General features: G+C 38.2%; 2 protein-coding genes across 5 annotated transcripts in view; both read left to right on the forward strand.

The window, feature by feature from the left end:
* Positions 1-8,423, forward strand: part of rpn1 (ribophorin I) — a 10,792-nt gene extending 2,369 nt beyond the window's left edge. Inside the window, exons 3-10 of the mRNA XM_051122486.1 lie at positions 2,116-2,422; positions 3,951-4,160; positions 4,266-4,458; positions 4,546-4,645; positions 4,733-4,871; positions 7,031-7,150; positions 7,229-7,474; positions 7,553-8,423. Coding sequence (XP_050978443.1) covers positions 2,116-2,422; positions 3,951-4,160; positions 4,266-4,458; positions 4,546-4,645; positions 4,733-4,871; positions 7,031-7,150; positions 7,229-7,474; positions 7,553-7,735 — 1,498 coding nt within the window. The 3' untranslated portion in view covers positions 7,736-8,423. The remainder of the gene's footprint in view (positions 1-2,115; positions 2,423-3,950; positions 4,161-4,265; positions 4,459-4,545; positions 4,646-4,732; positions 4,872-7,030; positions 7,151-7,228; positions 7,475-7,552) is intronic.
* Positions 8,424-27,888: 19,465 nt separating this feature from the next.
* On the forward strand, positions 27,889-43,273 carry gata2a (GATA binding protein 2a). Of its 4 annotated transcripts, none has more exons than XM_051122491.1 (6): positions 27,889-28,282; positions 33,202-33,648; positions 35,005-35,576; positions 37,894-38,052; positions 40,788-40,913; positions 42,203-43,273. In XM_051122491.1, the coding sequence occupies exons 2-6, from the start codon at positions 33,423-33,425 to the stop codon at positions 42,500-42,502; spliced, it is 1,383 nt and encodes a 460-aa protein (XP_050978448.1). In that variant the 5' UTR covers positions 27,889-28,282; positions 33,202-33,422; the 3' UTR covers positions 42,503-43,273. The 4 variants fall into 4 exon arrangements, with proteins under 4 accessions (XP_050978448.1, XP_050978446.1, XP_050978449.1 ...); XM_051122489.1 differs by lacking the exon at positions 27,889-28,282 and adding an exon at positions 32,777-33,000; XM_051122492.1 differs by lacking the exon at positions 27,889-28,282 and adding an exon at positions 32,778-33,000 and having other exon boundaries at positions 35,005-35,577; positions 37,907-38,052.
* Positions 43,274-72,089: the final 28,816 nt, after the last annotated feature.

Below are 72,089 nucleotides of genomic sequence, written 5' to 3' on the forward strand. Positions count from 1 at the left end.
TAAACTTGTTATTCATGAAAGAATCTAAAAAAAAAAAAAAAAAAAAAAAAAAAAAAATCACAGGTTCCTAAAAATATTTGGCAGCACAACTGTTGATATTATCCAACATTGATCATTCTAATAATAAATCCGCATATTAGAATGATTTCTGAAGGATCATGTGACACTTAAGACTGGAGTAACAGCTGATAAAAATTCAGCTTTTCATCACAGGAATAAATTATATTTTAAAGTATGTTAAAATAAAAAAAAAAAAAACATTATTTTATATTGTAAAAACATTTAGCAATATTACTGTTTTTTTTCTATATTTTTAATCAAATAAATGCAGCCTTGATGAGCATAAGAGACTTCTTTAAAGACTATTACAAGTCTTACTGACCCCAAACTTTTGAACGGTAGTGTATATATTTATGTGTGTATATATATGTATATATATGTGTGTGTGTGTATGTATTGGATGGGTCAAATTTATAAATTTTTCTTTTATGCCAGTAATCATTAGGATGTTCCATGAAGATATTTTGTACATTTCCCACTGTAAATATATCAACTTATTTATTAGTAATATGCATTGCTATGAACTTCTTTTGGACAACTTTAAAGGCAATTTTCTCTGTTTTGACTTTTTTTTTTTTTTTTTTTTTTTTTTTTTTTTGTAACATCAGATTCCAGATTTTCAAGTAATTGTATCTCGGCCAAATATTGTCCTAACAAACCATACATCATACACACCATACATGTTTGTTTGTTTGTTTGTTTTTGTTTGTTTGTTTGTTTAAGTGTATAGGGTAGCTACAGACCCAAGGTGTGTGCAAAAATATGTAAATATCTAATGACTCAATTCATGCAATTCAACTTTATTCCTCGAGGTGGCACAATAATGGTGTGATGTTATGTAATAATGACTGTTGAAACATTCATACATTTAATGTTAAGTAAAACACTGAATGAAATGTATTCATTTAGAAAGTTCACTTCCAGAATAAACATTTCCTGATAATTGTATCACCTCTATGTCATCCAAGATGTTCATGTATTTCTTTCTTCAGTCGGAAGGAATGGGAAAACATTTAAGGATTTTTCTCCATATAGTGACTTCAATGGGAGCCAGTGGGTTAAAGGTCCAAATTGCAGTTTCAGTGCAGTTTCAAAGGGCACTACACGATCCCAGCCAAGGAATAATGTTCTTATCTAGCAAAACGATTTTTTAAAACAATAAAAATTTCTATACTTTTTAACCACAGATGCTCGTTTTGCACCAGCCTGACCTCATGCTTTACACAGTCATGTTGGAAAGGTCACGTGTGATGTAGGCAGAAGTACTGACTCGGTGTTTACAAAATGAATGTGCAAAGAAAGTCAAATAGAACCAAAGAACAGACAAAGAAATAACAGCGTGTGACCTTGCTATAATAATTACATAATGCGAAAAGACACGCATCACAAAGCTAGTGCAAGATGAGCATTTGTGGTTAAAAAGTATATAAATTGTGCTTTTATTTTATTTTATTTTTTTTAAGAAAAAGACCGATTGTTTCGCTAGATAAGACTCTTATTCCTCGGCCTGGATCATGTAGAGCCCTTTGAAGCTGCGTTGAAACTGCAGTTTGGACCTTCAAACCATGGGCAACCATCGCAGTCCACGATATGGAGAAAAATGGAGTAATGTTGTCCTTTAAAAAAAAAATAATAATAATAATTTCTTTGTGACTGAAGAAAGAAAGACATGAAAATCGTGGATGACGTAGAGGTGAATTATCAAGAAATTTTTATTCTGGAAACTAACCTTTCCTTTAAGAAAGAAGCTCTTATTTGGGGATTTAAACTCTTGACATCTGGCAACCTCAAGCATTAAAGCTTGTTACAAATCAAGTTAACAAATGTCAAATGAACAAAAAGTTTTCAGGAAAAATAACGCGTGAACCAGTATCACAGATGAGTGTGCTTGATCAAGAGAAGCATGAAACAATTCATTCTGATTTGTGCAGCCCTAATTTGGATCAAATTAAATGTTTTGCTATTTAGAATACAAACGATTAATCAAATCTAGTCAGAAATCTGCCAAATAAGCACATATATCATTTACAGCTCAAACTTGTTTGTCTCCTGCAGTGGTAAATTCTTCGAGGCACAGTTACCGTCTTCTCTCGCTCCGGGCGCTAAACTGCGGGTGAAGGTTGAGACGGTGTTCAGTCACGTGCTGAAGCCTTTCCCCACCCACATCACCCAGGCCGAGCGTCAGCTGGTGGTCTTCCAGGGGAACCACTACCTGTACTCCCCGTACCCCACACGCTCCCAGACCACACGCGTTCGCCTGGCCTCCAAAACCGTGGAGAGCTACACCAAGCTGGGCAACCCCGCCAAGAGCGAAGAGGCCATAGAGTACGGACCCTTCAAAGATGTTCCTCCCTTCAGCCAGGTGACTGACCACAATCATCACTGTTTTGAATATAGGGATGCAACTATAATATCATGGTATCGCAATAGCAAAACTGTCTCGATATTATCGTAGTCACATGAGGATATGAAACGATATAGGTCTTCTGAGCAAAAAGAGTAGATTTTTTTTTTTTTTTTTTTTAAAAAAAAAAAACATAAAGGTCTTTAAAGTTGTGTTTTGGGCCATTATGCTTTGGCACAGTATCTGTCAAACGAACTAATCCGGAAGGCACAATCATTATGGCTTAATCCCCTCATCAAGCTTGTTTTCTGTTAGATTTCCTGTTTTTTAGATTTGTAGTGAGATGTGTTTTTGTAAGCATGTTTTCACTGAAGCTGGAGTTTTCCTTCAAAATAAAAGTTCTACTGCAGTTTCCATCAAAATAAAAGCTTAAAAGTGGAGTGGGAATTGCTGATGACTAGTGGACTACTAGTTACTGCAGTCCAAATTCAAAACATCTCAAGTGTGTAAATTAGGAAAAAAGTAGTAGTGTAAAGCAGAAATAATATACATAAATTAATGAAAATTTCATATGTATTACAGTGCCATTGTTTTACCATGTATGGCAATTACTGTCATAGGAATAACAATAATACAAAATTGTTTTTAGTATGATATTCTAATTTATTTGGCTTCTAAAACACCAGTGTGAATGTAATTTAGACTGAGATAGTGTATCACAAATAAAAAGAGGATTGAGTCCTCTTTGAAGTTCAGGTACAAATCAATTCACTGACTTTTCTTCTGACTTAAGTTTACTTAGAAACATGGCTTAGAGCTCTTAACTTTGAACTCTCAAAGTGCATTAGAAGAAGAAGAATTTAACTTTAAAATGTAAAGAAAAAAATCCCCAAGTCGTCTTTTGTCTTTTTTTTTTGTTTTAAATATCGCAACAAATATTATCGATATCATCGCATCGTGAGATTTTGATATTGTTACATCTCTACTAGAAACTCTAGTTTACTTTGTGAGCAATATTGTCTTTGTGTCTATAGTCTAATATTGTCTTTATGATGATTATGAAATGCACCTACAGCATTCTGCGTACACTAAAGTTTGGGGTCAGTCAGGTTTTTCTCTTCTGCTCACCAAGGCTACATTTATTTAATTAAAAATGCAGTAAACATGTTACATTGTGAAATATTACAATTGAAAACAACTTGACTTTTTTGATATGAATTACATTCTAAAATATTTCTGTGCTCAAAGCTGAATTCTCAGCATCATTACTCCAGTCTTCAGTGTCACTTCGGAAATCATTCTAATATGCTGATTTGCCGCTTGAAAAACATTTATCAGTGTTGAAAACAGTTGTGCTGCTTAATGTTTAAGAGGAAACAGTGATGCTTTTTTTTCTTTAATGAACTGAATGTTTGAAAGAACGGCATTCATTTGAAATAGAAATGTTTGTAACATTATAAATGTCTTTACTGTCACGTTTGACCAATTTAATGTGTCGCTGCTAAATAAGTGTTAAAATAACTTTTGAAAGCGGCTGTTTTCGTAGGATGTCATGAAGATCCACTATGAGAACAACACCCCCTTCCTCACCATCAGCAGCATCACTCGCACCATCGAGGTCTCTCACTGGGGCAACATCGCCGTGGAGGAAACCATCGACCTGAGACACACCGGCGCTTACCTGAAGGGTCCTTTCTCCCGCTATGACTACCAGAGACAGTCTGATAGCGGCATTTCCTCAGTCAAATCTTTCAAGGTCTCTCAAAATTAAATTTTATATTATACGAAGCTTAAATTAAGCTTTAAACTAGCTTGCGTGGAGAAAACCTTTGCTTATGTTCTTGCTTGTTTGTTTCTGCAGACCATCCTCCCAGCCTCCGCTCAGGATGTGTATTACCGCGATGAGATCGGGAACATCTCCACCTCTCACCTCCAAGTTCTAGATGATTCCGTTGAGGTTGAAATCCGTCCCCGTTTCCCGCTGTTTGGTGGCTGGAAAACACATTACATCATTGGTTATAATCTTCCCAGCTACGAATACCTCTACAACCTGGGTTGGTTTCTGGTATCATGTTGAGGAATTCACACATTTTCAGTTAATTCAGACTGATTATAATGTCACGCATCCTTTGATCCTTTAGGAGATCAGTATGCCCTCAAGATGCGTCTGGTCGATCACGTCTATGATGACCAGGTCATTGACGAGCTGACTGTGAAACTGATCCTGCCTGAGGGAGCCAAGTGAGCATCTGTTATGCGAGAGCATATCTAACGATCAAAATCATCTTTGGGTTTGTTGACTGACCACTGCTTTGTTGTTTTGCACAGGAATATCCACATGGACACTCCCTACCCCATCGCCCGCAGTCAGGACGAGCTGCATTACACTTACCTGGACACCTTTGGCAGACCTGTGCTGGTGGCCACCAAGAGCAATCTGGTGGAGCAGCACATTCAGGATGTTGTGGTAAGCTCAGACTTGATTAGGGACACAAAACATCTGCACAGCTGTGTTATTCCCAAGTTTATCTAAGATTACTGAATTAGTCCAGTCCTTTCCTGTCCTTATACTTTTCACAGCAGTGCAGTGAAAATATCGTCTGAACATTTTAGCGTTTATGTTTTAGAGTCTAGTCTAGGATGTAAAGTGCCTCTTAAATAAAAGTTTTTAAAAAATAAAAAGCACAAATTATAAAATGGCATTAAATGTAACAATTTTCTCTTGTTAACTGCATTTTTAAATATAAATTAAATGGTTTTAAATGTAATGTTTTTGTTAATTTGAATATTTCTTTTCCATTTTAATTAATTTCTAAATTCTATTTACATTTCGTACATCCAAAATAGTTTGTTTTCATTGCATTTATTTTTCTTTCATAAACCTGTTTTTTTTTTTTTTTTTTTTTTTTTTCTTAAATCATTACACTACATTATTGTTTGGACTTTTTTGGTTCCAGTGTACAAATGGGAATGAGCATATACTCAGGGTTCGTACAAGATGCTTAAAGTACTCGAATTTGACTTTTTGAACTGTAAGGCCTGAAAAACCCTTGAAAATAGCAATATTCCTGAGGAGGTACTTGAAAAGTGCTTGAATTATTGAAAGACAGTGTATCTATGAAATAAGTGTTTAATTTTGCCATGAAGCGCATACCTTTTCACACAAAATTCAGACAATTAAAAAAAAAAAAAAAGAAAAAAATCATACCTATTTCAGTTAATGCCAGAGAACAATCGAGCTAAGCAAGCAGTAGTACTGACAGTATTGTGTAAACGTGGCTGAAGATATGAAAAGAGGAACAGATGGACCAAATCAGTTGAGTCATTTACGCTGGAACCGCTCCGAATGATTCATGATCGTGACTTTGATCATTAATTTCAAGCGTTTCACTAGCAAAAATCGGATCAAATTAAAAGAGCCATTTATATTTGAATTTTAACATCGCTTGTGATGATTTTAAAAAGTACGTAGTGATGGTTAAAACTGAGCTTTTTAAAACTCTGAATCAGTGAAACCATTGCTTCGCAAAATGATTCACTGTTGAAGCGCTTTAGTTCGATTGTGTATCGTGAATTATTTGATTTAGACTGGGACTTCGGAGTGTGTATCGCAAATCATTTTTATAAGTCATTTTGTGAACTGAATGATTCAAATCAAATGATTCACAATACGCAAAGTTCCAATCTAAGTCAAGTGATTTGTGTTTCCAAATCCTGATCTGAAATGATGGTACATGAGTCATTATTCAGATTGGGATTTCAGATTGTGGATCACGAATCATTTGATTTGGTTCAGAACTTCTGAGCGGGTACATGAGTCTTTTGCTTTAGATCAAAACTTTGGAGCGCATATCATGAAACATTTGATTTAGATTGGAACTGGTTTGTGAATCATTTTGCGAATTGAATGATTCGAATCAAATGATTTGCAATACGCAGTGATCCAATCCAAAGTGAAAAGATTTCTGATCTGAAGTGATGGTTCGTGAATCATTATTCAGATCGGGATTTCGGAGTGCATATTTCTGAGTCTTTTTTTTTGTTTGTTTTTTTTTTAAACTGTAGAAAACATCAAACCATTAAGGCAGTACAGTTATAAAAATGTGTAAATGAAAATCCCTTAAGAAAATGAACCATGGTTTTACTGTAGTAAACATGTAGTATACTTTGTAATACTTCAGTAGAAATACTTTTCACGCGCTTCACTTTATTTTTGCTATTATTATTATTATTTTTTTTCAATTAGTATATTTTTATTTATATATTTCTCTTTTTTATTTATTTTTTTAATTTGAAATGGAAGACATAGTTCCGTTAAGATCCAAGTCCTTGAATAGATTGAAAAGACCTTGAAAGTCCTGGAATTTCTTTATACAGTGTCTGTATGAACCCTGATATACTTATATTTTTGTATAAAAACTGAGCAGCTGCAACTGATTTCACTGCATATGTGTAAACATGGTCCTTTATATCACTTTTTCTGGAAGAAAATAACTGTGCATCTGCTCTGCAAGATTTTTCCAGTGGAATTGAAGTGCATGTGAAGTTGGTGCAAAGCGCCAAAAATGCCTCGTGTTAGAAAAATGTGGTGTTCAAAAAGTGACCCAATTGTGTTTTTCTCAATAGGTTCACTACACCTTCAATAAGATCCTGATGCTGCAGGAGCCTTTGTTAGTGGTGGGAGCGTTCTACATCCTCTTTTTCACCGTCATCATCTACGTGCGCCTCGACTTCTCCATCACCAAGGTGCGCTTGGAGCACACAGGATTGTTGAAATGACTCTGAAGGTGTCGCATTGTTAACTGATCTCATTTCCTCCGCTAGGATCCAGCGGCAGAGGTGCGCATGAAGGTGGCCTCCATCACCGAGCAGGTGTTGACTCTGGTGAACAAGCGTCTGGGTCTGTACCGCCACATGGATGAAGTCGTGAACCGCTACAAGCAGTCTCGCGATACGGGATCGCTGAACAACGGCCGTAAGACCCTGGAGGCCGAGCACCGCACCCTCACCAATGACATCAACGCTTTACAAACCCGCCTCAAAGCGGAGGGCTCCGATCTGGCCGAAAAGGTAGTCGATCGCATCAAAAGCCTGTCGTTTGCCACATTTCCAAACACGTTCTAATCGTTTCCGTTTCTCCGTCTGCAGGTCGGCGAGATACAGAAGTTGGACGGCCATCTGAAGGATCTGGTGTGCCGGTCCTGTCAGGAGGCCGAGCGGCTGGTGGCCGGAAAGGTGAAGAAGGACGCCTACATCGAATCGGATAAAACCCTGACGGGCAAGAGGCAAGAGCTGGTCAGCCGCATCGACAGCCTTCTGGACGCCTTGTAAATCAAACGTCAGACGTCCAGTCTTCAGCCGGGCCATGAAACAGGCACACCCTCGGAAACGCTCACCCGCATTCAGACCGGACTGACGGATCAATAGTGTACTCTCGCACGCGATATGCATCATTCTGTGAACGTCATGTTTGTGCTTTTGTATGAAGTGAAACAGTGATTTTCGCAGGATGTGCATGTTGTTTTGTGTTGCTGAATGTGTGTGATTGGAAGAGGGATTTTGTGTGTACTCGGATGCAGATTTTTTTTGTTTGTTTGTTTCAAGTTTCTGAATGTCACATGCAGTCTTCATTCATACAGTCCAGTTGACTGATTCCTTTTAATATTCATTTACAGTTTTGGAGTTGGGTTTGAATTTAAATTAGCCCTATAAACCTCACCTGGAAAACATCTTTGCACTTAGAAAATGAAAGAATATGATCTGCCCTGTCCTAAAACATACGTATGGAACATCAGATGCTGAAATGGTTGCCACTGATATGCTCTTGTTTGCAAATTTTCTAATGGAGTTTTATTTCTCACATTTTTGTATGATTTTCATTTTTTTGTAAATGAAACATTTCATTTCTGTAGTGAAATGACGTGAATGAGATTGATTTTTGTATGCCAAGGGTAAATGTGACAAATTTTGCTGGTTAAACATTTTCAGTCCGTGAATAAATAAGGTGTGTGAAACTGGATATTTGGTGTCTTTTTTTTTATCAGATATAAGAATTTGACACTTAAATATATTGCAACAATGTATTAAGAAAGTGTTTTGGCACTTTTACAATGTATCTTTTCATACTTTGTCAGAGGATGCATACGAACACTATATATACATATAGATCAGTGTGGTTTTGAAAGTTTTTTTTTTTTGTTTGTTTTTTAGTTTTTTAGTTTGTTGTTTTAAAAAAAGCTGCATTTATTTGACCAATAATACAGAAAAAATCAGTAATATTGTGAAGTTATATTGCAAATTAAAAGAATGTTTTTCTTGTTATAAAATATAATTTATTCCTGTGAGGCAAACCTGCAATTTTAAGGAATAAAAAGAACAACATTTATTTAAAATAGAAATGTTTTGTTTTGTTACTGTTCAAAACTTTTTTTTAATAAATATTTTTATTTTTTATTTTTATCTTTTTGTATAAAAGTTTTTTTTTTTTTTTTTTTTTTTTGTTTATTCATCAAAGAATCTTGAAAAAGTTATCACAAAAGTTATTTAAAACTGCCATAATTTTTTTTCTGTATTTTTGATCAGCCTTGGTGGCATAAGAGACTTATTTAAAAAAAAATAAATAAATAAATAATTTTATTTTATTATTTTATTTATTTACTTATTTGTATGTTTATAGTTCATATGGTGTAGTCTGCTGGTGAAATGCAGGCTAGTCACCTGTAGAGCCTCCTTTTAATAAGTTTGCATGTTATGACCACAGGAGGGCACTATTACGTTGTATACACTGAGAACATACTCCAGCAATCTCAACCCTCATCTAAACCATGGTCTGTATTAGTTAACTTAACTTAACAGTTAACTTTTAAACCCCTCTGCTGGACTAAGTGAGGTTTGATTTGATCACTGCATATAAAAGCAGAATTTACCATTATTGCACTATTTTATAGCTCTGTAACTTTAAAAACAATAATAATGATATAAACAGAGACTCATCGTGTCTCTTTCATTACTAACATGTGATCTGTGTTATACGGCCTGCCTTACTAGAGGTGCTTCTCTGCAGGATTTGCACATCATGTACAGGATCCCAATCTCAGCCAAACCCAAGAAGCTGTCAGAGGCCAACCTGAGGTCATCACCTTCCTCATGAGGTCATCAGTGGTCAGCACAGGGCCATTTCCTGTACCGAAATAACAAGCGCCATTCTCGTCTCCATGATAACGCCGACATATTGTATATTCTGTACAATAATCATTCTGAAAATACACACTGGAGGGAAACCGAGACAATGTCTGTTAGCACTGATGCTTAGAGCGGCCGGACCCTCACAATGGCACGCACTCTGTGTTTGCGGTCAGTCTTTCGCACCGGAGGGTGGGAAACCCTGCGAAACGCTCATTCTCACACATTGGCAGGCTGACAAAATAGCTTTTGTGAAAGTCAAGGGCATGTGTGAATGCCGAACAGAACATACAAACAGAAACGTTTCTAGAGTGGCGACATGCTTGTGTTTTTTTAACTGTACATTACGTACTCCTGCTGTAGCTCGTATGTTTACAGTTACAGAACTCGATAACATCTGTCAGTACATTCGTTTGGGTCGTACCGAAGTGAGAGTATTCTCTTACACATTGACAATAATGACATAATTGTGCATGTACTGATTTTGCAATTATTTTTACTTTTTCATAACTACAATTCAAAAGTTTGTTGTCAGTATTATTATCTTTATATATATTTTTAAAGAAATTAATACTTTTTTTTCAAACTGATAATAATAATAAAAAAAGAGCATATCAGAATGATTTCTAAAGGATCATGTGACACTGAAGACTGCTGGAAATTCAGCTTTGATCACAGCAATATGATTGTACACATTGTAACAGTATGTTTAATATATTAATTATGCCCTGTGATACATTGTATGATCTCATGCACTGCAATTGTAACCAGATCTAAAAAATTAAAACACTTTTTCTATTCATTGTTACACCTTTACAATGTAAAAAAAAAAAAAAAAAAAAAAAAAATGTAGATGTTACAAGAAATCTGATAAAATTATAGTGCACATTAAACTTTCTTACATTTATTTATGAAAAGATATAATGCATTACAATGTACATTATGAATTCCCTTGAATACATTATATATAAAGGCTAATGGTGACAAGTGTTACCATTTAGGTTTTAAAATATATTAAAACAGAAAACAGTTTTTTTTTTAATAATATTTCTGTATTAAGAATATTACTGTTGTTACAGTATTTGCGATCAGATAAATGCAGCATTTGTGGGCAAAAGAGGCTTCTTTCAAAAAATGTACTCATGTAATTATTTTATTATTTTTATATAATTAATTATTTTGTTTATTATGTAATTAATGATTTGTGTATTTAGTGATCAAATAAATGCAGCCTTAGGCATAAGAAGCGTCTTTTTAAAAGTGTAGTGTAATTATTTTATTATTTGTATATAATTCATAATTTTATGTAGTAATTCATGGTTTTATTTATTTATTTGTTTTTTTATTTTTATTTATCAATTTATTTTTATTTTTTATTTTTATTAATTTATTTATTGTGATCAAATTTTCTTTCCAAAACATTCAAAAGCTCTCCAACACCAAACTTTTGAAAGGTAGTGTAATTATTTGTGACCCTGGACTATAAGGGATTTTTTTTTTTATTGAGATTTATACATCGTCTAAAAGCTGAATAAGCTTTCCATTGATGTATGGTAAACAAAATTCAAAATATTGAGAAAATGGCCTTTAAAGTTGTCCAAATGAAGTTCTTGGCAATGCATATTACTAATCAACAATTAAGTTGTTATATATTTACGGTAGGAAAAATAACAAACAAACAAACAAAAAAAAAAAAAAAAATATATATATATATATATTTCTCGTTCATATATATAATGTAATATATAATTTTGACCCATACAATGTATTGTTGGCTTTTGCTACAAATAATCTACTTATGACTGGTTTTGTGGTCCAGGGTCACTTTATTATTATTACATTTTATTTATTATGCAGTTCATCATTTACTTATTTTGTGTGACTTTTTGATCAATCATCATGCCAAAAAAAAAAAAGAAATTCAGACCAAAAACAGAATTTGCCAGCTCTTTTTAGACTTGGGCCAATAAATACACCCTAGCAACCGCATAGCAACATCCTGCGAGCCACCTGCAATTTTCAGTGCAGAAGTAAGCTGTTTTCTGGCAATGTGTTAGAGTTACAGTTCATAAGCCGCCATTGGGAAATAATAAAAAACAGTAAAACTGTTTGCACTACAAACCAGCGTGTTCATAAATAAGATAATACATTAAAATAATATGGTAAGACACACCAGTTTGCAATATCAAGCAGCAAAACCAGCTGTTTTGTACAGCTAAAAATAACTGGATGCAGATGAGACCAGAACCCAGACACATTAAATTTACAAATGGTAAATTTACATGTAAAATAAGGTGGATGGTGTAGATGTAAAACATTAGTTTGATGTTGAATTCGGGTCATGGACGCTGATTGGTCAGTACAGCGTTCCATCCACATTATATTGATGTTAGAGCACAGCCTCTCATAACTTCTTGCTTAAAGCAACAACTTTTCATCTCACATCTTGATTTTGAGCCAGATGTCAGCTATTTGACATCACGAGTCCGTGCGTGCGCACACGTTGAGGTTTGTCTTGATTTCCAGCGCGCGCTGATTGGTGAACGAAAAAGGGTCGTTACGGGTGAAGCCCCTCCATCACAGCTTCATCTAGAACATACAGTACAGCTCCTGCCAAAACTGCGGTTTAGCTGTTGACCAGACCGGAGCTTAAATTCTGTTTGAAACCGGAATCCAGCAGCAGTACTGTATCCTGATGTGGTGCACATTGAAAGCTGAGAGGTGTGTGTGGGGGAGGTGGAGGGTGAGCGCGCACGCGCTCCAAGCTGAAGAGTTCAATGACAGTTTCTCAAGGAGCTCCAGAAGACTCCAGCGCCAAACAAAGAGTCCCAACTTGGCCGGTGTTCATTAGCGATAGAGCGGCCACAATAGAGGCGAGTGTGAGGTGGTCCCGGGCCCCGGGACCGTACTGACCCGCCGTTGATTGATTGCGCCGGCCCGGACTCACCTGCAGCCCCTGCACGCACGCACACGCGCGCACCTCCTGACAGCCTGCAGAGAGACCCGTCAGTGTCAGAGAACAATATCCTGCACTGTGCAGCTCGCAACTGAGCACACTCATAAATCACCACGGTGACAGAGACACCGCCCTCACTGTCCGCACTCCATGACACGCACACATGCAACCAAACACACACACACACTGTCAGAAAACCTCAAGCTGTGCAACTACATGAAAGGGCTGTTTTTGAAAGGTTACATTGTGGCACCTGACTTGGGCCAGCAAAGAGAAATATTCAACATATTAACTGTGTCCTTTCACATAGAACAACTGTGTCATTTATTTAATTATGAAACGCATTTAGCATCCTGGTTCTGGGTGCTGACTGGTTAATACAGCACCTCATTAAGTAAGAGAAAACTGTTTACTTCATCTATAATACTATTATAATCTTTCATCAAAATGTAATTATTTGGCTCTGAAACCACTTTCTTTTTCAGTTGAAGTCATCGCTTACTTCTGGCATCAGATTTTTAGACTGGACATCAACTAGTTTATTGCACAAAACGTAACATAAAATCTTTAAAAGCTAACATTGAAAGTTAAGATAATAATTCACTATACAAAGCAGATTATGGGTACAGGTACAAAACGTGTTTAGCATCAGTGCAATTTTATCTGTTATTAATGTAGTCTGTTTTATTCTTGCATAGTTTTGCTTGCACAGCTTCTGTTTTGTGAAAGACGATACTGTAGAGTTTGGAAGGATGGCGTTTTAACAGGAAAGTTATGGGATTTTTGGTAACACTAGTTTTAAGATGTCCTAATAATAGTAAAATTTAATAACAATTATAATAGTAAATTAAAGCTGCAAGCAGCGTTGAAAGGGCCCTTGCACCCGGGCTCACCCCCACCCGGTGGCTTTAGGAAAACAGCGAACGGTGAGCAATATGCATTTAAAATAGTAAATATAGGAGGAGTATGTCAAAGTCATTTGTATGTGCCAAACTTCCTGCTGCCAGTTGGTGGCGCTATGACTATAACTGAATATTGGCATGTAGGTGTCTTCAAGCCAGCACTTTTATAAAACACATATGACGTTTGGTGCAGATTAAACACGGTATGTTTGAGTTAGTGTAAAACATGACATATCCTGTTGCCAACAGGTGGCGCTATGATTATAACTGAATATTGGTCCTTAGATGTGTTCAGGCCCGGATTCTTACCAAACGTGAAGTTTGGTGCAGATTGGACATTGCGTGCTTAAGTTAGTGTAAAACAAGTCATTTCCTGTTGCCAGCAGGTGGCGCTATGATTATAAGGCTGTACCTGAAATCGCTCCCTATATCCTTATTCACTATTCCCTACATTACTCCACTAAGTATAGTCCACTTGAAAGAGTGAATGAAAACAAGTGAGTGAATTCAGACACTGAGTGCACCGGAAGGATTGCCACTTTTGCATAGCTTGTGTTTAATAATCATTTCGAGTAGTAAGATTAAAGGATTGGTCTTGACCTCACAATTGTAGGGCTGAGCTACACCACCTTCTATTCCCGTGGCGAAACATTGAACTTTGTCAGGGTACCATGGACACGCCCTTAAACGAAAACTCAAGATCTTCGCAATTTAACATCACAAAGGCCTTTAGAGTAGACTGACCACATATAATCTTGATGTCATGAAATCTCCAGAAGGAGTTAATTTATATACAACGCAAAAATGGCACAAAACTTGCAGAGAAAATTCAAAATAGCAGACACTTTTTTGTAGGTATTGGTGTGTTACATGTGTCTACCGAATTTCGTGGATGTATGTGAAGCATAGCTCGAGGGGCACTTCGTTGAAATTGTATTAGTGGCACTTTCGAGCCATTTTGCCACACCCACTTCTGAAACCCAAATCAGATGTAAATTTTCACCACTTTTGGTGTGTGGGCAAAGTTTCATGAGTTTTCAAGCATGTTTAGGCCCTTTAAAAATGCGATTCATTTTGGACAAGAAGAAGAAGAAGAACCTAAGCAATTCCAACAGGGTCCTCGCACTGGTGCTCTGGCCCTAAATATGCATAAATACAAGCAACTAACCCTAAACCAACCCAAACCCTGAACCTGTAATAAGTACATGCTGTTAATTAATACCACATAGTGCTTATTTATGCAAATGCACTGTAACCTGGACACCTCAAAATAAAGTGTTACCAGATTTTTCAACTGTTTAATTTTTCAATTATACACAATCATATGATTAGCTACATTTTATTATTTGCATTCAGCATTGTTTTTCCTAACTATCTGTGACAGTATCAGACCCACTAGTTTAAGAGCCACTGATGTAGACACTTTTCCCAATCCAAATAGTTCCCAAAAAGTCCAGCCTAGATTAAACTACACCCCATTACAGATGTAAAATGGGTTGCACGTTGTTTCAGTGTGTCATGTCTACTTTATATTAAACTTAAATTAACAATTAATTGTTTTCCATTATTTAGCTGCTTGATTTCATTAAACCTTGCAATAATTCAGCTAAAAACAGGAAGTCTAACAGGAAACAGGCACCCCTCCACAGGTGAATATATGAGCCCAAACATCCCCACTTGAAGTGGACATGAGGGCCGCGGCCCGATCCCGCCTCAGAACAACTTTTATCTCAGATGCACTTTTATCTTTCTTACATCACATCTTTTTCCTTTAATAAAGAAAGACGAAGCCCAGCTGCAGCTTCTTCTACATCCATCTCCTTCTATCTTCTACACATCTTCCAAAATACACTTTTCCATTGTGGTTTTAAATGAAATTTTCAAAACATATAATTTTTGTGATACATTTTTATTAGATTAACTAATAAAACAGCCGTCAGCCATAATAACATACGGTTTAGCTAATGAGCATTAATTAGAGTGTTTTATTCTGGTTAGATTAAAATTTGAATTGTCATACATATTGTATAGATACTCTTCAAAAGTTATGGGTTCGCTTCTTTCTTTTTTGAAATTAGTTTATTATGCTCAATATTGCTTTATTTATTTTTAAAAAAAAAACAGTAAAAGAGTGATATTGTAAAATATTATTACAATGTAAAATAACTGTTTACTATTTTAATATGTTATGTGTCAGATGTCAGACCAAGGCTGCATCTCATTAGTTTTACTTGATATTAGTTTTGCGTTCAACACTATAGATCATGACATACTCAAAGACTGACTACGAAACTATACAGGTATCCAAGGACAGGCTTTAAGATGATTTAGATCCTACTTGTCCAACTGTTATCTCTCTGTTTATTTAAAAAGGGATCTCAATTAACACCAGTAAAGTATGGAGTGCCACAAGGATCTGTCTTAGGTCCTCTGTTATTTTCAACATACATGTTGCCATGTTGAAACTTCTAAATTATCTAAGCTAACAGAGTGTGTTAAAGGATTGGATGACCAATAATTTTCTCTTATTAAATTCAGATAAGACAGAGATATTACTTAATGGAACAAAAAAAGAGTACACAGAATTTTTTTGAATACAATTTGCATGTAGACGGATGTACTGTTACTTAGTCTACAGTCAAAATCTGGGTGTTATATTAGACAGCAACTTGTCTTTTGAAAATCATATTTCCCATTTTACAAAAACAGCATTCTTCCATCTTAGAAACAGTGCCAAGCTACAAAACATGCTAAGCGTTTCTGATGCAGAAAAGCTAGTTCACGCATTCATGACCTCTAGACTGGAGTATTGTAATGCACTACTAGGTGTTTGTTCTGCATCTTTAATTAACAAGTTATAGGTAGTTCAAAATGCAGCTGCTAGAGTCCTTACCAGGAAAATATGATCACCCCAATTTTAGTCTCTGCACTGGCTACCTGTTAAGTTCCGTATCAGTTACAAAATATTACTTCTTACCCATAAGGCCCTTAATGGTTTAGCTCCTGCATACCTAACTAGTCTTCTATCACTTTACAATCCATCACGCTTCCTGTGGTTGCAAAACTCTGGACTCTTGGTAGTACCTAGAATAGCAAAGTCCACTAAAGGAGGTAGAGCTTCTTCACTCCGGAATAGCCTTCCTGATAATGTTCGGAGTTCAGACTGTCTCTGTTTAAATCTAAAGACACATCTCTTTAGCCAAGCATTCACATAATGCATCTCATAACCTTGTACCTCACTTATATGTGATCAAATGCACACTTTCACTCTTTTGCTTGGGTTGAACAAATCATTTTTGCTTGGTGGGAACTGCAGCTACGCTATTTTTTTCTATTTGTGTCTCTGTTTCTGCCATGGGACGGGCATCTGGAGGTAACTAGGAATTACACAAGCTTCGGTCTGAATCCAGACCCTAAAAAATTAACGAATGTGAGATGAACGAACACCTGAGAAGAGATGATACCAACCCCTCAGAGAACTTCAAATGCTGCCAAAATGTCATTAACAAACTGCATAAATTTTACTGTACTTTTCTGCCATTGCCACCATATAATGTAGACACTTTACATTATACAATTTTCTGTGAAGTTGCTTTGCAATGATTTGCATCGTGAAAAGTGCGATACAAATAAATGTGAATTGAATTTAATTAAAATGTAATTTATTCCTGTGATCAAAGCTGAATTTTCAGCATCATTACTCCAGTCTTCAGTGTCACATGATCCTTCAGAAATCATTCTAATATGCTGATTTGCTGCTCAAGAAACACATCTGTGCTGCAAAACGTTTATGTAGAAACCATGATAAATTTTATTTTTTTAGGATTCCATGATGAATAGAAAGTTCAAAAGAATAGCATTTGAAATCTTTTGTAACATTGTAACTGTCTTTGATGTCACTTTTGACCAGTGTCCTTGCTAACTATTTATTAAATGCTGGTCTTTTATATAATGTCAGCAATAGATAAAAGCAACAAGACACTGGAGGCTTTGCAGTACAGTGATTTAGAGGTTACAAACACCCCTGTCCCATGGTAAATCAGTGTAATGCAGAGTTTCAAGTGGCTTAGCCTAACTTAGTCCACTCATGAGCACAGCGCCTGCCAGTTTAGAAAAGTGCTCAACAATAGAGCATGTGAGAGAAGCAGGCACTGCCCCGTCCGGCGGTCATTCCACACTGACAGAGCTTTGGTAAGAAAAAAAGAGGAGAGAGCAGGATGAAAGGTGAGTGGTGCCCTGCGCAGGTGGCAGGTGTGATCACGGCGGTAAAAGACGAGGGACGGCAGGAACAGAGGGACACAAAGGAGCGGTCTGTTTCCCGCTCACAGCTGCAGGGGGTGGAGATGAGTCCGGCTGACAGATACGACAGACACGACAGGGGAGGGGAGGGAAGAGGCACGGAGGGAGACGGAAAGATGGAAGGAGAGCTCTGACGGTGATACTTCAAACGCAGGATTGGGTCCTGGGTGCCGAGAGACACATTCTTTCTGAAAGAAGGTGGGGGCAGGTGGAAGAAAGAGGGAGATAGAAAAGAGTAATGCTGCCTGCGCGCAAGTGTGTGCGCCTGTCTGGAGATGTTCAACACAGAACAATCTATACAGTGGCTTCAAAAAACGAGTTGGCCATTCATACATCAATGGCGGGGCATTTGATAAAAAAGCGTCACCTGCAAACAAATGATTTGCACAGAACTAACTTCACTTTTCAGAGTAACCACAGCTAGTGCTGGGCAACGATTAATTACGATTAATCACATCTAAAATAAAAGTTTGTGTCCAAAATATGAGTTTGTGTACTGTGTATATATAAATACACACACATGCATGTATATATTTAAGAAATATATGTTATGTATATATATTAAATATATTTACATATAATATAAATTATATGAATATAAATATATATATGTAAATATTTTTTAAATATACTGTATGTGCGTGTCTTTATATGTGACCCTGGACCACAAAACCATTCATAAGGGTAAATGTGTTGAAATTAAGATTTATATATCTGAAAGCCGATTAAATAAGCTTTTCGTTGATATATTTTTTGTTAGAATAGGACAATATCTGGCCGAGATACAATTTGAAAATCTGAGTTTGAGGGGTGCAAAAATGTTGAAAAAATTGCCTTTAAAGTTGTCCAAATTAAGCAATGAATATTACTAAAAAACTTCAAAAATTAAGTTTATACAGTATATTTACGGTAGGAAATTTACAAAATATGTTCATGGAACATGGTCTTTACTTAATATTCTAATGATTTTTGGCATAAAAGCAAAATCAATAATTTTGACCCATGCAATGTATTTTTAGCTATTGCCACAAATACACCCATGCTACTTAAGACATTTTGTGGTCCAGGGTCACATATATACCTAATAAATATACACAGTACACGCGCATATATCATTTACACAAAAACATTTCTTTTGTGTGCGATTAATTGCGATTAATTATCGTCCAGCACTATTTATCATTAACTATGAGCAGGGTCCACTAATATTTGACAAATCAGAAATATCGGTGTCGGTCTATGTACTATTATACATTTTAAACATCTGGGTCAATGACAAATTTTGATTTTCAATGTAATGACGCAAAAGTTGTAACACCAAATAAAAAGTAATAACATACTACTCTTACATATTCAATACATGTTATTGTACACATATTTATGATTCTCTCTCTCTCTGTCTGTCTTTTGGCAAATATCATTTTCAACTATGAATTCATAAATATAAATTCTATTATTCAGAGGAGTTGCACAAAATTTTGCACAAAACCTGCAATTAGCTTGTCTCGTCATAAAAAGTTCCAGTGATCTCATATTTTAAGAGCGTATTTCGTTAGCCGTTTAGCGTTTTATTGTTTTTTCTTTTTCAGCATGTTGGTTGTACCAAATAATTTTGCTGGACATACCCCTTGAGTTCGATATAGACAAAAGTATTCATAAAAATATACAAATATATGTATTATTATTTTATAGTCTGTCACAAAATATCATTTTATTCATTTCAATATCAATTTTTTAATCTAGAATTTTATTTTATTTTTAATGCATTTCTGAATTAATTAATAGACCCACTACACTGTACATCTACTGTGAATATAGAGTGCGGCAGTAATTAAGTATTTTTGTAGGCCAAACCCAAAGTTAGCATCACCCTGTTAGCAAAACCCAGTATGATTTTTCCATTGGCGTTTGGATCATTGCACAAAAAAATGAGTTCTGTAACCAGTGAAAGTTCATGATTCTTACACATTTTGTTCATCATAATAATCTTTACAAATGAACAACTTTTATGAATTTTGAAGCCTAAATGCAATCGCCAGAAGACTATAAACAAACCCAGCTACACTGCGGTCGCATGATTTCAGCATCACCGACCATTAAGCTCCTGACAGCTCTTCCAGCCTTTATTTCTAAAACATTTTAGTGAGTAGATGGTAGTGTATGGAAACTAGTAGTGAGTAGATGGTTTTCCTGTTCGTTGTGATGACAACGAATCACAAGGTACACTGATTTATTTTATGTTGTAGAATAAAAAAAGAAAATAACTTGAGCGAATGTTAACCACTGACCTTATTTGAGGCATTTAACCAAAAACCTTCTTTAAAAAACCCAAACGTGTGACATGAAATTGTAAAGTCTACATGTATTTAGTTACATAACAGATCTGTGTTAATCATAGCGAAATCCTTCTGCTCTCCTCCTCATTTGTGTTACAGTCCAGAGCTCCAGCTAAGACCCCCTGATCTCTGCCACATGGCATCCCATCAAAGCATCTCCACCCCGGGCTCTGAGAAGGAGTCAGGCCCCCGATTCATCTCAGGAGGAAGCGTGCCTGTGTCAGATCCCCGTCTAATGTTTTTTCATGAGTGTGTGTGTTATTCTTTGCCTCAGCATGACTCCAAATGTAGTTTCAACCCAGCTCCCTGTCAAAATACTTATGCAATAGCCCAACCACTTCAGGACACACAGATATGTCGATACATATTTGATTCGTTTTGAAGGTCTTCACAGCCATGACCATCTGTGTGCGTACACTAACACACACATACAGTCACACAAACTTGGACTGATTGGAAGGGCAAGGTCACTTCCCATTGGCCGCAAGTCTAACCCTCTGTTTTCCAGGGCAGCCTTTTTCCTCTACTCGACTGCTGATAGGAAACTTAGATAGTCCGCTGAGCTCAGCAGAGACAAAAAGACTTTTCCTTCTCACCTCCCCAGACACTTCAAAACATCTTTCCATGTCCTCTCTTCATACTCTCTCTCTTTATCCCACTTTTTTTCTATCCTGCCCAGCGGCATTAACTATTTGCCCTCTACCTGTCAGAGCGGAGCGTGAAGGTGAGACCAGGTGTGCTGCCCACCGGCACGTGATGAAGCCTGACGTTTGGGGCTGTTTGACAGATAGGAAGTGACCTCCTGTCCCTGGTGCTTCCCGTATCACTCTTTATTTACCCCTCCGCCAAGCTGTGTGTTGGACCGCCGGTCATGCTGTCCTCTAACATCTGAAGTTCATTTCCACCTGCATTAGACTGAGACCACACAAAGCTCTTTACTGTGAAGAAATTTTTAGAAATGTTTTTCTAAACCACAAAATAAAGAATTTTACCTGCTTTTCGATCAGTCTAGGAGAAAACGTTTGTGCAGAAGGTAGTATCAGCATCATGTTAGTATCAAGTTGCTGAGGAGAAATAAAAATATGAGAAGAATGAGAAGGTTGTTCACATACAGAGTAAAGGTGTGGTCACATTTCGCCTAAATTTTGCAGACAACATTTTCAGGCCCATTTTCCATTGTCAGTGAAGTCTGAAGCACTGCTCACACAGAAGTCACTTTCAAACCAACTTTCTGTTTGTGTGACCAACTCAAAAATAAAATTCCCCCCAAAAATCCCCTTGCGCAAAACTCCCAATCGCATGGATTCCTATTGAAATGAATGGAAATCACCCAATTTTGAGGAGAAACACTAAATGTGACCATAAAAACAATTTGATGAGAAAAGTCACATTAGGACTGAACTGAAATAAATCCAAAATTGCAATATGGCTGTGATTTCTTTAAATAAATATGTGACCCTGGCCCACAAAACCAGTCATAAGGGTCATTTATTTGAAACTGAGATTTATACATCATAAATAAATAAGCTTTCTATTGACTAATGGTTTGTTAGGACAATATTTGGCCAAGATGCAACTATCTGGAATCTGAGGGTGCAAAAAATTCTAAATATTGAAAAAAGCGCCTTTAAAGTTGTCCAAATGAAGTTCTTAGCAATGCATATTACTAATCAAAAATTTAAAAATTAAGTTTTGATATATTTATGGTGGGAAATGCATAAAATATATTAACGGAACTTGATCGCTACTTAATATCCCAATGATTTTTGTCATAAAAGAAAAATAATTTTGACCCATAGGATGTATAGTTGGCTATTGCTACAAATATACCCGTGCTACTTATGACTGGTCCTGTGGTCCAGGGACACATATATGTAGCACATGTTTCAGAGTGAAGCAAGCAGCTCATGATCCAGTGTTTTCAGTTTCCTGGAGAGACTTGGTTCTGTTCCAAATAAATGCATCTCTGTTTTTATTACTAGATAATTTAGTAATAATATTTAGTAATAATAATGATCATAAAAATGTATTATTATTTTATAGTCATATATGCAACCACAAACCTTACAGCTAAACTGAAAAGACCTACGAACAAGCACAGCGAACCTGGAGCTTTGAAAGATATGTGAGGTTAGGCTCCCATTTGCTCTCCATCTAATCTCATCTATCTCAAATGAGAAACAATTGCCATACTAAACAGTTATTGACTGTAATTTTTCTTTTCATGGGAGTTTACATGCATTTTCTAAAGGTACACACTGACAAAATCAGTACTGTGTTTATAGTTCTATCGTGATAAGAATAAATAAGGAGCCTGAGCTGAACGTAGATCACTGGAAAGAGAACAATGCTAGGAGATTGCAGGGAGTGATTTTGGAAGGATGATGTTTTAGGGCAGAGTGCAGACAGGAACGCTGGGGTGAGAGTGAGTCGGACATGCATTATGGAGAGTGGACGGTCGGGGAAAGGAAGAGAACCCACGAGCTGGAGGCAGTTAAGAGGAATATCAGGAAACTCCCCCCCTCCGCAGTCAGGACCACCCCTCCCAGCGCTCTCTTCCTGCCAAAACTCAGCACACTTCCTCTGCAGCTATTGGGATTCCCACCTGGGACATTCCATCCATGAAATGTGCCTCGTGCTCTCCCTCCGTCTCTCTCTTTCGTTTTTTGTTTGATTTACAAAATGTAGGCTACACATAATTCTGGCTTTCCATGCTAAGTTAACGTTTCCGTGGTTGAATTAATTCCAAGTTTTCAAAACATTACTCCCTCTACAGTGTGCAAATTATTTTATGAACGTCTGGTTGCGTTTATTAGCTGTCAGTAATTTACGCGCTTAAACTTGGTTTCGCGCAATTGTCTTTTGGCGCCATTTTAACATTCGGCTAACAATCTTAAATGTTTTACACTCTCTCTCTCTCTCTCTCTCACACACACACACACACACACACAGATAGGCTGTTTTTGTGATAGGTGTATGTAATAATGTGATATAAAACAACAGTACTTGTGTTTTGTTGTTGCGCCATACTATCCCAGCTAGCACATGTACGTCTGCAAGATGTCTGTTAAAGATCTCTTGGTCTGGAAAGCATCTGCTGTGTACAAATGTCAGTTTTTACATACATTCTAACATCTTAGACATCTATATTTTATGTCTGATAGGAAACGTGCTATAGAGGTATTGCAGATGAGCAAACACTGTAAAAATACGTCTTCCAGATGTAAATGCAGACCTCAAACAGACGTCTCTGTGATGTAGCTGTGCTATCAGGGATAGGATCCTAATAGACAGCGCTCGAATTCTCCGCCGTTCTGTTGCCATTTTTCTCGCGAGCGTATTGTAATCTAACTTTTGTAGTAACGAAACGTTACATAACGTTACATATTTGTATGTAAAAAATAATAGTTAAATAATAATACTTACATATAATATGCTCAACTTTCTGTTAACCATACCATCCTAATTACAACCCCCTATAATTCGCATCCTGTCCCTCTGCTCTCAGAAGTGTTGTGGGAGCTCAATACATCTCTGACCACTAGAGGTCACTATATCACTAAGCAAAAATGGTTCGATGCCTATAATCAGTCATTCCGTTCATTGCGAGCTACTTGTATTTTTCCAACACAGACCGGGTGATGTAGACAGTTTTTTACTCAGTTCCCACACAACTCAGAAAAAAGCCATTATCCTGATGAAATTAGCTAAATGAAATGACACTGTAGCAAATGTTATGCGAATGAATATGCAGGGACTCGCAGGAAGGGTGAAAATACCAGGTTTCATGACTTTGTGTTTGACCTTTTCGGAAAACGAGCTAATCCTGGGGTATAATAGACTCCGGTGCAGATATGGAAAACGGCTGCTCCGTTATCTGAGTTGCCGTGGAGACCATCAGAGCGCGTGCGCCCGGTGAAGATGCCGCTTTATTAAAAGGGGAGTTTGTATATATTGGAAAAAGGCGCTTTTTGTCATAAGTGTCACTCACATGCACAGCGTTCCCCTCTCGATTGTAAATGGAAACCTGTCTCTTTTCTCTAAAATAACAAAATTCACTTCGAGCACGGTTCAGCATAGAAATCCATTCTTGCGCGCAAAATGGGCCTTAGAACGGCGACAGAGATATGAGCTGCACAAACTCCAGCATCTTCTCTAAACTAAAAATAATCACTTCAGCCTTCATATTAACGAACTGCTCCGTTGTTCGTTTAATAAAACGATATAGAGTCTCTAAGTAGAGATACTTTCTGAAATGGCTATTAAATTCAATAACAGTAATAACAGGCCTAATAACAATAATGCAAACAGAAAGACTCTGGAAAAACACTTTGTTATTAAAACAACTTTTTATATGTGTAAAGAACACTGCAAAACATGTTTCCCTGATTATATTGACATTGGTTCCTATTTCTATTTTTCTACAAAAATGTTTCATGTACTTTCAGAGTTTCAACTTTATTTTATTCACCAGAAAGTCAATTTAATTCACTTCGGCATCACTTTGAATGTACTTTAAAAATTAAGGCAGAAATTGTTGTTAGTATGTTGCGGTTTTAAGTGTCTTCTGTCAGCGCGGGGAAATTGAAAATAAATTTGAAATGATGATTTTAAATCCGCCTCATGCATTATGACGTCTACACTTTCAGGACACGTTTTAATGGAATTAACTTGTGGGCGTTCATTAGTGATGAAACGAGATCACCGCTGTTTTAAAGCCTAATGGACAGGCTGATATTCAGTTACAGAACACTAAATGGCAGCTCTAGATCTGCTGATGAGAGTTACCTATTTCACTAAAATGATTTCCGACTGAAGGCCTGGAAATATTTTAAAAGGCAAATATTCCTATTTACTCTCACAAACAAAAGTTACACTTTGTGGCATGCTCTTTGATTGTAATTATATGTAAATGATTGTTAATTTAAATCTAACTAGAAGTGACCGCCTCTTATTGGTTTTCGTAGCCTAATTAGTAATTGACACAGAAGGCGCTACAGCCAGCGCCAGTGGTTTCCAGCTGTCTGCCTTTCAATTAATTTATAGGACTATCGATTTTATTTCCCATAAGAAAGACGTGCAGAAAAGGTGGGTAACGATACTGCTGATATCCGGCGGATAAAGAAGGCAAAACAAGTGTTTGGATGAAACGAGCTAATTTCACAACTAATTCAACACGTAACAGATCTAATGACAAGACAGCATAATCACGCAGATACCTATCAACAGTAGCGCTACAATATGAATGATAATGGCTGCATTGATATGTTAAGCGTGTGTACCTCGGCCCGTCCAATAAACTCGCTCAAAAGCCCAGCTAATATTGGCCCGAACGCGTTAAATGTGTAAATATTTCTCCTTCGGGTAGCCTATCTGTCTCTATCACCCCTGCGATCTTCCCCCTCAAATGATGCATTAGATGCATTGAATGTATTTGTTGTGGCGGTTTGAAAAGGCGGCGATAATCTGGGGGAGAGAGATAAGAAACACCAATTTATTCAGCGCCACTTTGGACCCTGTTTCCAGCCTCGCTCGGTCCTGACACCTCCAGCGGTAAGCTGATAACGATTAGGCCATTTATTATCTTCACAAAGAACAAAGATTGCCTCACGCCGATGAAATATTACCCCCGGTAATAATCGGAAGGAGAGGGCCCTGGCATCTGATGCATGCATGTATAAATAATAACTTTAGAGCCTTCAAAAAAAGTAATAAAAATGACGAGAATAATATAAAAATGGAGGAAAAATATTAAAAATAGAAACAACCATAACAAGTAATTTGATGATAATATTTAAAAAAAAAAAAAAAAAGCAACAAACATATTTTACAAGTCCGAGTGTGAAATAAGTGCATTATCTTACATCTTACATAAGAATCGCCTGTTTAGCACCCACAAAAAAAAAAAAAAGAACTTGTAAACTGTTTTTCAGGGGAAAATGACTCGGATTCTAGCGCACGCTTTGACGCAGCGAGAACTCCGACTCAGAGACAGCTATGCGCGGCTCGGCTTCGCCTTTGATGGACAACGTGAAATGGAAATGTCACCGTGTCTGCCACAGTGTGCTGCTGGAACGGAGCAGGCGAGCTTAGCAGTCGCCTTTATTAGTCTAAAGTAGGGTTTTTTTTAATGCGCCGGAGATGCAAGCTCGAGACTGATAAGCGCTTATCTCGCACGCATCATGAGTGAGCATCTTCTTCTGGTCAGATTGCAAAGCTCCTGTAAGCCCAGCACCTACTGCTCTTAACGCTTTAACATGACAATAGATGCATTAATAAGATCTTTAATAAATCCGCACACGCTAAATCCATATTTATTTATGTTTAAAAATATGTTTAGTTTTACAATAATAATAACGTTAGTGTTAAAAGTTATTTTAGTTAATCTTTACAGAACAATGCTCTTAATGTTTATGATATTATTTTTCTTCGTTTTAATGTAAAATGAACGGGGGATTTAGACATTTGTTTTTTCTTTCATTTTCTTTCTTTTCTTTTTAGAAAGAAGCGATATCACACCAGTCATTTACTCCTTTAACTTTAACATGAATCACATGGGACAATCAAGGCTTGTTTGTCGCGGCACATAAGTTACGTGAGGCGGACAAAAACGAACATTTTGTAGCGGTGCAAATGAAACTTTATTATTATAGGTCAGAGCATCTGGAGAAATTTTCTCCAAATTTACGTGCCAACGTCATTGGCTGTCCAGCAAATGCAAGAATCAGGCTGTATATCAGGAGTATTCTCTTGTCATACTTGTAATAAGATATGATTAAGTTGGCTATGAAAAGACACGGCGAGTCGTGTCATGACATTATCCTTACAAAGTGATAGCACAGATAACTGAAGCACTCAAATAGCAACCGATAAACACAATACAAAACGATTCTTCTCGTCCACGTTGCACTTGTCGGAAACGCAGTCAATGAGTAGCCAAATACTTGTATTCTTAAAATCCGTTATTCCATCCTTACTGATAAGTGCGAGACAAAAGAAAAAGCAAGGATTTCGTAGAATTTTGATTTTATCATAGGCTAATCTCAGAGGCCCGCTATTTCACCATCGTGGTAGCAGCCAAAAGGAGTAGTTTCTGATTTGACTGACTTGAATCTTGAATCCTTGAATGAATGCAAAACAATAGCTGGCATCGGACATTGTTATTTTGATCATTCTACATAATGCAATTAATTCTGTCAGAGTTCACTTCTCTCGCGCGCTCATTGTGCGCTTGCACTCTTGGGGGAACCCGGGCGCGAGAGGCTGGAGCTGCACCTGCCCTGCCTGAGCCGCTGCACGCGAGCCCACGGTCTCGTGCCAGAGATTTACCGAGGCTTTGCATGTTTTAAAAGTTGATGTTATGTGTGAGAGAGTTGAAACTGGCTGCGTTGGGGGAAGGCAAGGTCGACCGCAACGTCGCAACATATTATAGACAAGATCAAGGAGGAACAGAATTAATTAAGATGGGAAGCCCAAAGGCGTCTGATATTAAAAGTAAAGATCTACATATTCAAAACACTCAAGCAAACACATCTGCTAAAACGCAAAGAATTAAATGTGGACGACAAAACTTCATGTGCAAATCTTACATATATATATATCGCCTACATCCAGAAATGAAGTCTGCCAAACCTAATAAGAATGGCAATCTTAGGTGCAAATCCTCTCCGCATTGTTTGCCTGTGTGAAGGTCAAAATTTAAGAGCTATGCGCAAAGCCTTCAGCGACTGGGTCTTGTTTCATAATTATACGAGTGGGAACACCACACACAACAGCTTCAGCACAGCTTTTAACCATCAAAGCACGACCCGGAAGACCAGACTGGCTGACGCACGGCTACGTTGCAGCAGCAGCAGCAGCAGCAGCCCTACTTTGTGCCTCAAGTTTCGCTGTTTCCAGCGAGAGAGAGAAAGAGAGAGAGAGCGAGAAGAGTAAGACAAGATAGAGTACGAGGTGTCAGACACTACACCACACCGTAAGTCACTGAAGAAAGATCCTCAGCGAAAGCATTCTGGAACGACGCTTGACTGTCTGGAAAGGTTGGCATCGCCAGTTAGAGAAGACTGTGCCCGGAGCCTCAGCGCTTCGCAAAGCACAACGAATCACCAGCACTCTCCCCTCAAAGACGCTGCCACACGGAATTGGCCCCAGGACACATTTCTCTGCGAAATGTCAAGAGGAGAGAGCCTAATCATAAACACTGGTAAGATGCGTTTTGCGTAGACTTGTCATTCGACACAGGGAGCGTGAAGTCGAGTAATGTGAAGAGATTATTCACGCGTTTTAGTGAGATATTTATAAAGAGAACTGCAAGTCCAAAATGGGCTAATTATGATGTTTCACGGGCTGCGTTTTATTGCATTTAATCAAAGGAATGATTTTGATTGCAGTTTCAAATGCTTTAGCCTGTAATAAAACACAAAGACAATATATTTAAATATACATTTTGTATGGATGAATAATAATACTAATAGTACTGTATTAAATACATTAAATGCATATTGTCGTTATTAGGCCATATTATGTTAATAAATCCGTTATTTGCAATTGCACGACTGCAGGCGTTTTGGGTTATAATAGAGAAACACTAAAACGGCAAAGACTGTTTTTCGTGTTGATCTTCATCTTCATATTTTTACACGTGCTAATAATATTAATATAATACTATAACATTTAAAAACTTATTATTTACTAATTTTTTAAATTACTTTTAAGCAACATATTTAACACTGGCCATGTTTATTATTGTAATTAGGCTATGTTAATATAAATCCGAATTTTACATACCAAACAGCCCAAAATGCAATCCCACAAATATGCACCGCATATATCCTATAATGCAATACATGTTTACTAATGAAACGAATAAAATTTTACGACTTACAAAATATAATGCACATGCTAAATATCATATAGAATATTTAAGATTTAGTCCACGTTGTAATTTGTGACTGTGAGGATAAAATTTTGATATTCAATGGCATATACGAAAATCGCATGAAGTAATTTTCCGCCAACATTTCAAATGAGCATAACATGAAATGTTTTTTTTTGTTTGTTTTTTTTGTCCTGTTGAATGATTGTAAATGTGAAAGCTAATGTGATGTGGCTGAGTTGAGGAATTAGCTTTCTCTGGAATGCCCCAAGGACGCTTGCATTAGCCCACCTGTGCTGTTTATTTAAATCATTGACTCCAAGAGCTGTCAACCACAAAAGGAGGGCGGGCGCGCTGTCATCACCCTTCAGATTTATGACTGCCACAGGATCATTTTCCGACTAAACTAACGCTATCATAAGAACTTTGCCCATTAAGTAGCACAAGACAAAGAGGAATAAACGCAGCTAGAGGTGCCGTTTGATTCGTCGACTATACCGCATGCACAAATACGAGAGTTTGCTTCAAAATAATGTGAATTGTTGGATGAAATGAAAAGAGGGTGAGACGCTTTGCTTTCAATCCCTGTTATCCATGCTTCAGCAGAGGACAGGAGGCTTGTGACTTTGCCTGTGCTTGTGTCTGCCCCCGAGTGCCCTGTCACAATCTAATTACCCGTGAGTAAAGGACAATACCGCTTCAGCTGGTCTGTGTCATTCCCCCTATATCCCAGTGCCTGCTTATCTTCACAAACCCTTCTGCGCCGCTCTCTGCCCCCTCCTGCCCTCTTTTAACCCCACGGAGAATGATAAATGCGCGGTGAGGGAACGAACGGGCAAAGCCATTTCACGGCACCTGTTAATTAAGGGAATGATTGCCTCCATTTTCGCGGAGCTTGTTTCCAGCGCTCTCCATTATTTTTGACGCAATTAATTTAAAACGAATTAATTTGACATCACAAGCGTGATGTCATTGTCGTCGTCACAGTCACACGCGGTGGACGACACAACATGCGTTACGTAAGAAATAAAGTCTGAATCTGCACCCGTGCGTTTATAGAAGAATGAGTTAGAGTCCTCAGTCGGGGGAATCTCTTTAGTAACACCCCCAGCCTTAAATGCTAAGTCCCTAAAAGGACAGTCTCTTTTGTTCTAACATCGAGAGCAACTGGATTACCACAGGTATTTAGTTCAGGTATTCTCTAAAGAATATTTAGCCCTAGGTGAGCTGAACCAAGAGCCGTTATTAGAGATGGGGATGATTGGGATGGCATGATTAGAACCAAAATATATACATTTTCATTTACAATTACAGGTACATTTACACAGAAATTACAATAGAAGAAAACTGTTATTAGAATTAAATGATTCAAAATAATTAACAATTAATAACTACTAATAAAATAAAAATATCTTACAATATTATTTCAAATAATTCATATTTAATTTTTTTATAGGATCAGACGTGGAAGGCCTATATTTAAAGTATGTGCCACACGTCGCCTCTGTAAAGACTTGTGTGTATGTTACGTTTGATTATTCCGTAGAACAGCACTCAATCTGTGATAAAACAGTTATGACAATGTGAGCGACGCCTGTGACATTTTAGACGACTATATTTATTTAGCCTATGTCTGCATAATCTGGTATTGCACCTTTTTGATGTAAAAATGTGTATTAAATGGATCATTACACTGCAAAACCAAGCGTCATATTATCCTGTACATTCTAATTTGTTGGCTTCTGGCTGCCAGGGCTTTTTGTGCTGTGCTGTGCAGGGCCCCTGGCCAGAATCCAGTGTGTTAAAAAGGGATTTAAAGCATCTGATATTGTCACAATAAGGCCACAGAGCTTGTTTGAGCATCTTTATACAGCCAGCGTTGACAGTTTTGTGGTTTAAGTGCTCATTGTTGCAACGGTGCCTAAATTGATTATTTAATATTCAGTCGGACCAAAAACCTCACTCACAGTGTTTTTTTTTTTTTTTTTTTTTTTTTTTTTTTTTTTTTTTTTTAATGCAACTGTTATATACTTATGAAAACACACAATGCATTACATTCTAATAAATTACATTCTAGTTGTAGATAGCTTTGGAAAAGTCTTTGTAGCCCATCTATATTTTTTCTCCTCTTTTACCGAGATACTGTGACGTCAAGTCACGGCGTCAGAGTGGCGGCCGGTAGGGGATCTGAGCTCGCACTCCAATTATTGCATGTCAATCATTATTGCTTCAGAGGAGAGCACGCAGACTAAAACTCCTGCTTTAAATAATAATAACACATAGACACACCACCATTATTTCAACGTATAGTTTAAGATGTGCAAAATGAGTTGAAACGCAATTTGTAAAACCGGTTCTTGTTGTAGACCTGAAGTGTTACTCCATTAAGAAAACAAAATGAACACAATAGTCTTTCTGGAAGGATAGTGATGAACGAGCTGGGGCATCCTGGTAGACAAGTCTATCCTGTGTTCTCTTTGATTGATCCAACCAGACAAGCTAAATGAATAATTAATATACACAAAGCGTTGCTACAAGCAGTTAGAGGCCACGAGCGCTACCAAAGGTGACAAGCAGTGATCCAAAGGAGCGCGATGCTATGTCCACTATATTACATGTTTGCATTTTAGAAACAGTCAAGAGGATTTGTTCAGTGAATGTTTATTTGAAAATTGTTATTACCTTTACATTTAAAACGTGTGTAATAGAAAAAGATAACCTTTTTTGACTTTTGAATAAGATAGACAAACAAATGTACTATTGATGGGTGGAAGCTAAAACAATTTATTAAACCCCGCATGCAAATGAGGTCTTCAGCTAACTAACCTGCATCCACACGGTTTATCTAAACGCTTATCAAGCTAATTGGCGACGTTCTGTCTTTCTGCCTGCGGTGGGCGACCCTGCTGCTTGTTTTGCCACGAGATAATTGTAAGCAAGAATCAACGAAGCTGCCCTAATGGCCACCAATTGGCTCTATTTGGACCTGCCCATGCGACCTGTCGGCACCACCGAGAGACGGGCCCGCTATTAATATGCAAAGTGACGTTTGATCGCTTGAAACAGCATACAAAGACAGTGTTTTCACAAGAAGAATGTCGTGACAACTAATTTAAGACAATTAGACGCGCAAGAACAATAGCCCCCAATTTAGAGACCATAAAATACTCCTCCCCAATTAATGCCTGAGGTGCTAGGAATTGTGTTTGTTTGCATTATATCGCATGTGACACTTCACTGATACAGGTTTTGTTGTTTTAAGCAAATGTTAATGGTCAGGCAACGGGCCCTAATCACATTATTAAATTCCTTAACAAAACTTTATGATAAGAGCAATAAATTATTTTATTTAGACTCCCAGTAAAGAATATTCAAGTAGCCTAATTGCTGGTTGGCACTTAGCTGTATAAATACAAGTAGGTCTATGTCGGTTGATATTGTGATTCAATTAAAAATACAATTGCGTTTAAATGTTAATTTTTTGTCTTATTAAACGTTCTGGAGTAGTATAGAAGACTTTTCTTTTACGCTCATAATTTCAGGACATTCTGCGCTCTTTTGGTTTTGCGTAAAAAGACAACAGTCTCGCCATCATCAACGTGAAGCTCTAAGAAAGGTATAAAGAAGCTCATTAAATTGCTCCGCTGAATGACGAGTCTCTCAGCTCTCTGAATGTGGAGCACTAGGCCGAGAGTCGCCGTGGCAGTTCGGAAAGCATGATGTCCGAGCCAATGGAAGTCAGCGCGATCTGCTATTGGTTAACAGAGCGATCACTGCCAGCCCGTGACCCCGCCCATGTTCGTAAGATATGGAATCTACTGGCGCCAGTTCCGACAGTACACAGGCACAATTCATTAATGAGACTTCTCTCCGCTTCAGACAGCCGCAGAGTTTTAAGGGAGAGTTTAACAATTGAGCTGTGGACAATTTAAACCAGTGGCGAATTACGAATGTCAGCAGACATCTTGAGGATTAACATTCTTTGTACAGGAATAACACGGGAAAAATAAACAGAGGATTGGAGTGCTGAAATGCTGCTTTGCGCCGTGAGTACTTTCGGATAGCTCTTTGAAAGTGCGCACGTTTGAGCTGGTAATGCAGCGACTTATTTTTTATTTTTACAGGTTACAACCTATATTTCGACGAAGTTCATATTCTTTAAACGAAATTAGATCTTTAGATCTTAAGGCTTGCAATGGATTTAACGTTACAAAACTGATATGTATCTACTTGTTGTTTTCTTACAGGTGTTCCTGAGCACTGTTGAAAGCAAAGAAGCATTCCTTCAAAAATAAGGGCATGTGCAAAAAGGGAACAGGGCATCCCAACTGAGGCAGTAAGCTAACGACACCTATTTTTAATAATCTAAAGGACCACAGTGGTGCTTCTGGGTCTCTTAGTGTCCAAAAGGTTTTCGGTAGGCATCTAGAACTTTTCGAAACGTTTTCGAAGCGCGGACAATTTAGACATGGAGGTTGCGGCCGATCAGTCTCGGTGGATGGCACATCATCATGCGGTACTCAACAGCCAGCACCCAGAGTCCCATCATCACGGGCTTACACACAATTACATGGAGCCCATGGCCCCTCTTCTGCCCCCGGACGAGGTGGATGTGTTCTTGAATCACTTGGACTCGCAGGGGAACCCTTACTACCCCAATTCTCGGGCAAGAGTATCATACGGACAAGCGCACGGTAAGATGCTTCTTTACGTCAAATTTCTCTCGCATGAAAGGCCTAATATTTTGATGACAGAATGTTTTTTAATGCATGATGTCATTGTGTAATTTCCAAGACATATTTCACTCTGTTTATATTAATCATGAACCGAAATGTGTTAAGTTAGATAATACTGATTGTTTATTTATTTAATACTAAGTGATGGATGTGAACTTAGTTGTGAAGCTGTTTGGAATAGTAGGCCCATTGTTACAGCTACTGCTAAATTATTTTTATTTATATTTTATTGTGTAACATCGAGGTAAAATCCTATCCATATTTACGGCGAAAGAGATATTTTGTTTACGTGGTTCTTTGGTTGTATAGCCTGTACTCTCGTGCTTAAAAAGGTGTAGTAAATAAACTTGACATTGTTGACATCATTTATGCCCATTTTGGGCCAGCTGGTTATATTAGACTAGTACATTTTTAGTACAACCGTGTTGTGCGTGTAAAACCGAAAGATTTCGATGACTTTTACCCTGACGGGCTTTGAAGTGAAACGTAGTGCGGCCTAAATACGGGACTGTCTTATGGCTAAGACTTCTCGGTAGCCCACACAAAAATATGCTCATGTAAATTATTCAGTTGTTGTTTTGTACGAAACTATAATATACGTAGGACCATGTGCCTGGCAGTTACAAATTAGCCGAGCCGAAGGATGACAAAAATGTGTCAAAATGTTAGATATCGGATTTCTTCTCTGCGGCGTGAACTGTCCTCTCCAAGAGGTGCGCGTTGAAATATAAAGATAAGAAGAAAAAGAAAATGTCCAGCGAATGACTTGATGAGGAAAGGGAAGTTCGTGTCAGGGAGAGAGAGAGGGGGATCAAGGCACTTCCCGGATGCCAAATCAAAACGAAAAATTCCTGATGAACTTCTTAGTTCAAGTGTGTAATTTGTGCGAACAACAGGCTGTAGTGAGAAGGCTTCGTTAGAAGTTGTATTGTGTCCCTTTTGTAAGGAGATTGTACGCCTGTTTCTTAGGAGTAAGTGCGTTTTTGTTGAGAAAATCACGTCGAGACGATGGAAAACGTATTTTAAGTGCTTGCGTGCAGTTGGAACAAACACCGGACCAAAGGCTGAATCGTCAACTGCGGTTTTCTGTGTGTGTTGCATAATTGATATTTAAGTTGTATTTTATCTCAATGTCAAGTTTGTATTGCTCGAGTGCGGAGTCAACAGGTGAGAGTGAACATTAGACGTTTTGGTTTTTGAAACAAACTGGTGTTTTGGTAAAAAAAAAAAAAAAAAAAAACCCAGAGGAAATTTTTGCTGGTAATTTTTATTTCGAATCGAGCTTCATGTTCGTTTCTGTTTCAAACTCCTCAGCTCGTCTCACGGGAAGTCAGGTCTGCCGGCCACACCTCATACACAGTCCCGGTATTCCTTGGCTGGACAGCGGGAAGGCAGCGCTCTCCGCCGCCCACCACAACGCCTGGGCGGTCAGTCACTTCAGCAAGCCCGGCCTGCACCCCGCCAGCGCCGGTTACCCGTGCAGCAGCAGCTCCAGCACCGCTCCCGTCTCCTCCCTCACATCCGCAACCCACTCCAGTCCACATCCCCTCTACAATTTCCCCCCAACCCCACCGAAAGACGTCTCACCGGACCCCGGCCCCTCGTCTCCGACCTCCACCACTGCAAGAATGGATGAAAAGGAGTCCATCAAGTACCAAGTGTCCATCGCTGATGGGATGAAAATGGAGGGATGTAGTCCTCTTCGGGGAAGCCTGGCTATGAGCGCTCAAACACCGTCCACGCATCACCCCATCCCAACCTACCCAACGTACTCTCTACCCACGCCACACGATTACGGCGGCGGTCTGTTTCATCCCGGTACCCTCCTCAGCGGATCCGCTTCAAGCTTCACACCTAAATGCAAAAGCAAGACGCGGTCGTGCTCAGGTGAGTTTCATTAGCTCTGACTCGACCATGAAGTGAAAAGTAGCCTAAACAGGCATGTTTAGAGAAACACTAGCTTAGGGAGCACTTTAAAACGCATTTTACATCATCTGTCGAAATGTAACATTTATAATGTAACAAGAATTGCCTATATGTGTAGGATTTTGTGTAATGTTTAAAAATAATTACGTTTAACAAAATCTCCATTTTTTTTATAATCAGTATTTTTCTCGGATTTTTTAAATTATTATTTGAAATGTAGTTTACTTATTTTTGTCTAATTAGATGAATTCGACCGCCATTTTAAGAATCTGCCTCGAGGCACCTCTAAACTGCAGTTTACCTGACACGCGACAAGTTTCAGCAGCTCTTAAAATGCCACACCAAAATACAACTAGAAGGTACCATTCACTTAAAAAAACGGCTATAATGCATGAACTACTAACCAAAGCCAACACAATAAATGAATAAATAAATAAATAAACACTAGTGCTCCACACACAGCACTAAAATTGACACTTTTAACTTACAGCCTTATAGAATTTTCTATAAGTTGCAACGAGTTTAATGCATTTTTCAACGACGCCGAATTTAATTACAAGTGAAGGAAATTAAGATAAAATGAGATAAATTATACATTTAAAGAAAGAGATGTCTAACATTATAAGATTATAATAAAATATTGCAAGGGATGCAGTCAACGAATGATTATGGGAAGAAACAAGAAGAATGGCTCGCATAAAATGAAAAATAAAATAAAATGAATAGTGAAAAGCTGAGCTTCTGCAGAACTTTTGGCTTTAATTATTTAATTATTAAAAACACAGGTAGCTCCCTATACGCAAAGATTGGTTTTCTCTCTCTCTCTCCTTCTCTTTTGTTAGGCCATAAGATGAATGATTTTATTTGGCGGGCTGCGTGTTGCCTCACGCTTTGTTTTCCTTTAAATGTAGCTCTTATTGCGCTTAAAACGTTGAGGAGTCACGACGCGCTGGCTCCAGTCATATCCTGTATACCTTCGGCTGAACAAATCACGACATACTCCCCCCCTCCGCCCTCCCACGACCCCAATACTAACAAAACCCCGGCGGGACAGGCCTTCACAGGCGACAGGACCCTGCTGTTTGCGTGCTCATTTATGCACGACCTGCTTACTTTATGTTGAACTACTATTAGTATCACTTTACATTACAGTTGCATTACATGAAATTATTATTATATTACAATAGGAGTGTGGGCAGTGTGTACATAAGCAGGTGTTTGATAAATTAATGAATAGCAAATATGGTGCTCTTTATTAACCCTCTCAATAATACAGAAATACAAAATATGTCATTGTTTTAACTTTCATGCATTTATTTATTTAGCCAACCTATGAATGTGGAAAATATTTTATGCTAAAAATGCTTGGGTGAATTGAACTGTTTTGAACTGCACAGTAAATGATTAATTGTAAACAATGTAACAAATATGAGTTAGCACTCACAGAAAAAAAAAAACATAATAAAAATTTAAAAATTATGAAAGGAACTCATTAATACACACCATCAAATTAGGTTTAACTTTAATTACTCACCCATTCGCAGGCACATTTTCACCTAACACTCCCAGCAGTTTCAGTACATTTAATGTCAAGTCTTAACAGAAAATGGAATGAGAATGACTGAATTACAACACATCACACGCACTTTAAAAGAGCGTCCATTGTCCAGGCGGATTCTTTTCTCTGGTCAGGGTGGGACAGAGACTATCTCACATTATAATGTGAATAATAGAGAAGTGCTCAGGGGAGTGAGGAGGAAGAGCATATGAATTAAAGCGCAGGGCCCTTTCCAGCAGGTTAGGGTGCTTTACTGCGATAGGACACCTGAGAATAGGACAAGCCAAGGCAGCTGGCTGATAAACAGGAGTGGGATAATGCAGAAATTAACACACAGTTTAATCGCGTTCTTGTTTTAAAAATGTTGTATCTGCAAATTCAGTGGTCTTTCTGTAGAAGATAAATGAAAAGGTTGGCCTGCAGGTACTTTAAGAGCAGAACCTGGATGCATTGCTCATTTTTCACACAGTCTCTCAGTGCAAAAAATGTAATTTCTTCCACAAACGCATGCACGTTTACAAATTCCGATGTGAGTTATGTAATGCATCCAGCTCAGATGAGAGATTCCAGTGTGGATGTCATGTTAGATATTGTCTAATTAACTTGGGAGTTGTTTTTCTTTGGCCAGACCGTGCCTTTGCATGACCCCGTGTTCCTGTATTGTAGATGGAGTGTGAACCTCTTAATTATATAAATTTCCCTTTGCTTTTCCTCCACTTGAATTCTGCACAGAGGGGCGTGAGTGTGTGAACTGCGGAGCCACCTCCACCCCGCTGTGGCGGCGGGACGGAACGGGCCACTACCTCTGCAACGCGTGCGGCCTGTACCACAAGATGAACGGCCAGAACCGACCCCTTATCAAGCCGAAACGCAGACTGGTGAGTCGATGAGCCCTCCAGAATTCTTCCAGGTCTCCGCACACGTGAGAAAGAGGGCTAAATAGGAGCACTGAGCAGAAAGCCTGAGCACAATTCCAGGAAAGTTATATTTTCCCTATAATCTTCCTGGAATTGTTTGTCGCCCTCACCCCCTGGTGATCCCCTACTCTGCCTGTTACAATACAGCTACTATTGCCATTGTTCCCGCTATCATTATTGCTTCTAGTTCTGATACTGTCACTGATACCAATGCCCATGCCGGTACAATTATCACCACTCCACACTGAGAGAAACCTGTTGCCGCACCATTGTCTGAGCGCATCTGTTTAGATCTAGCAGTTTGATCTAGTTGTACTTTTTCTGGGGGTGTTTAGAAAGCCACATGTCATCGGTTTTGTTCTGTGTGGCTGGCTTATGATTCTGGTTCCATTTTACAGCCGCTGCCAGCATGATTATCACATTTAATCTCGATGAGATGAGATGTTTGAAAGCAGATTTTTGTTTGTTTGATTTTGGATTTTGATTTATCTTAATGGCCTTTTGCATTGAGATGACTGATAAAAAGCAAAACTAACGTTTCAAGACTACGTAGCTGTTTTCTTGAGAAAAAGAAGTGCGAAAAGTCAAACTTGATTACGCTCTGGTTATTAATCTCCTTTTTTTAAATCTATGGTTCACGGATAGCTTTAAAGCAAGGCTTTTATTTAAATATAAATCATATCCGGACGGGGTGACCATTTTTTCAGCATCAGGATCCTATGAAAGCAGATGACTTTTCAAAGAATACAATCTACAGCTACATTTGTCTATTCACATAATGTTATTTTATCCTTTAGCGGGTGAAACCCTATATCTCTGCCTCTGTCTCTTTACTCTGTTATTGAGCCATTTTTTGCAGTCTTTCAAAATGTGACGTAATATCATTATAGAGATTCATTTGGAGACACAACAAGCGGTTTAATTGAGTGAGACCGTCTTTTTCTATCAGCCATGTGTCATAATTTAATTTTCACTTGGCTAAGTGACCATCAGAGTGTAAATACAAGCGTCTCAGAGGGAATCTTATTTCCAGTGCTGTGGAAGGGACTCAAATACTCCGCAGGAGAACCATGAGCTTTGTACTGAATTACAAATAGAGTGACATATTCAAAGAGGAATTCAAAAACGAATTGTAAGACTGCAATTCCTAATTATGATGATCATTATTATTTTTAGTGGTGATAGATCTAGCTACACACAGCCGTTTGAACATTTGAGTTTGTTTTTTCCCCCGCTTTAGTTTCTTTCTCTATATGTTCTCATGGTGAAAAAAGGCCACAGGGTTTTCCATGGAGTCAGTGTGCTGGCCCATGCTTTTGCATTTTGGGCTGAAGTGTTTTCAGAGCGCTGTTCAAAGGCCATCCAGTTGTTTCCTATCCGGATATCTGCCCGGGCCCGATAAGGAAGCCAGGCTCCCGGGTGTTTCCGTCTTCAACAAACCCGGCTGAATTTTCTCTGGCCCCGGCAGGCCCGAATGACATCTACTGTAAAGCGATTATCAGAGCACTATGTGTGAAGGGGCTGGGGCAGGGATTGGAAAATAAATGGATTTATACTCTTTGCTCTCTTGTTTGTCATGCTCGACTGGCACTGAGTCGAAGTATCGGAATGTGTGTGTTTTTGTTGTCGTCTGCGTTTTGTTTAATTTTATTCATAGCGGCGTTTTTTTTAAACTCAGATCCGCTTTTTACAAAAGCTCAATAGAAATTATTATGTAAATCGTTAACGAACACAAACTGCGAATGCTATATGTGTTGGAATGCGGGGGAATTGCAGTGTATGCCTATAAATGTTTCTCATTATGTGTGAAAAATTGATCCGTAATGGACAAAAAGCGAACAGAGGATTGATGACCCGGCTTTGCAGTCGCCACGCCCACTCAAGCGTTTGATTCGTGGCATCAAGGCGAGCAGTGTATCGAAACGTTATAAATTAATGATCTGTCTAATGTACTTTCTGAAATATGGCAGAATTTATTAGATACAGGTCAGAAAAAAACCAATTTCATCGGGCACCGTTTTTTTCTAATCATGGCACAAATTGGAAAATTGAATTTAGTGTGTTTAAATGCACAGAATAGGCTCTATTTAATTAACCCAAACACGGAGGCGAATCCCTGTAAGAGATCGCATATGTCTAGGCCGCGTTTGCTTTAATGTTATTTGGGGATCGTTTTGAAATGCTGTCTGGTGCAGAGTACACATAGCATGAGTGAGTCATAATATTCCTCACCCCATCAGATTGTTATCATGAATGCATTTACTTCAGCCCGAAGCCTATGCAACCCCTGATTGATATTACAGTGTGGAGAACAGACGGACGCAGTTCATTCGACGATTGGATTCGGTACAATAAAAAGATCTCAAAAATAAGATATAAAATATCTATCGGCGACAACAGTAATATGATTTTAGAAATCAAGAAACGGCTTCCATTATCATTAATAATAACAACAACAAGCTTCCACCAAGTTATAGGCCTACAGGCTAATGCATTTGCCTATTTTTTTACAGTTGTCGCGCAACTTTGCGACTTTACGCAATATTCAGAATAAACAAGGCTCATTCATAGAATCATAATTATATGTTTTAAAATTGCCTTTGTTCATGGGATTGTTTTAAAATTGTCATTTTGGATAATGGACGTTTTAATCTAGCACACAGCACTGAATATTTTCGTTTTTTTCTTGTCTACAGTCTGCTGCGAGGCGAGCTGGCACCTGCTGCGCGAACTGCCAGACGACCACGACCACTCTGTGGCGGCGCAACGGGAACGGTGACCCGGTGTGCAACGCCTGCGGGCTCTACTACAAACTCCACAACGTGAGTATTAAGAGTCGCAAACACTGAAAGTGACAGCGAAGTGGTCAAGTGGGCGGACAGCTTGTATCGATTGAAGAGAGGGAAGACTGAGGCCGGGGACGCAAAGCCGGCTTTCCCTGTCAGACAGAGCCCGTTGACCGTTTTCTTTTTAGATTAATCCAGCTTTGTTTCAAAGGAGGGCGTTATTCCCAGGAGGGACGGCAGGGCGGGTCTGCCATTCAAGATACGGCGTCAGTTATAGGCTATCAATTCGGAGTTGTCTGAAACTAGCCCTTTTTAATGTTAAGCTTGGCTGCGATCTATTTAGCAGACGAATAAATACATTTCACCTTAATGAAACAAGCGAAACAAAGGAGGAAAGAGAGAAACGGAATTGTGTGACAGCTGAGCTGCTGAATTGCTTTTTTTCGAGGTCTAGTTTTCGTTTGAAATTCAACCCTGAATGCATAAAAGGCTGCATTGTACACTTTGATGTATAATTTGTGTAAAATACTACATCTAATAAATGCGTAATTTATGCAGTGAATTTTGGAGAACATTCTCGGTGCCAAGGATAGCCAAAAAGTTGTCTTAACATTAAAAAAAAATATATATGTATATATATATATATATATAAAAACACGCAATTATGTTATATCTGACCCCGGACCACAAAAGTCACAAAACCAGTCATTTTTGAAATTGAGATTTATACATCATACAGCTGAATAAATAAGCTTTCCATTGATGTATGGTTTGTTATGATAGGACAATATTTGGCCGAGACACAACTATCTGAAAATCTGGAATCCGAGGGTGAAAAAAAAAAAAAAAAAAAGAGAAATTTTTTTGAGAAAATCACCTTTGAAGTTGTCCAAATTAAGTTCTTGGCAATGCATATTACTAATCAAAAACTAAGTTTTGATATATTTACAAAATTTCTTCATGGAAGATGATCTTTCCTTGATGATTTTTGGCATAAAAGAAAAAAAATATCATTTTGACCCATACAATGTTTTTTGCCTATTGCTACAGATATACTCGTGCTACTTAAGACTGGTTTTGTGGTCCACGGTCACATATATTTGTAAAAATACGTAATATAGTAAAATGATGTAGAATATAAAGTCATATAAAGATGCAGTCTTGAGCATCTACTGTTGCTGGTCTCTGTTCTCAAAAGTCCATTTAATTAGCTTTCAAGTTCAAAAAGTATCTGTACATATGTAAAACATGTACTTTAAGACCTCCGTCCTTTTTTTTAGTTCCTTTGAGCTCATCATTAACCTACGCTATCTCTTTTCTTATAGGTCAACAGGCCACTGACCATGAAAAAAGAGGGCATCCAAACACGCAACCGAAAGATGTCCAGCAAGTCCAAGAGGAGTAAACGATCTGGCGAGGGTTTCGAGGAGCTCTCCAAGTGCATGCAGGACAAGACCTCTCCGTTTGGCAGCGCCAGCGCTCTGGCAAGCCACATGCCACACATGGGCCACCTGCCACCGTTCAGCCATTCCGGACACATGCTGCCCACGCCGACTCCCATTCACCCCTCATTCAGCCACCCTCACCATTCCAGCCGCTCTCCCGCCTGGGCCGAACCTCACTGAAGGCCCACGCCTGCTCGCATCCCCTCTACAGGGGCTTTGCGTTTGCTCCTCCACGCACCCCCCACAGGTGAGGGACGCGAAGGGGTCCGCGTCGGTTTGGCTCCCGCTCGGACGCTGCCGAGGAAGCTGTCATCTCATCAACAACCACGTCAACTTGTACAGAGGACGGTCCGCGCGTTTAAAAAGCACCTCTCCCTTCTAGACACTGGGGACCCTCACGGACAGAGCAGAGGGAGAGAGAGCGCTGTCTTTGCTTTTAGCTTTTCGTTACGTTTTACTGAGTCACTTTGGTACTGTCCTGAAAGAGAGGATGTGTCTTTGCAGATTCACTGTGTGGCGGTTCCTCTGAGAACGGCCTCTTCAGAAACTCTCTGGTAAAGGACTCGCTCTGACTCTCTGCGTACGTGATGAGTCAAAGAGAGGCGGAAAGAGAGAAGACCACTAAGTTGATCCCCCCTAACATGCTGGAATACACCCCCCTTGGGCATGATTCCCTCTGAATGGACTCTATGGATACGACATACAGGCAAAGAAATGTTTATAAAGGTTAATTGTTATTATCGTTATTGTTATTATGATAATTTATTTTCACTCTTTATCTCTTATTTCGCTTTCCTCAGAACACATTGTTATATTATAAATATTATTTGATTGTTATTGATTAAAAAAAAAAAAAACACTGACCTATCCTAGCCAAGGCAATGTTGCTGAGCTGTACGTTTTTATCATTTTCCATTACACAAATAAAGGAAATAAAGTTTTAATACTTCAGCTTTTCCCTGAGTACTTCCTTGCTAACATTACGTGAAAGCAAAGTCAATCTTCTTCTTAAACGGAGACGTTTCTACAGCCACAGGCTGGTTTGATCATTCACGTTTCCGATTCCAAAGCATCGTGTTTCCCCGCAGTTACTGTAGCTTAATATGAGAAACGCACAAGAATGCCAAAACATGCACGAGGCCAAACACAAACACACCCAAGCGCTCGGATACGCTGCTGTTCCATATACTAAGTGTCAGAGGGAATTTCACCTAGGCATCGCTGAGCTCTAGAAGGTAAGCGATATCAGATGCACGCGCTAAGTGCTCGAACTGCAGTCCGTCTGGGGAAGAAGGAGACCTCTGTGGCACATAAGCCCCCCGGGGTGCTTCGGTCTGACCCAGACAACAGTCTCCAAACATTGAGTAGAACGGGGGGGTTCCAATCACATGCAAATGCGAAGAGCCATACTGTACGGGAAGCACTTAGAAAGACGAATTTGTCGTCCCCGTGTCCTCCTTTTCATCTGACCTTCTCAACCCCCTTGCTTTTGGCTTGTCTTTCTGGAGCCAAAGGAAAAGTAAGCAAAAGGACAGCAAGTTTTTTGGTGGGAGAGAGAGAAATTGAGACCAAAAAAAAAGAGAGAGGGAGAAGAGGAAGGAAAGGCAATCAGTCCAGTCCATGAACAAACACGTGGGGGGGCAGTTTGGAGCCTTCTCCCACAGATGTGCTTGCAGCTGAGGCTTGCAGGAAACAGCTCTTAACCCGGTCTCATTTTCAAGCTATTTAACCCAGTGCGGCGTCTGAGGAAACCATCAGCCCAGCCAGCAGTTAATGAGAGAGACCCAACAACAGCACAGACCATGCTGAGGAGGGCCGACTTCAGGTCAACTCTTGCACAAGTGCAGCTATGCCCATCCCCCTGTTCTATTCTATTCTTTTCTATTCTATTCTATAGGGCTGTCAAACGATTAATCGTGATTAATCACATACAAAATGAAAGTCTGAGTTTGCCTAATATATTTGTGTGTACTGTTTGTAATTATTATGTACATATCAATACAAACACATGCATGTATATATTTAAGAAATATTTACGAGTATATGTATTTAGTATAATTTTTATGTAATTTATATCATATATAAATAAAAATGTTTTGTACATAAATGACATATTTCTCTTAAATGTATACATTAATTTGTGTGTATTTATATATACATAATAATTACACAAACTCAAACTTTCATTTTGTATGCGATTAATCACGATTAATCGTTTGACAGCCCTACTGTTCTATTCTATTCTATTCTATTCTATCAGTGACTTGATTAATATCAGTGTTTGTTAAAAGTTTGTTAGAGGTTTTTTTTAAATCCCACGTATACCCCAAAACAAAACTACTGTCATCATTTCCTCACTTTAATTTTGTTCCAAACACATAAGATTTCCATTCATACACAAATGTAGATTTTTTTTTAATAAAACCCAAAAGATTTCTGTCCCTCCATTAAAAGTCCATTCCACTAAATACAAAAAATACAGAAAATCGTCATAAAAGTTACCCATATGAATTGAAAGGTTTGAAACCAAGTCTTCCGCTTTATATGATGAACACATTAAATTTAAGATTTGATTCACATATGTGACCCTGGACCACAAAACCAGTTTTAAGTAGCACGGGTATATTTGCAGCAATAGCCAAAAATACATTGTATGGCTCAAAATTATCGATTTTTCTTTTATGCCAAAAATCATTAGGATATTAAGTCAAGATCATGTTCCATTAAGATATTTAGTAAATTTCCTACTGTAAATATATCAAAACTTATTTTTTGATTAGTAACATGCATTGCTAAGAACATCATCCGGACAACTTTAAATGCAATTTTCTCAATATTTAGATTTTTTTGCACCCTCAGATTTCAGATTTTTAATAGGCATATCTCAGCCAAATATTGTCCTATCCTTACAAACCATACATCTGTGGAAAGCTTGTTTATGCATGATGTATAAATCTCTGTTTCAAAAAATTGAACCTTATTTTATAGTTTTATCTAATAGTTTTGTGGTCCAGGCTCACATATAAACATTGATCATTGATCAGTACACACATGAAATATGGTCAACAGACACCCAACCACACTAGCTTGATGTGCGCGAAGAAAACAAATAGTTTTTTGTGCATCAAACAAACATGTCTGAGCTTCTGTTAAACAAATTGGAAAATGGATTTCTGTTGAACTTGGGAAGCATAAGTTCTTTCTAAAATATGTATTTGTGGTTTATATACAAATCACAGATGTGTTATTTACGCACCTTCATGTTGTTTCAAACCTATAAGACTATATTTTTTTGGCAGGATACAAAAAATATATTTTGAAGAACTCCTCAAGTTTTTGTCCAGACAAAGAATGTCAAAGAATGTTAAGCTGGGGGTTAAAATCTAAAAGTTATTTTAAAGACCAAATGATCTGATCTATTAATTCTTAATTACATGTTACTTTTATAGCTCTGTAATCTTACTGTATGTCATCAGTTGCATAAATTGTCTTTATTGTCTTGGATTTATGTGAAATGTCTGAGGAAATTATTACTTGTCAAATATGCCACACAATATGCTTTAAAAAAGATACCAAAAATACTGATTAAAAATGACTAGTTTTGGTCATCTAGAATGTGATATATTCAAAAAGTGAGCAGATAATCTCTCACAAGCCTTTTATCAAGTCCGCAATATTCCGGCTCACCGATGAAAAACTTGTGTTTGTAGTGTTTGTAGCAATAGTCCATGACTGTAACTGCTCAGCTGCATTCCTGCTGTGTGTTTGCCAGTTATAGATGCCACTGGGCTTTTCTGTTTGTGTGCGTGTGGAGGTATGTGTGTGAATGTGTGTGTGTTGTTCTCTTTGGCCAGGCTCCCAGAGCATGAAACATCCAACGGACTCAAACAGGGCACTCCTGAGGGAACTAGCTGTCTTCCCCAAAATAATAATGGGATCGGGCCGCGTCAGAGAGACGGGAAAAGGAGAAAGAGAAGCTTTATTCAGCGTAGAGGCTGAGGCACCGTGGCGTGCTCGCGTGATTCCACGTGTGTCCTTGTCCTCGTCGTCCCCACATGTGTGTTTTCATATGGTGTAAATGGTCTGTTCTTACGTATATGTTTGTTTGGCCGTGTTCAGAGTGGAATACTAGCTTACTACTTAAATATGGCACAGTATAGACGGTAAACTGACTACTATTATTCAAAAATAGCGAGTGGAAGAATTTATAACGATAAGACGATAAGAGTTGCATGTGGGTCTATGAAATATAATAGCATCCATGATAAAAAACATGATCCAGGCAAGAACATGCTAATGTACTCATTGCATTCATGTCGGTTTGGTGCATGCTGGTCACCAACTGTTTTAAATATTAGTAGGCAGTAATGTGGTTTTGTTAAAATATTATTGTTTTTCTAAGAAAGAAAATGTTATGCCAAACTATATAAAACTACACAAGGTTTTCTTACATTTTGCCTGCCCCAAAAATATAATGAATTTTAATACAGAGATTAAAAACATAATAATAAATTGGCAACTCATAAAATAACAGCTCATCACTGACCCACATACTATGAGCAGCATCCAGCGTTTTCATTTCAATTTTGCAAAAGGTCTTAACCTTTGACTGTTAAATGTCATAGCTGTAATTACAGTGCATTCATCACACTGGAAACAGAAGGTCAGGTCGAGGACAGTATTCCATTTACTTTGTTGTTGGACTGCAAATACAATACATCATGTGAGTATGCATATAGAAAGTCTGTTCTGAGTGTGTTCTGAAATTACATTGCAAAAACATTTGTGACCCTTGACCACAAAACCAGTCGTAAGTAGCACGGGTATATTTGTAGCACTAGCCAACAATACATTGTATGGGTCAAAATGATTGATTTTTCGTTTATGCCAAAAATCATTAGGATATTATATAAAGATCATGTTCCATGAAGATATTTTGTAAATTTACTACCATAAATACAGCAAAACTTGCATTGATAAGAACTTCATTTGGACAACTTTAAAGGTGATTTTCTCAATATTTTGATTTTTTTGCACCATCAGATTCCAGATTTTCAAACATTGTATCAACGGAAAGCTTATTTACTCAGCTCTCAGATGATGCATGAATCTCAGTTTTTAAAAAAATGACTTATGACTGGTTTTGTGATCCAGTCACATTTAGACTAGTATAATTCTGACTGCATTCACAGCAGAGTCCAGCTAATAGGTGCTGCGCGGGTAGACTTTAGTGTCTTTAGCATGCTTTTTAGCCTCCCATGCCGGAAACGTTGGTTCGAATCCCACTCGGAGAGGAGGGGTTACAAATACATGCATACTTCCCGACTACATAGTGAACGCAGATACCTTACTATCCCATGAATGGTAGCGATGCAATGCAACTGGCGCCGTAGATGTACTTGACGGATGCAGTACATCTGAATTCTATTCATTCTGCACACATTCATACTATGTAGAGCATTTTTTAACGTCACAAAGCAATGACTTATTCGTGAGAAGTACCCCCAGCGTTTTCCAATACAAATGGTCGCATAGCATCACGGGACAATCTAGCATAAGATTAACGTGACACGTGAAGGCAAGGTAAGATGTACGTCCGTGAAGAGTATTCTACAATAACAACAATATTTTACTTCTAAATTAAGATGCCTAAATGATGACTTAGAAGTCGGCGGATCTTTTAACGGCGCGATTATATAGTACGGCAGAATGAAAGCGTGGAGACTTATGACTCCGGCTTTAGAAACAGCACGGTGGCCTCTCGTCTCCGAGCCATGAGAGCTTTATGAGCTACAATCAAGACGAGTCTCCTCTTCTTTTCATCCTCTCATCCTTGCCTTCATCTCGCTCTCCTGCCCTCCCTCACTCCCTTCATGTATTTGTTTATGTATTAAATTGAATTAAAGGAATCAAAAGGTGGCGGGGGCCGCGCGCACACAGGCTCGAGTTATGGAGCTAAAGATGAAAGCGTAAAGAAGCGAGGAGAGCGGTTCAACCGCAGGTCTCTAGCAATGCGCGGGGTCAGACGCTTGACCTCATGCAAACATGCTTCAACTAAACACGCCGTGCCCTCCCTTTCTCTTTTGTTCTTTCTCATTTTCTCCGTCGCTCTTTTTTCGGTCACTATTTCTGCACCCCGCCAAGGAAACAAGGAGTCATATCCTACGAAGAGAGAAAGAAATTTTGCTCATTCCTAAGGCACTTTCATTGTCTCCAGAATAAAGCATTCAAACGTGTCAGCGGTTTGAAATCAAATGTTTTCTACAACGCCTGTCCTTGTTCTGCGACCGCTCATGTGGCGGCACCGAGCATGTTTGCTTTAGATGTAAACAATTTCGCTGGATTGAACCAAATTTAAAAACACAAACACTGAAGTGACCCCGACCTCTGCTGCGTTTTATTACAGATAGACGCTGGAGATAGACAGAAAGAGAAAAAAATGAGGAAGGACAACCTTTTCACTCTTGGGCTCTCTGTTGGAACCGCCGCAAAGGTCACACAGCTCTTTCTGATGATGGTGGGGCATCCCAGATCGCACACTCACACGCGCACCTACACAAACACACACGCACGCAAATCACACATTGCATTGGTTAGGTATAATTAGCTCAACTTCCTCTTTCAGGTCTGACATAAATTCATAGAAATATGGTCCCTTGGTAATGAAATGCCAAGCAAGGGGTGGAGTAACGGTAACTATGCTCAATAGCCTGAGAAAAGTAAGTAGGAGGGTACGGCCGTTACAGCTTGTGTTCTTCTATTGTTTTTCCCCCAAGAGACACATTCGTAAACACACGTACGCATAAAAATACATACATCGGGGTCCAAAAGTCAGAGACCACAAATCCGGGATTCAAATATAACGTTTCTGTTACATCACTATTTCTAGCTCTCTGATTGCACAAGCAAGTTTGAGACATTTCCTTTGACCGTCTGATCATCTTGGAGAACATGATCATTAGTTTTTACAAAAATGTGTGGCGTTAGAGTTCAGCTTGAGTGCTGCTGTCATTAACGTTGTAATATCAACAAAGCGGCAACAAATTCATTTGTTTCCTGTAATGTGACGTACCACGAAGGGTGAACTTTGGGACTTGATTATCTAGATCAACGGTTGTTGATTGGGTGGAGGCAGATCTTAACGCAAGCTTTGTAAGAAAGGGGTGGGATTTAATTAATGATTGGCAAAGTCATTGGCTAATGTGAGCTTTGCAATAAAGGGGCAGGGTTTAAGCAGACAAAATGACTGGGGAAGTCCTGCACACATTATCATATAGTTTGAGTCATGTCAGTTTGACAAAATATTTTTTTTTGATAGTCCAATTTAGGCATGCTACTAACTATACGTAACTAGATGTCAACTAAGTTTTATATATTATATATAAAGGGAGAATAGACTGTTAGGTTAGGGTTAGAGAAATAAGTTTACAATAGCAATAGTCAGTATAAGGTCTGGTGGACGACCATCAAAAGTAAGTGTTAGCAGATATTAAGCAGGCAATCTACTAATCTCGAATTGCTGCTAGTTGACATGTAGTAGCAAACTTTCAATGTAAAAAATGACAGTGATTTTAATGGTAAAAAAAAAATGGGAAAAACCTGTCAACTGGTTAATGGTAAGTTCTCCTACTGTATATGGCGAAAAATTGTATCGGACATTACATTTCATTACATTACAATTTTATGGTAGTATACCATTTTTGGAAGTGAAGAAGAATGTATAATTTACAGTGAATAACCATAGATTGACATTCACATTTGATGTTTTTTGTTGAAATAGCTATGTTTCTTCTTAGTTTATTCTCATCAGTTGTGTACATTAGGGCTGTATTTTACATCTAATGTTGTTAAATTGATGTTTATTGTATTATTTCAGTTATTTCAGGTGTTGTGAATGACACTGTGCACCTTCTATATATGTTAGTATTTGAAAGCTCCTTGTGATGAGCTTTGGTTCATCATGTCAGTATATTACAAACCATACATAGGTTGGTATATTAATATTATACCAGTTAATGAAATTCCGGTATTTAAATGTACATTTAAGTTAAATCCGTGAAACCTAAAATGTTGCGGTAAAATTCTGGCAACCACAGCTGGCAGTTTTTTTTTTTTTTTTTTACCATACATTTTACTTTTTTTTTTTTTTTTTTTTTACAGTGATAGTTAGTTAGAATGTGGACTATCATGAAACATGTGCATGGGTGAATCATAAAGAGGGTGAATAGAATTTCATTTCATGTCAACTTCAAAACAAACATTAATTTCTAAAATTCATGTTTATTTTTCATATGGAGGTTGTTGAGATGATAATGTGGTAAGCATTTTCAGTGTTGGATTTTTAGACAAATACACTAACCTTTCCTGCTGAATAGCGGTCCCTCACGCTAAAGCCAAGTAAAAACTTTAGCTCTTCTATCAATACCCTTAACTGTTATTCCTCTCTAGTTTCCTGCTCATGTGTATACATCAATTGTTTAAAACTTGCAGAAAGGCCGACAGGGAAAAATTACAGAAGTACAGCTACCATCACTGACTCATTTACATTTCACGTAGGATGACAAGCTGATGAGATAATGCAGTAGAAGAAAATGTGAGGGGTGTAAGTCTGTAAGTCTGACTGCTTATACAGCACATTTTTCTTCAGTTAGCTTTGAAGTAGTATTTATACCCGTAAAAACAATACTAAGGGTTCAGGGTTTGTTCAATTCCATGAATGAGCGATTGCAACGCTTGACTTAACAAACACCGCTAAAAACAGCAATAAATGATTCATTTAAGTACAAAAATAAAATTCCAGAAGAAAAGACCATCAGCACAGATCAGAGAATCTGTGATTGCTTCTAAGAAACGTATTTCAGGAACAAACCAGATGCAGGTATCAAGATGTCACTTTCTTTCCGTTTCTGTATTGTTCTTTCCCCCTTTCTTGCACTCTTTCTTTCTCACTTTTTTTTCACTGATTCATACTGTACTGACAATATACTTAAACCAAACCACCACATAACCAACAAACCCCAAATCAATACTTCTGGTCAAGAGCCCTGCCGAGCACATTCCTCACGCGTACACACAACCTCACAAAACAGGAAGTGAAAACATTTAGCAGGAAATACTTGTATTGTATTATTAGGTCTGAATAAGCCCCAAAATCTGTCAAAACAGTGTAAAAGACAGAGGGAAGTACATTATTTTTTAAATGGTCCACGGCTGACTGCTTGTCACACTTGGTTGTGCGCGCCTGCTTTGCAAAGACAGTACATCTGCACTGTGTTTCACTGCACTGTACAGCTCAGAGATACAAAGGGTGAAAGAGAAACATGTCATGCAGAGAGAAGTGAAAAAGATAAAAAGGAATAGAGAGTAAGGGTTTCACATAAATACTCTCGTTAAGGGCCACCTTTATTGCTTTTTGTGGTTTTCATATTGGGGTGAATTATGTTAAAAACACTGAGATTCTGAGTATTCTGAACATGTTGTGAAGTCCAAACTCTTTCCCAAATTCTTTGTAAGTCCATCATGAATCTTAAGGCATATGGTGTGACGTTCTACTGTTGGTTTGTCCAGTGTTTAAATTAACATTTAATTTCTGCTGTTTGAATTTAAACTAAACTTGGTATTATGCTGTTTCTAACCTGGGAAGTAAGTTTAATTTACTTGCCAAGGGCAAATTTTGATTTGACACTGGTTAAGTGGTCATATATATATATGCAAGAAGCGATTATGGGGGCTCAAGTGCTTTAGGCATTTAAGCACATTTAAAAAAATATATATCATGTAACAAGCCTGTAACTACCTAAATCAATTATTTAAAAAAGCATTTTTGGCAAATCCAGATAATTTACCATAGAAAAGATTATATTTTTTAATATCTATGACTGTTACAGCATGGACCGATCTCCTTAAAACTTTGCATGCTTGTTTAGAATCACCTGTTGCATCTGTTCAGCAGGTTTTGTGAAGTTTTGAGTTTTCCTTTAGGCTTTATAGGATTTTGGGTAAATTTGGACAGGCCCCTTTTCTAAATGACCCCGTTATAGCTTCCCAAAGGCTAAATTATAAAAAATAAAATTTAGAATTATTGACCTAGAGAGTCCAGAGAATTGTACTGCAGTGTTTTTTTTTTTCAGATTAAGCAAAAAAACCTAGGACTAGTTCGCAAAAGCAGGTTTCTGCATCTTCTCAGTCATTTAACAAATGAATTGATAGCGGTGGTTCTAGAGGTTCTTTCATTTGATATAAATATTGTGTGTATGTGCAAAAACTGCAATGTACAATTGTTTATGCCCTTGAAAAATGCGATATCGCCCCCCCAGTGACTGATTTCTTTCAGATTTCTCTCAGACCTTTGGGGCCTACCGAGTCTTGTTCCGATTAGCCTCTGTTAACCCTATCTAACAGGTGCTCAAACTTCATTGGCCAATGGCGGCCATGTTTTTTGAGATACGCCAATGTCCTTATAGACACTTGTGGCACTTCGGACCAAGACCGCACACAGTGATTTCCTTATTGAAAGGACAAATGGTTGCACAGTTATAGCCATTTTTTACCCTCTTTTTTTATGTTTTTACCCTCTAATAGCACCACCAAGTTACTGAGCTCCTCATTTTTTTTTCTTGTGACCTCAAATTGAGCTCTTGCATAAGAGAAATCTCATTCCGTTCAGGAGTTTTAGGCATTTTACTAAAAGTGGCCCTGCCCCTTTTGAACGTTTTGGCATCCCTTTGTGACGGTGAGTCGAAAGTTCAACCTTTTTTTTTTGATGATGAATCTTTCTGCACTGGTTTGGTTTCGACCGGGTGAAAAACCTAGGACAAGTTTTTTCAAAAAATGCAAAATACTTGAAAATACCTATATCTGTGGTGTTTTAATACTGCCATGAGCCAAGGAGTCCAACAACATAAGACACTCGAGTCTGCGACTGATGGTTTAGGAGTTATGAACGATTTCGTACTTTTGTTCACTGCAGCGCCCCCGTCAGGCCGATTGGGGCGAGCCTTGGTGACGTTGTAGGCGGTGCAAGTACTACCATCCCTCCAAGTTTCAAGTCTCTACGACTAACGGTTTGGTCTGCACGATCAGTTTTACGTGGAGATCGCTGATCCGTGACCATTCTAACAGTTACATAAGAGTTTCAGCACTACGAAAAAAAAGATAATAAAAATAAACTCAAACACAAAAGTTTTTGTTTTGGCCAATGTTAAGTGAAAAGCCCCTACAGAAGAGGCCTGACTGTAAATAAAGTCTAAAGTGGGAGGGTGTGGTCCTGGTCCTGACTGTGCTCTGTGAGAAAATGGGTCGACGTGCCCACCTGGGACAGGACTATTGTATCCTTTCTCTACGCCGAGAAAGCCAGAACTGGATTCTTTCTTTGGAGGGGGCTCATACAGAAGCTGTGAGATAGCTAGCATCACATTTCTTTTCCTTTTTTAAATTTGGAAAACAGCTACTAACAGTCAAGTCAATCATTATGGAGTGATAATCATATAGCTGACTATTTTTTCCAAAAACAAGCAAACAATTTAGGCGCTGATTTAATTACCGTATGCACCAGAAATTGAACACTGGGATGGTCTTGGGATGTTGCATAAACATCTTTGTAACAAATTACAGATTTACAGTTTTGTCAGTTTTGTGGATTCTTGAATGTTATGGTGATACAGTAAACCTCATGATTTGTTTGTCATGTGCTCATAATCACTTGAACTCACTGTCAAACAAAAGTCAACACAAATGTTTGTTTCACGAACATTTTCTGGAGATTTCTTTTGGCTATTGGGTTAGCAATTGTGTTCTCAAGCTGACACGGTAGAAATGTAAAACATTTCTGTTATTTTTATGCTCAACATCCCTCTCCACAAAACATTATGTCCATTACAGAACATTGTTTGTTCATCAGAGTGCATTGTGGATACTAAAAAATGAATTGTATAGTACATGAAATTGTTTACTAGGATTAATGCTGTGTTTAATTTAAAGTCGGATGTTTTCTGGCCCTAAAGCATATAAGAAAACAAAATGACAGTGCTAGCATTAGATGTCAATGAAGACATTTCTTTGCAAGTAAATCACAGAAGATAAAATATGCTATGCAATGCCAGCAAGTTATAAGGTGTATGATTATCCACAATGAAGACAAATCAGCTAAAAAGATCAAAATGTATACAAATTCATGTATGAGCAATAGACCCCATCACTGAAGCTATCCGATTCTGGAAGACACAGTTTCATCTGTTTTTTTAGGCTTTCTTTGAGTGCTAACATTAATGCTTGTCTTGTCAGTGTTAGCACTGCAGCAATTAATGTTTACATACAGTCAACAAAGCATATAGTCAAATGCTTACCTACAGTCAACAAAACAACTCCCATCTATGAAACTATGAGTTGAAAGCAGCCTAATGTAGCAAAGCAAGTACTCATTTGCATTTCTCCTGAAAGAACCAATATTGAGGCTAGCATTGAGGCCACTCTCACCTGTGAGAGGTAACATTTAGCAGCTTCAGCAGTATTCATACGTCCCACCTGAGACACTCTCGCATTCAGTGCGTCCTCTTGGGACCGACAACATTCAGGCCTTCCTGTTCTTTTCTAAGGCAGACAAATTCATCCCCACTGTCTGTGCACAAACAGGCACATTCATCCAGCCTTCCATTGACAGAGCAAAGGGGGCAAGTGCTAATGCCAGAACAGGCTCAGGGGAGTGTTAGTCTGGACGGCCCATCCCCATCCGCACCCCATGTGCTTTCACCACCAGGTAACTGGAGAGGGTGAATCTAGGCCAGCCTGGCACCTTGCCGAAGTTAGGGGTGGGGGGATAGAGAGGGACGGGACCTGGTGTCTGTCCCCAAGAGAGATTAGTGGGACCAGGGGTCAGCTGGAGAAAGGACAGCAATTTTCATAGACGCTTCTTTCACCAATTCACTCTGGACATAAAGAAGGTGGGGACGAATACTGTTTCTTGGAGTAGGTTGATCTGGCAGGGTAGATCGATTTGGACTGTCGCTGTGTGAGTGTATGGAGAACTGGCAAAATGGGTTTGCCTTGGAGCTTAGAAGGCTTCTATCCATCCCTCATTTAAGCCATCTTTGGCTCTTCAGCCATGCAGAAGAGCAAGGCAGCACAGGTAAAAAGCTCTCCAGACAAAACACACCACATTGTTTTTCCACACTTCTGCTTTTGTTGTGTCTAGTATCTGTGCTGTTCTCAAGACCCCACATGTCTTGAGTCGCAGCACCACTACAGAATTCATACTTGGAATCTAAGCATTCAGCTTTATCAAAAACAAACAAACAAACAAACAAACAAAAACCTAACAACGGTTTTAAATAGCTCTCATCTAACTCACGGACCTTTAACGAGCCTGACCTGCAATGGCCCCACCAAATAAACACTGCAGTCGCCTAATAATGGAGCACTTTCACAAAAAGTTTCCAGATGGGAGTCTTCACTTTTGGCTTTCAGCGAGACGACATTCGTGGCTGCATCTCCCTCCAGAGCAAGAGCATGGTTATGACTCTTACATACTCTAGGGCCATGTGCATATGCTTGCTGGGCTGGCAGACGCCAGTCTCTGTGAGATTAGAGCACTAATCAGTGATGCTGAGGGTGCTGGAAAGGCTCTATCTCACAGGAAAATCACTATGAAAACCTGTCTGCTCTCTCATTCGCTCAGTGGGATGTTGCAACTCCAGCATCTAGTGGGCCTTATCTCCACGAAGCAGATTGCAGAATTTGATATGCATCTGTGAAATGGTCGGAAATGACAGTCTCCGAAAAAACTACATGATGAGTCAAACGGTGTGTCTCAACATCACCTCTCTTTTTCTCTTTCTTGCTCACCCTTTCGCTCTCTCTCTCTCCTTCTGATCATATGCAACATCTAATCTTTGATTCAAGAGAGAAATACACACCAAGCAGATCATTTCTCCAGTATACGAGCGCGCACAAATGAAGGCAAATACCTGCAGCCGGTAGATGTGCCATGTGGCCAGTGGATATGCGTGTTTGTGCATTAAAATTACTTGTAAAGCACATGAAGATTGGCATCGGTTAGATGCCATCTTTTTCTCCAACATGAACGTCGTCACTGATAAGAGTTTGTCCTCGTCAGCACGACACACTAGCAGCACCACAGGGCTTTATCGCAGGTTGGGAGTGTGTTATAAGGTGTTCTCGAGCCTCTATCAAAGTACTATCTAAAATGATAGGCGACCAGGGGGTTGGGGTTACGATACGAAGCGTGCATTTGGGTTGTGATATGTGGAGATAGGAGGTTTTCATGGATGTCTGATAGTGCCTCAACCACAAAATGCCTAAAACTGCACATTTATGCATGCACGTTAGGCGGTGCTCTCTTTATACCAGCTGTTTGTGAGTTTATGACTTAGGAAGGTAATAGTCACCCGTGCACCAACGTTAGACCACCCTGAGCAACCCATTGAGGCCATTAGATTATGGGTCCATCATGTGGGAAGGGCAGCATGAAAGAGGGAAGCTCCGACAGTTTCCGAAAGCATGCTCTATAAAAGGAGAAAAATCCGTACACAACCATGCAGGCAGATAGGCTCTCCAAACAAGGGGAAACAAGATCATTTTACTACTCTCAACCCTCCCTCTGCACAAGCTCCCGAAGCCACGAGCAAAGCTGCCCTGGGGTCAACTCCCAACTGCCCCTACTTCAGCCATGACATCACAGGCCGCGGAGGTTGTCGAGGAGCGTGCGTAATGCCATGGGTTGCACCGTGGATGTGCAGCGAGAGGTCAGCGATGGAAAGAGAGAGGGAGAGAGACAGACAGACAGAACTACAAAGAAAAAGTAGAGGGCCTTTTGATTAGTTTCCTTGGCAGGAGAACAAAACTGTAAGGAATGCAGGCAAGAGGGGAGAGAGAAGTGACCGAGAGAAGAGAGGGACAGTGAGAAAGAGAAGAACAGTGAAGGCTACAGGACTTGCTGAGTAAGACTGGCCTCTTGTTGATTCATTTCCTCTTCAGCTAGTTCTGATTCCCCTCTTGTATAACACTCTTCATTTACAAAATGAGACCAGTGTCAACTCTTCCTACCTCATGACCACTATAGAAATCCTTTAATAACTCCCTGGTTCATTGACGCTGACTGCTAGTCCATATTTCATGATTTCACATTAATGTGTTTGGCTTGCTGACTGGATTAAGAGATGTCAAACATTTTAAGTGAGAAATTTGAGCAACTGGAATCATTCCTTTGTTGAACTGTTGAAGTGACACAAGCAACAAAGATACTGTTGACAGAACACTTTTAAAAAGAGCAATGTGGCAATTATCAATGAGAGACAGTGAAGCTCATGTGATATGTTGCTTAATACAGTTGGGCACAACAGGAATGCTTACCAGCAACCATACAGACCAACTTGTCATTTTCCAGGGATTCTCCACTGTCAGTAGCTGCATTTCCATTACCCTTCAAATTGTGCAAATTGAAAATACGCCCAATGGAAATGCGTAAATTTTTCAAAAACTCACATATTGCAAAAAAGTTTTTACGTTCATATGAGTTGGTTTTGCAAGCAGTTTAAAAACTGAATATTTTGCAAAACTGCAATGGAAACAGTTTTTTTTCACATTTACAGCTCACTTGCTGCATATAAGTCGCATGATCATTGTTTAATGTACTTCAAGAAACACCTCATACATTGTTGCTCTCAAGTATAAGGAGCTTTTCTTGCCATTAATGCTTGAATAACCCCCCTATTTCCACTGTATTATGGCTCTGACACAGCCACCGGAGCTGATCGCGGTCACTCTAGTCAGTTTATGCCAAACGTGCCGTGGCACATTTCAGAAGTGCAGCTTTGCTAAAGATCTCTTTCAATTAAAAATAATAGATGGTAGCTGCGATATGGCCTACATAAACCTACAAACATCGGTCATCATGACTTATTGCAAGAGGAAAAAATTTGGTTTTAGTCGCATAACATCAGTTAATGGAAATGGTGTCATTTCGCAATCGTTTTTTTTTTGGCGACATTTATAAAATATTGCAAACGTTTTGCACAATTCTGTAATGGAAACGGATTTAGTGCAAACACCTCATTGGCAGGGCTCAAGCATAACACTCGACTCATGTTGATGGGCCAACAACCTCGTACTGAAATAACCGTCTTATCAGTTAATCACTGCCCTCTGATATTAGGGTTAGGTAAGACTAGGGGTTCAGGTTAGGTTTTATCAAGCATTCATTGCACTTCAGGGGTACCTTTACAGTTAGGACGAGGTGTCCAATCCTGCTCCTGGAGGGTCAGCTGCCTGCAGAATTTAGCTCCAACACACCTGCCTAAAAGTTTCTAGTGATTTTGAAGACCTTTATTAGCTGGTTCAGATGTATTTAATTAGGGTTGGGGTACAATAAGTTTATATGAACGTTGTTCCAGAACCAACAAAGAATGTAACGTCCTACTTAAGTAAGTGACGTAATGCAAAGTTTAAAGGATGCTGCAACCATTTATATATATTCTTGAGCTATGATTAACTGGATTAGGTGACTATGATTCACTTAAATATTTGTTTGACCACTTGAAGATGCATGCTTCATTATTATTTTATTTATTGTCTGTTTACTAATGCGGATGAACTTTCATCCTAGATTAAAATGGTTGCAAAAAAGTAACCCTGGACCATAAAACCAGCCATATGGGTCAATTTTTGAGGACAATATTTGGTCAAGATACAACTATCCCACTTATGCACACAGCCTGGCATTGTCCCCTTTCGCTGTCCAATTCAAGCATCACATACACACACGCACACCAATGTCAGGCCCATTTCACAGTGCGTCCTCAGCCTCCTCTGTGTGTGGCCGGGGGGCAGCGATCACTCTATTGCTGTGTAAACACTGGGACACAAGCTCACACCCTCCATCTGATTAATGGACCAGGAACATTGGACATGACAGCACAGCCAACCCTGCAAGATCCAGCAGTATACAGTGCAAAAGACTGCTCTGTTCTTCTCTGCTACTTTCTGTCTATCGCTATATTGTTCTTCGCAGAAAAAGTTTAATTAGAGCGCTCAGGGTTTTTTGCCCGTTACACAAACTCTTGGATGAGCTATTTTAAATATGCAGGATGATGTGTGAGAAATCTCTTTGCTTTTCAAAGATGTTTATATTTATTTTGCCTTTATTAGATACTATGTATTGAGGAGTCAACCAGAAACAAAGCTGGAGAGACAAAAGGGGACAGCCCAGAAAGGACTACTAGCAATGATAAGAAAAAGAATAATAACTGAAAACTGAGAGTTTTAGGAAAAAGAAATGATTAAGATACTTCCATTGTGCCAACACCAGTCAATACAGATTCACTTTTGTTAAAACTATATTAATTGACTGGAATAATGACTGCTGAAAATTAGCTTTGCCATCACAGGAATTAATTACATTCTAAACACATAAGATGTATTGGTATAGTCTAAAAGTCCCCAAAAGACCACAAATGGAACTTGTTTTCGATTTTGAAGATATGCAGATGTTTAGATAAACATTAAATTAGTCCACATTTTGCTCTGAGCTCTTACATAGAGCTCTTTCAGTGTACTATAAACTTATCAGCATTACCATGTGATTATGCATTTACAGCGTGTTACCACGTTAATTTTCGAGGTTTAAGACAGTTGCTACAAACAGTCTCACTGTTACTTGCTCAATTGGAATGACACTGCAATGTCTAAAGGGCTCAAATCGTGTTTCACAATCATTGGCACTACTTTTTTTTTTTTTTTTAAACAAAGTCAGTGTGCCAGTTGTGGAGTAAATAGCTCAAAGGTGTGAACTGAAAGCTATTGGTAAAATAAGACATCAGTTCTTGTACAGATGCCCGCAAAAAAGATTCCAGCTCGCTAATATGAAAACACGCCACAACAATCCTGGAAACAATACATGCATCAGATGGATTTATTGAGAATTAGCTGTGCACTGGATTTTGTTTCCTCAGTATTATTGTGCAATTACGGTGTTTGTGCGTCTTTTTTTGCGTCTGTCATGCTGAAAGATGATTAAGAAATTGGCTTAACACACCAGCGGTGAATGGTAAACCTGTATGTACAGACAGGAGACATTACAGCAATGCGAAGAACGTTGACACAGTCATGCATGCACTGCAATGTTCCACTCCACCTCTTTATAACATGATATATACGTATGTCTACATGTGTGTAAGCATGACATGCAGACGCCAGACTGGTCCGTGTCCACAGGGCCGAGGCCTTTCGACACACGAAAGCACACAGACACGGTCACACACACACGTAAGCGCACACGCGTCTGTTGCCTCTGCTCAGATCATGTGTCATCAACATTAATACTCTATTGTTTGAAGTGAAGGAGTTTGGCTTCAAACTTTATTTGTCATGTGACCCGAGTCAGCACATAACCCCCCCCCCATCCTCAAGTGCCCCATTTCCCCCCCTCCCGCTGGCGCCTACACGGTTTGTTAGGGGCTGCCATAGGCCATCATGTGATCAGACTACCATTTACCAAACGCACACACACTCGCTCCGTTTGCGAATCAGGGTACAAACACACACACACACACATATCAGTCTCTCTTATTCATTTCATGTACATATTCGCTGGCGCGCTGCCCGCTGCTTTCATCAGGGTTGAATCAGAGAGCTAATACTAATCACAACAATAAACGGCATTATGCTGCACACATCAGAGACCTTTCTCTGTCGCTCGCTCTTGCGCGCTCCCTCTCTCTTCGTCTGTTAGACACAAGGCAAAGCAGTCACACCTCAAGGCATCGGATCTCAATGCACTTACTCAACTCGCTCAGATGACAAGTTGCCGCCGTTTAATTTTTTCATGCTTCGTTTGTGTTCTTTGCGGACTGAACACGGACCGTTTGTTAAGTTTTCTGATGTTTGTAGTTAGCAGCATGATTCAAGTATGCCTCAAAGCGATACTTTATCCAAGAAATTAATTTACTCAACCTCACATCAATCCAAAGCCTCTTCTGTGGAACTAAATTTTCGGAAAATCCCAAAATTGGCCATTCCTTCAAATTTAATTAGAAGTGAACTGGGACTGAGGCTGTCATAGAAGTGATCCATATGACTTGTTGTGGAATACAGACTGTTTTATATCCTCTGAACTCACATGAGAAATAAATGCCCTAAATGTGTTCATTAGAGATGATTCATTATTTATCTGAATGAGCAAGTTGTTCGCAATTCAGACTGATCCGCTTCTTAAGATCAAATCAGAACACACTGCATTTGGGTCCAACATAAACTCAAGTTCCAGTCCTATTTGAAGTTTAGTCGGTTTCTGCTCTAAAACAAACATTATAATATTTCATATGATCTTTATGTTAAAACTTTATTTATTAAAACCAAGTTTAAAACATTTTTTACCCTACCATTCATCCTTTTTTGCAGTCTTTTTTTTCTCAAAAAGGAATAAAAATAAATGTATGATCAAAAGTGACAATTATAATATTATACAAGATTTCTATTTCAAATAAATTCTGTTCTTTTGTACATTCTATTCATCAAAGAATCCTAAAAAAATAAATAAATAAATGCAGTTTCAACAAAAATATGAATGTTTTCAACACTAATAGTTATGGGAAATTATAACTGAGCAGCAAATCAGCATATTAGAATGATTTCTGAAGGATCATGTAACATTGAAGACTGAAGTAATGATGCTGAATGGATGAAGTGAAATCAAATCAAATGTTCAGATTGATTCAAGAACTAATTATCTTCAACGTACTGCTCAGACTCATAACAGAACATGGGGATTACATCCCGTACAGAATAGATATTCTTATTACTGTAAATAAGTTGATTTTGTAAATGAACAACAAGGAAGAAAACGCAGAAAGAGAAGCTTGTCGCCGTGCTTTCTCTCTCTCTCTCCCCCTCATTCGCTCTCACCCTCTCTGGCAGTCTGCCAGCCAATGTAACCCAAGACGACATCGGTTTTGCCCTTCCTAGAGAATTTAGGAAGCCATTAGCAACATCAAATCATTACTCTAGGAGGGAGAGGCAGAGGGGAGCAGGGAGAGAAGGACGAGGGATTGAGAGAGGAGAAGAAGATCAGGTTTCTTTGTGTTTTCATGTGGCCACTCCATTACAGTAATGTGCTGGGGCCCATTTAACTAATGCAGAAAGGCACACTGATACCCATAATAAACAGTATTACACAGTGAATTAGAGCCTTGGACGGCACAAACAGAGACAAGCACCCTGTTCCTACGATTACACACACACACAGATTTATGTTCTCCATTTGAGTTTGCAGTTTGTCATGATCCAATGTTGAGTATAAAACGGCATCGTTCTCAGAGTTCATTTCTGGTGTGTTTACAAAAGCGAATAAGCTTGTGGAGCTCTCCATACAGGCTTCTTCTAATCATGGTTTATATGAAATGATATTTAGAGACATGCTCTTCTCCTTGGCAATCAAGCCGTAATCTAATCACTTATTTCGCATATGCAATCTAGGTTTCAAAAAGACGCCTAGGCGACGCAAACGTCAAAAAATCGCAGCCTTGTGTTCAAAAAGACTTCTGATGAGAGATCAAACACAATCACGCACACATACACAGCGTTACAACACACACAAAAACTGAAACTGTAAAACATCCAGATACAGGCCTGGGAATGCAACAACTAATAGGAAAGAAACATCATAAATGAGATGTTTTCTCCTTGATTCCTCCTAGGAATGAGACTGAATGGAGAGCAAATGGAGACTTTTCTTTGAAGATTTCAGTTTCAGATGTAAATAGGATAGGTGATAGGGGACACAAACACATGTTTTATGGGTTCATTTCGTAGGCGTAATGGCTTTTCTACTGTACAAATTGTATTTTCTATCCCCTTTCCCTAACCCTATACACCTAAAGCTACCCCTCACACAAAAAAAAAAATAATAATATATATATATAATCGAAAATGTCATATATGTGACCCTGTACCACAAAACCAGTTATAAGGGTCAATTTTTATACATGAAGCTGAAAAAATTAGCTTTCAACTTATGTATGGTTTGTTAGAATAGGACAATATTTGAAAATCTGGAATCTGAGGGTGCAAAAAAATCGCAAAAGTGCAAAAAAAGTTGTCTAAATGAAGTTCTTAGCAATGCATATTACTAACCAGAAATTAACTTTTGATATATTTACAGTAGGAAATCTACAAAATATCTTTATGGAACATGATCTTTACGTAATATACTAACGATTTTTGGCATAAAAAAATAGCTAATTTTGACTCATACAGTATATTGCTAAGGGTGGTTTTGTGGTCCAGGGTCACATATAATTATTATATAATATAAAAATAAATAATTAAAATATATATATAAGAAAACAGTGTGTGAGTATTTATATATTTGTTATGTTGCTTTTAATTCTAAAAATATTATATTATATTATATTATATTATATTATATTATATTATTATAAACCTTTGATTTTGAGGTGGAATGTGACCTAGACATGTTTACTTCAGAAAGCAAATTCTGCACTAAAAAGATGCTTCATGAAACACAACTGAGATCACAATTAAATCTTCTAGGACAATTCATTTTTTTTTATTTTCTGGGAAGCATTACCCATCTGCAGAGGCCTGCTGAAATAATGTGGCGTCTTCTAAGTGATCGTCAAATATTTAATTAGCTCCATTAATTAAAAATCAGATGAGGCAGCCAGCCAGAATCACGACGCACGGACTTACGAAGGCGATCAGTGAGACATTTCAATTGCATGCGTAAAGCTGCATACAGCATACGGCCTGCCTTGTTCTCTCTTTCTCTGTATCTAGTGAAGCCACTGTCACCCTGACGTTAATCCAGTTCAAATGTAAACAGGCTTAGGTCTTCATTCCACACTTAAACCATATCAAATGTATCAAAGCGAGAGCTCAGTGGCGTCCTTGGCTACAGAGGGGTCACGCTGCGGCCACACGGGGCCACACACCCAACTCAATTAACCTCAGAGCCAGGCAGTCTGTCTGTCCAACACTCACAGTGTGTGTGTGTGTGTGTGTGTGTGTGTGTGTGTATGTGTGTGTGTAAACTGGGATTTTAAGGTTTAGGGGCCGTAATTGTGTGTGAACAAATCTGTGTTCCAATGTGTATGTAAGTTAGCCCTGGGTTAATAGGTCAGAGCGTGGTAAGTGAACACATGAATCTATGATTTCTGTATGTGTGTATACATTTGCCCTGAGAGAGACTGTATTAGTTCATGCAGTTCATACATAAAAACTTGCTGCACTGCATTACAATACAGTTCCGTTAGTTAACATTAGTTAATGTATTGGGCCCCTTTAAATGTACTTAATCACATTTAAATGCAAAATTAGCTAAATTGCTAAATGAAAGCATAGTTTATAGTTACAGTTATGGAAAATTAAAGTAAAGTTTAGTTACCAGAAATGTGTGTCAGCACATCTGGCAGTACACTTCAACCATATTTTAAAGACAACATACGTAATCATGAAATTAAATAGTTGTATTAAAGTCCTATTTAAGTGGGTCAAATAAGCACTTAAAAGTTCAGCTAGTGAGTTTATATACAGTTGAGGTCAAAAGTTTACATACACCTTGCAAAATCTGCAAAGTGTTAATTATTAAATAAGAGGGATCATACAAAATGCATGTTATTTTTTTTATTTAGTGCTGACCTGAATAAGATATTTTACATAAAAGATGGTTATATATAGTCCACAAGAGAAAATAATAGCTGAATTTATAAAAAATAACCCTGTTTAAAAGTATACATACGCCTGATTCTTAATACTGTGTTGTTACCTGAATGATTCACAGCTGTGTTTTTTGTTTAGTGATAGTTGTTGAGTCCCTTGTTTGTCCTGAACAGTTAAACTGCCTTCTGTTCTTCAGAAAAAAACCTTCAGGTCCCACAAATTCTGTGGTTTTCCAGCATTTCTGTGTATGTGAACCCTTTCCAGCAATGACTGTATGATTTTCAGATCCATCTTTTCACACTGAGGACAACTGAGGGACTCATATGCAACTATTACAGAAGGTTCAAACACTCACTGATGCTCCAGAAGGAAAAACCATGCATTAAGACCCAGGGGTGAAAACTTTTGAACCAAATGAAGATGTGTACATTTTTATTATTTGGCCTAAATATGATATATTTTTTTCATTTAGTACTGCCCTTCAGAAGCTACAGAAGATACTTACATGTTTCCCAGAAGAGAAAATAAGTTAAATTTACCCTGATCTTCAATTTCCAAAAGTTTTCACCCCCCGGCTCTTGATGCATAATTAACTTAAACATTTTTGTTTCTCTATGTTCTCCATGTTTGTTTCTCTAGCTCAGTGTAGTTTATTGGTTCAACATGTTTTCATTAGAAGTCATAACTCAAAAGGATTGTGACGCAAACTATGTATGTATTATTTATTTACCAAAACATAATTTTTTTGACTGTCCATTAATAAACGCAGTAAAGGTATTGTTCATATTTCGCTCATGATGCACTAAATGTAAAGTGTCAACAAAAAATTTCAGAGCCACTATTGTTAAACAAGTATTTTAACTTCTACAACAGAACTCCAGTTCGCTTAAACTCAATTTCATCCTAAAGCAGTCATAGATTAGCTATAAAAGGAATTAAGTTTAGGCTGTCAGAGACTGATGTAAATTCCATGCATTGGTGAACTGAACCAATATTCTGAAATAATAAATAATAATCCTAAATAACATTTTTAAAAGTGTTCAGAACACAGTGCACAAAGAGGGATGAAATTTTCCATGCATTGCTGTCCTGATTCCAGGAAGTGCTTCTCACACACACACACACACACAGGTGCGTACACTCCTACCCCAACCCTACACCTAAACCAACCCCACACAGGAAACTTCCTGCATTTTTAGATTTTCAAAACACTGCATTTTGTATGATTTAGAAGCTTGTTTTCTTATGGAGACCAAAAAATGTCCCCATGAAGACAAGAATTTTAGAAGTTGCCATCTTAAATCCATAAAAGGGATTTACCTAAACTCAGTCTAAAAAAATGACCTGATATATTTGATATATGCATCATTTTATTTGTCTGTGTGAAAGAAGCACTATTTCCATTCACACAGTTCCAATTTCTTTTTCCAGACCCTAAATTGTGTCACCTATCAACCAATCAGTTAAATATGTGCAAATACTATGAATATTAATATTATTTATTCTGGGAATGGGGTTTCTTCTTTTTCCCATTCCCATATATACCCAAGAGGACTCATCCCATAGTACCTTGTCATTCCTTCCCAATGCAACAGACCCTATAAAAATCACCTTCACATTCCCTAGAGGGCATTTCCCAATGTCTTTCATTAATTATCGCTAGTTCGGTTGAGTGCCGCAATGTTGGAGCATTCTGTTTCAGTCGGTTTCCCACAGTTCCCAGGGGTCTACCTGTCATGCTCGATGGCGAGCCGCAGCGTCATAGCTGTGTTTTGGGGCCACGGTCACCCCGGTGTTCACAAATATACACTCGCCCATCCTCACACACCTCTTCACCCTCTGAGTCATCCAAGCCCATCATTCTTATTGTAATACAAAAGTGTCAATAATGCCCTGTTCTGGGAACAGTCCTTATCTGATGCCACACAATCCCCCCAGGACTATCACCCCCAGCCAAGCCAAGCTCACAGTCTGTATAATCACGGCACATTCCCACACAAACACACATTTGATTAATAAATGTGTCCTTGATTTTGCATGTACAGATGGGTGAATCTCACACTTCAAAACATGTTTGGGTCATACTATACCCTACAAACCATTAAATAAACTGAAATATGGTCATGATATGATAGATGAATGATTTTTTTTTTAATTTCAACTAAGAATTATAGGAAACAACACAAAACACAACAAAACAACACATACTCACAAAAAAATAGCATGTGTACCTGTGACTGGTGTGTGTGTGTGCTGACTCACTGTAACCATGATTACATCAGTCAGCTCTGCCTGCTCTAATTGTCCTGTATCCCGTCCATCACGGCAGATTTAATTGTGCTGGTTAATTAATAATTGCGTTTATCGAGGGGACATCAGATGCTGGATGTTGGGACGGCCTGTCAATGTAATTGGAAGGTCTGACGAAATGCCAGAGGAAGGAGAGGAAGCTTTTACCCAGGAAGGTTATCAGTGTCCCTGCTCCAAACTGTCATTTACCGCAACACACTCTCTCTCCGTCCCTCCTCGAGAGGTCTGTCTCTATCCACTTTGCATCCCTGTCTTTCACTTGTCTCTTTTATTACATATCTATTCAAGAGCCTCTATACTGCTTCTGTACTGTAAAACAAGGTTAAAAATGGTAAAATGCTAATATACACAAAACATAAAGTATACTGCAAATACATTTACATATAATGTACTTAATAAAAATACCCTGAAATTGTACTTTAATATACTAAACTGGTATATTTAAAGTCTGCTAAATTGGAACAACTAATTTAAAACTTAATGCATTTTAATTGTGCAGAAGTAGTGCTGAAATCCTACTAAAATATACTTATTAGTATATTTGATTGTGCTAAAGTGAAACTATTGCAAGTATACTTTAGGTACACTTTAAATATTTTGCATTTAATGAACAATATTATTCAAAGATCATACAATCCTCATCAATAGTGACATTAATACATATTTTGTGCACAAGTAGTACTCCAAATAAGGTTTAATTTAAATTTGATATCAGTAAGTAGACTTGAACAATACTTAGTATAAAATAAAGTGCATTTTAAATCTGTAACTTTTTTACTAGGGTAGACAAAACACAACATTTAATAATAATATATAAAATTGTATTGCAATATGAAACATAATCTAATGTGCAAAAATAATAACAAAAATTAAAAGAATGATTACTGTAAAAAACCATAAAATATAACCATGATGCATTATGCATGGATTTCTGAGTATGTACATTTTACAGGAAAGTATAAGGGCACTATAAGGGCATATTACTTTTATTTATTTATTTGTTTATTTATTATTTTTAATAAAAAAAAAACTTTTATTTTAACAATATTTTACTACATATATAAAACATGTAGTTTCTATTAGAATATAATAGATTTTCATCATAAATTATACAGAACTTACAAAAACTACTATTCAGTATAACTTCATGTATTGTCCTTTACAGACTATATAAAATAACTTACAGTTAACAGTTTTACTGTAAAAATATATATATATATATATATATATATATATATATATATATTATTATCATTATTTTTTGCAAAAATTAAGATTTTTTTAAGAGTGTGGCATTTTACAGGTAACAATATTATTTCAAGCAGACACACTGACAGATGTAGAGAAAGTGACACCCCCTTTCTAACGTGTCTTTCTTCATTTACAGACAACTTTAGCTCAGATCAGTCATGCTGGATCGGTTGAGATTGCTGAAATTGATCTATTGATGCCTATTGGCCGAGCTAGAAATACTAACACAATTACCTGCAGCCCAAGTCACTCCCGCCCCACGTCCATCTTCATCAGCACAATGCCTGAGGGGACGTGTGACTGCTGTACAAACACACTCCAACACTCTCCGCCTCTTCTCTCTTTCTTTCTACGCACTTCATTCTGTAATCTCCACATCTTTCTCCTTTCTCTTTCAACCTCCTGCCCTCTATCTTTCTGACCCCTCGCTCCTTCTCTCACTATGTCTCTTTTAAGTGGTGTTTGGTATAACAGCTACAAACACACCTGGACACTTAAGGAGAGGTACTGCTATTCTCAAGTCAGATAAAGTGACTGACGTCACATAGATACACTGTCCCATGGAACAGATGGTAAATAATGTTACAATATAATAGTTTGAAATATCAAAAGTAAAAAACCCAGTTGCCTTTACCATTTTTAAAAACTGTATTGAAAAAAAAAAATCTAATGGGAATTGTTTATGAAATCTGGGAATTTACAAATAAAACTGTGCTGTCATATTTTAATATCAGACCAGACCAGAACTAAACTCAAAATGACTCATATATACCATAGTGAAAAATAAATATATTTATTTCATGCTGTGTATACTACAAATACATTTACATATTATGTGCTTAATAAAAACAGCCTGCAGTTGTACTTTTGATATACTAAACTGGTACATTTCAAGTCTGTTTAGTTTAGTTTTATTAATTTATATAGCACATTTAATAACGGCAGGTCAACCAAAGTGCTGTGCAAAAGTTTAAAACTAAATTGCTGCTAAATATGAAAAAAAAAAAAAAAAAACTAAACTAAATCTAAAACTAAATCTGCTAAATTGGAACAACTAATTTTGTATTAAATGCACTTTAATTATACAGAAGTTGTGCTGAAGTCCAACAAAACATATACTTAAGTATATTTAATGGTGCTAAAATGGAAATATTGCAAGTATACTTTAGACCTTCAAAGATTATACAGTCCTCATCAATAGTGACATTAAAACACATGCAAGGCTTAATATAAAAAATGTGCATTGTGCACTAGTAGTAGTCCAAATAAAGTTTAATTACAATTTTTATACCAGTAAGTCTCAAGCAATATGTCAGTAAATGTGCTAACAGACTTGAACTATACTTAGTATGAAATTATATATAATAAAAAAAGTCAAGTGTCTTTGTAAAATGAATACTGTAAACTAGTAAATAATGTAGCCCACTGGATATTTGTGTATAAAATCTAAAATAATATAGTTTTTTAATGTGAGTGGCACAGTGTGAAGTTTGTTGAATGTATTGGTCAATAAAAAGACCCCATAACCCAGCACAAACACACACCCCTCTTCTCCGTTCCACGGGTTTTGTACTAACGGTCCTGCTGTTGTGTTTCTACAGACGTGTTTATGTTCAAACGCACCAATAACACTGACGCTCACAAGCATTCGCATAAAAACACACAGGAAATATTCACAACTACACACAAACATGATATATATACATACCATGCAAGTGTTAAAAAAGGCATTTAAACCAATTATTGTTATTTACTTAAGTTACCAGACATGTCTTTGAATTCTAGGGTGGACGTAAGAGAAAAATATAAGTATACGGCAGAAATAAAAAACAATGAGAGAGAACAGACACAGGGCATTATGGGATAGGATTCCTTTCGGTCGGTATGGTGGGCTGGAAGTCGGGTGGTTTTACGTAACCTGTTGAATGCTTATTGATCGCTTTGTGGTGTTTAAAGAATGGCTTCAACAATGGCATCTTCCTCTGTGGAAGAAAAGAAAGTGCTCCTTTCTTTCTCCGGGCATTTGTAAGCTGTGCATGATGCCCTGGCCACATGAATGTGCCATTGTTGAGCCAAAGGGAGCAGCTTACAAGAAAGCGAACAATACCTCACACCGCTAACAATGCGCAGACGGAGGATAGGTTGCAGGAGGTTTAAGAGCAGTTGTCTTTCGGCCTCTTTGCGGTGGGCCGGTGACCCAAATGAGCGGAGGGATGTGCGATCGTTTGTTTGTGGACGTATTGATTGAGGGACGGAGCTAAAAGGGAGACAAGAGGAAGTGGAAATGAAACACAGCTTTATTTTATTGTGGTGTGAGTTACAGTTGCAGTAACATCAAACATTGGCATTGTTAGGACTCCATTTAAACTCGTCTTCCCTCTGTCCCTCCCTCCTGTCTCCTCTTTGATATCTCTGTCCCATTTCCTACACATTCTTAAACCACAGTCATTCCAGTCCTGCTCCTTTTCTCTCTCACGCATCTTAAAGTAAAATTTTCTTTATGTTAGTGAGGTCCACTGTCAATAATGTTGTGATACATGAAGCACAACTCACACAGAAGTCACTTTCAAACCAAGCAACGTTCTGTTTGCCAACATAAAAAATTATTACTTACAGATGCTCACAGTTTCTTGCTTAAAGGGGTCATCGGATGGCCTTTTTCCACAAGTTGATATGATTCTTTAGGGTCTTAATAAAAAGTCTCTAATATACTTTGATTAAAAATTCTCAATGGTTTTGTAAAACAACACCCTTTTTACCTTGTCAAAATGAGCTCTGCAAAAATCATCTCATTCTAAGGGGTTGTTCCTTTAAATGCAAATGAGCTCTGCTCGCCCCGCCCCTCTCTTCTCTCTGTGGCCGCGTTTAGCCGCGTTTAGCCGCGTTTTGCCGGTAAACTTCCTAACTACCACGTTATAAGGAAAGCCGATCGCAAAGATTCATAAAAAAACCTTATAAACACGTCTGCTGTAAGTGAAGCTGGATCACGAATGATTCGCGTGAACATAGACGGATATATGTAGATCGGGAGGCGCATTCCCTTCACAAACAAACGTAATCCACTGCATCTTCAGCGGCTCAGATGTCGGGAGTAAATGACGACCACTATGTTCATTATTACATCCAGCAACACAACACCTCAATCGCTCAATCGGAGATATTCTTGTCTAACTTACATCCCTGCTCCAGCATCAAAACAAAGAGGTCTGACTGTCACAGCTGAATCAAGGTAAATCGCTCATGTCAATCAACTATGGTGGGAGTGTCCTCTGTGGGTGTGACGGCACAACGACAGGCATCTGAGAATGGCTCGATTTGAAAAAGGGGATATTATTTTTACAGATTAATTAAAAACCACTGCATGGATTTTTATCATTATAGAGTAGATGTGTACATACACTGCCAACACTCATTAATGTTCAAACAACATGAAAAAGTGAACTTAGCATCCGATGACCCCTTTAAAAACAAAAGAGCCCGACACCATGTCTGTACAATGCTCTGTTGCAGAGATGAG

Source organism: Labeo rohita, chromosome 11 (genome assembly GCF_022985175.1).
Source record: "Labeo rohita strain BAU-BD-2019 chromosome 11, IGBB_LRoh.1.0, whole genome shotgun sequence".
NCBI lineage: Eukaryota > Metazoa > Chordata > Actinopteri > Cypriniformes > Cyprinidae > Labeo > Labeo rohita.

Coding starts and splice junctions, on each gene's coding strand:
- gata2a (XM_051122491.1), top strand. CDS start 33,423: ATGGAGGTTGCGGCCGATCAGTCTCGGTGGATGGCACATCATCATGCG. Junction 38,053..40,787: donor TCAAGCCGAAACGCAGACTG/GTGAGTCGATGA, acceptor TCTTGTCTACAG/TCTGCTGCGAGGCGAGCTGG. Junction 40,914..42,202: donor TCTACTACAAACTCCACAAC/GTGAGTATTAAG, acceptor CTTTTCTTATAG/GTCAACAGGCCACTGACCAT.